General features: G+C 42.6%; 1 protein-coding gene across 1 annotated transcript; it reads right to left on the bottom strand.

The window, feature by feature from the left end:
* Nucleotides 1-8,894: 8,894 nt before the first annotated feature.
* On the bottom strand, nt 8,895-49,075 carry GPR139 (G protein-coupled receptor 139). Its single transcript, XM_002928024.4, has 2 exons — nt 48,672-49,075; nt 8,895-13,148 (listed from the first exon to the last, which is right to left on the bottom strand). The coding sequence occupies exons 1-2, from the start codon at nt 48,793-48,795 to the stop codon at nt 12,214-12,216; spliced, it is 1,059 nt and encodes a 352-aa protein (XP_002928070.1). The 5' UTR covers nt 48,796-49,075; the 3' UTR covers nt 8,895-12,213.
* Nucleotides 49,076-69,520: the final 20,445 nt, after the last annotated feature.

Below are 69,520 nucleotides of genomic sequence, written 5' to 3'. Positions count from 1 at the left end.
GGACTCTGAGAAACAAACTGGCGGCCTCAGAGGGGAGGGGGGTGGGGGATTGGGATAGACTGGTGATGGGTAATTAGGAGGGCACGTATTGCATGGTGCACTGCGTGTTATATGCAACTAATGAAGCATCGAACTTTACATCGGAATCCGGGGATGTACTGTATGGTGACTAACATAATAACAAATCATTAAAAAAAAAAAAAGGGAGAATGAAGGATGAGAGACTATGGACTCTGAGAAAGAAATTGAGGGCTTCAGAAGGGAGGGGGGTGGGTGAATGGGATAGACTGGTGGTGGGTAGTAAGGAGGACACGTATTGCATGGTGCACTGGGTGTTATAAGCAACTAATGAATCATCGAACTTTACACCAGAAACCAGGGATGTAATGTATGGTGACTAACATGATATTAANACATCAGAAACCAGGGATGTAATGTATGGTGACTAACATAATATTTTAAAAAATAAAAAAACCATAATATAATAAAAAAACATTAAAAAAAAGAATACAGAATTTGGAGAAGAGAAGAAGCTAAGGTTTTTATTCTACCCATATTTATTTCCAGGGATAACAAATGGATCCAGAGAATAAGTATCTTAGTCTTAAGTGTGCTATAATATACAAAAATAAAATATATATTTCTTGTGTAAAAAAAAAAAAGACTGATAAGATTGTTTGAATTTTCTACATTCTTATTTATTTCTACTTTTTCCATCTATTACTAAAAAACACTTGATAAAATATAACTCTGTAATTTATTTTTTCATTTCTCCTTTAGATCTGTCAAGTTTTGCGTAAGTTTTTTGGAGTTCATTTAGTGGTTTCACTCTCATCTGGAATTTTTATTGACAGCAAATACCTGGAGGGAAAAAAAAAGAAAAAGAAACCATACAGCTCAATACCGCTTATGACCTTAAGCAGTATATCCTTAGCAAAATTTTAGCAACCTGAATCCAATAACATATAAAAAACCTAATACATCATTACCAGTTTGGATTCATATAAATGATGCAAGGCTAACCTGTAAAAATTAATGTTATCTATATTCTTGGAATAAAGAGAAAAGTATTACCTCAAAAAAAAAAATGATGACCTCATTCTTGGGGAAGACCCTGTCCTTTCTTCTCACGGCCGTGGCCTTTCCCTTGCAGATCTCACAGGGACAGTCATGTCAGAACACATCACCAATCCCCCAGAAATCAGATACACTAAGAGGCAAACACATATAACAACAGGGAGTCATTTCCTTATAGCCTCTTAGAAATCAGATATTTACAAGATTAATTTGCAATAACAAGACCTTGTCTCCAGCTGAGGAATATTTGTGTCCTCTTTCAGAGCACTGGAGACATACTTGACATCTTGGGGACAGGTCACCTCTATCAACCCTCACCCACCAGCAGGACTGTTTCCTTTTTCTCATTACTGGAGCTATGTGCTGGCAACCCTAATGAGTTAGGCAAGTGGCCTTAATGTAGCTGCCATCACATCACTCTGAAGGCTGATGTTTTACTCCAGAGATTAGCGGTGGATGCAAACTGTTTGAGAGAAAGAATTAGGATATAACTGGAGGCCACATTTCATGGTATTGAAATTGACTGTGGAGTGACTGATGGCCTGCCCCTAGTCTTCCAAATCCTTGATGCTCTATCTTTTTCAGGGACTGTCACTGGATGACTGTAATGAATGATACTCTTTCTCCACTTTGGAAAAGAGAGAAAACTGGAACATGACATAGCTAAACCCTTTCTTCCCAGGAGTGGCCTTGTCATCTCAAAGGTGACCCAGTTTCCCAGAAAAGTCCTGGAATATTCAATGTTCCTCTTGTTCCTATCATGGGGAACTAAATAACAATAATACAATTTATTAATAACACAAATATGTTCCAAACACTTAATAAAATATTGTAACTCCCGCCACCCCCTTTTGAAGTCCATACTATCGTTATTCCTACTTTCCATATGATGCAGCAGTACCTCAGACACTGGAAGTAACTTGTCCAGTATCACACAGCTGGCATGTGTGATTGAACCTAGATCTGCATGACCTGCACACCCTTGCACACCAGGAACCTACCTTTGGGAGTTGCAATTCTATGAAGGTGTCTGATATTGGTGCCACTTTCGTTCACTCCTAAAAGTGCTATTTGGCATCCTTGTTTTAATCAAATCAATTGAAATTATTTTTTTATTTCAGAACTTTTAGAGAACTGTGTGCCAGCAGTGAGTGATAGGTAGGCCAGGGATGAGAATCTCTGAACTTGAAGATAGAATTATGCTTTTGGAGGCACCCAGTAACCCTAATTTGATGACATGAGGCTTTGAAGGATGAGAAGGATCTTTTCCTGCCTTTTTTCTAAGTATTTTAACAGTGCAGCACACTTGACTGCCTATCTGCTTGTAGGCTGTGAAATTTCCTGAACCATATTTGTAAAATTCCCTGGGTCATGAGGAGATGAGTATATGGGGAACCCATTTTTTTCTTTCTAATGGTTCTTTTATTAAAATTATTTTATTATTATTATGATATGTTAGTCACCATACAGTACATCATTAGCTTTTGATGTAGTGTTCCATGATTCATTGTTTGCATGTAACACCCAGTACTCCAAGCAATATGTACCCTCCTTAATACCCTTCACCATCTTAACCCATAATTTAGGAAAACTTGATACTGCTCTCAGAAGTATTTGTAGGGTAACTTCTCTCAACCCTTCTTTTTCACTCCACCCCCAATGGAGAGGGAAGGCCTTGACTGATTTCTAGGAGAGGAAGAAGAAACACCATATATATGAGAAAGCCACCTTATCTTTCTACTTCTCAGGCCTCCAGAAAGGAGGAATTGTTTCCATGCTCCCATCTTCCCTATAGGAATCCTAACTGGGTTGTGGTCCAGGTGTGGTTTCCAGAGAAGGGTCTAGAGGTCCATCTCTGATCCAGAATATAAACTGTTTGGGTAGGAAGTCCATTGGCTCTCAGTTCGAGGTTCTCCATTCCACCATTAGAGTAATAGAACTGATACTTGTTTGCCACTAACCTATTCTCAGCAGGTTCCACACTCAGAGTGAAGGAGTAGATGGGTGTGATTTGTCAGCCTCCTTAATCTTCAACAGTGAGAAGTACACACACTGTGAAACCTCAGCCAATTGTGGAAAGCCTGAATTAGGGAAATGGTCACATGACAGATTATTTGGGAAGCTATATTGTAATTTCCCAGTTTTTACAGCCAACCAAATGTTAGAAGCAGGCAAGTGGTTCTCAATCCTGGCTGTGTATCAGAATCATCTGGGAAGGTTTTAGAAAATTCTGATGCCTTGGGCCCATTCCCCTAGGTTATGATTTAATTCATCTGGATGTAGAATCTGGACATAGATTTAAGTTAAGGTTGGGAATTACTAAAATAAGGAAGCTGCTGAAGGCTCTTTATTTAACAGATCAGTGCTTCCTAAAGTATACAGTTTATAACAGAGTGTTTGAGTGCGTTTAACGATGACACAAGGCTTGGCTTCAGTAACATTGAAATGCATTGTGAAAAAAAAATTTTCTTCTCTAATTTGTTGTCAATCCTTCTGATTAGGTTAAGGAGAAAGTCTCAATATGGTGGTAGTAGGTCCTTAATACCTATCTTTTGTCTTTTCAACAAAAGAAGAATAGATGTTAGTTTCAGACTGTTGTATAAAGTAAGAATTATTTGGCCTTTTTTTTTTTAAGATTTTATTCATTTATTTGACAGAGAGACAGCCAGCGAGAGAGGGAACACAGGCAGGGGGAGTGGGAGAGGGAGAAGCAGGGTCCCAGCAGAGCAGGGAGCCCGATGTAGGGCTCAATCCCAGGACTCCAGGATCACACCCGGAGCCGAAGGCAGACGCTTAACGACTGAGCCACCCAGGCGCCCCTATTTGGCCTTTTAAAAATGGTTTCAACCCATTTATGGCAGGTGATACTGGTTTTCCATTTATGATAGAGATCTAAAGTTTGCTTTAAAAAAATCAGTTCTCCATTTTGGCTGTACATTAGAATTATCCAAGGAGCTTTAAGAAGTACTGTTGTCTGGGTTTCATCTTGGGTATTGGGATTTTCAAATAGCTTCCCAAGGGTGTAAAACCACTGTTTTAAAGTACAGCAGTGCAGTGCTTCTCACATTTTAATGTGTGTATGAATCACATGGGATCTTGTTAAAATTCAGATTCTGGTTCAGCACATTGGGGTAGGGCCTGTGATTCCACAGTTCTTACAAACTCCCAGGTGCTGATGTGGTGCTGCCGTTATGTGGACCATAGAAGAGCAAGGCCCCAGTGGAACTTGCTTTGTAAGAAATCCTATCTTAAATAGTTTCATAAACTAAATAATACTATACCAAATCCTTTTTTAATGAGAGGGGGAAATATGTATCTTTATACATAAAATTTTCTTAACTTGGGGCACCTGGGTGGCTCAGTCAGTTAAGCATCCAACTCTTGATTTTGGTTCAGGTCATGATCTCAGGGTTGTGAGATCGAGCCCCTCATCAGGCTCCATGCTGGGCATGAAGCCTGCTTAAGATTCTCTCTCTCCCTCTGCTGCTTCCCCACCGCTTTCCCACTCTAAACAAAAAACAATCCCCCCCTCAAAAAAAACCCACAAATTTGTTTTTTTCTTAACAGATACTGTCTTTCTTGCTCAAATCTGTCTTGTCAGATGATTTCAGCACCTTGGACAGAAGCACAGGCAGTTGCTCTGAAGGACTGAGAGTTAAAATCTGTGTATAAGAGCATTTGTAAAACAACGCCACTGAAAATATTATTGAGGTTTTTTTAAAGTATATACTTCTAAAAGTTTTAAAAAGTATATATATGTTTTTGCCTTACCTGCCATTAGAGTCTGTATTTTTTTATCCCCAATCTTGTGCGACTGTTACTCTGTCAGATTTCATCAGACGCATGGATTGGGTCATGAAATAGCACTATATGCTGTCATGACCTGATGATTTCTGACTCTTCATTACTGGGCTTAGAGGGTGGCTTTAGTCTAAATATCAACTTTGGATGATGAAAAGGCTAATGGGAGCAAGCTGCTAATTCAGAAGAGAGAGTGTGGGATGTGAAGGAAAACACGTCAAGGTGGCCTGAAGAAGTGGCTCTTGGAACCAGACAGGACTAGGCTTAAATACCAACTCACATATTACTCGCTGTGACTTTGAGCAAGCTTAATTCAATGCCCATGAAACTTAGTTTTCTTATCTGAACAATGGAGGTAGCAATACTCCTCTTCAAGAGTTGTTATGATGGTTAAGTGAGGTAAGAAGATCACATTAATTTCTTAAAATTATTCAGTGGCTTTCCACCAGGTTCCTTACCAGGCCCCACAGAACTCTACATGATTCTGCTCTTGCCTGCTCCTCCATGACTTGTGCCATATCACTCTTCCCCTGGATTACTTTGTTTCGGCACTGCTGGTTTTCTCTTTGTACCATGAGTGTTCAAGGTTATTATCATTTCAAGGTCTTTGTACTTTCTGGTTCCTTTACCTGAAATACTCTTTGTATGGCTCTTTCCTTTTAATTTGGGATCCAGTTCTGTTGCCACCTTCTCAAAAAGACCTTCTATGACTCACTTATCTAATGTTCTTTCTGCCTGACCCTCATAACTTACTATGAATTATTTTCTAACACTTACCACTACCTGAAATTATCTTATTTGCTTTCTTGCGTATTGTCTTTCCCACTGGAATGTAAGTACCACAAAGGCAGAAGCCCTATATGTTTTGTTCACTAATGAATCACTATGCCTAGAATAGATCTTGAGACATAGTGTATTTCAACACGTATTAGTCAAATAAATGAATGACCATAGGAGTGCCTGGGACGCACTGGTTGCTAAATGAGTGCCCAGCCTCCTCATTTCTGTCCCACCATATTCATGTTGACATCTGGAGATGTTGAGGATTAATTAAAGAAAATTCTAACTATGATGGTTGGAAAACAAACTTGTGAAGATCTACAATACATGTTTCTGGGAGTGTGCTAGAAAATCATTAGAAGGAGGACCTGCCAACGTCTAGGTCATGTGACCTTGGGCAAGGCAATCTCTTAGGCTTTAATTTCTTTTTCTCCCTTCCCTTCCCTTCCCTTCCCTTCCCTTCCCTTCCCTTCCCTTCCCTTTTCCCTTTTCTTTTTTCATTTACTTTCTTCCCTCTCTTCCTCTCCCTCTATATCTTCCTTTCTTCCCTCCCTCCCCCTCCCCCTTCCTACCGTCTTTCCTTCCTTCCTTCCTTCCTTCCTTCTTTCCTTCATTTGAGTGAAATAACCTGTAAGATCCTCTCCGGCATTCAGTGATAGTAAAATAAGAATTCAAGCTTTGCTGGTTATTTTGCAGTTGCTTTCTGTCACACTTCACCCTTGATCTATTTTTTACTGTTTTGTGCTTTGAGGCCTGGTCACTATGGACTGCATCACCTGCACTCCCTTCCTGGGTGACTTCTGTTTGAGCCCTGCCAGTGGGGGAATCAGTATGATATTAGAAGGAAGGAAAAGAGAGATTGGGGATCCTCCACTTCCTCTCTGGCATCACATCTCTGGCAGTGATGTGTCACCTGCTTGCTGGAAGGCCTCTCCTCCAAAGTTCTGCCCGCAGTGAGCTGCAATACCACTATTTTCTCCTGTTACTCCATCAGGCCTAGAGAGGTAAGGCTTCCTATTATTTCTAGTTCCTAGGTATCTCAATCGCTCTTGTTGGTTCCCTTAATCTTGCTGAGACCATTTTTAAAAATCTCTTGGTTAAAGGCTTTTCATCAAAACCACCTGAGTGAGATTTGCTTCCCTTCAGACTCTGATATACAGTCCATTTGGAAATATACCGAGAGAAGCAGATGCTAAGAACTACATTTGTGGAGTGAATAGACATCACTATGAAGACTTGCCTTTTGGGTTTGATCTGGATCTCTCATTCTTGAGTTTAAGTCTCACGTGCTTTTGTTCCATCTCTAGTAGAGAGAAATACCATGTTATTGCTATTCAATAGGTAACAAAGCTCTGTGGACATAGTGAACTCCTCATATGGAGAGTTGATGAGAAGGAATCTCTTTACTGTGGCCCTGTTTTCCTCCTGTTTAATCAGAAAAGTTTTCTTTTTATGGCATGACAGTGACACGTTCTCCCAATAAACCTGGGAAATTCACAGTATCTATTTATCCCAGTAGACACGAGCCACTTATCCCTCTTGTTGTGTCTGGCAAGTACATGGATTAATTGCACACCCTCCATAGAGGCTGAGCCATCACATTTAGCTGAGTGCACTAATAAAAGGATTATTATTTAACAGTTCAGCCTTCATCAACTCACTTTTATCCTGCCTTCCCAAGTTGGTGAACAAAATTAATGAGGTTGCTGTGGCCATGCCTTACAGCTTCTGCTTGCCACCATCTCAGCAAATTCCTTGCTTTTCTGTACTTCTTTCTCAACTTGTAAGTTACTTTCATTCTCCAAGTTGACGCAAAGATAGATTGTGACAATAGTTTGTGGGTGGCTGTCAGAACTGATGGTGGTTTGTGTGGGAAATGCATAGCTTGTTTAAGAGCTATGGTTAGGATTCTAGAGAGTCAATTTTTAAAAAATTCTGCCTCACAGGGAAAGGTCAAGCCAAGTGTTTTAATTATGATGTTGTTATAATATATCTCATGCTTGGGTGACCTGGGTTTGAAAGGTTGGAAAACTATGCAATATACTCAAGTCTAAAAAGGGCACAAAATAATGTGATCTTTGGGGGGGGATGAGTCAGAGTCTTGCAGAGAAGGCAGTGAGGTAAAGTGGAAAGCATGAAGTGTTTAGTGACTACTCTGAATAAAATCGTTAACCTCTTTTGGCCTAGTATCCTTACTTGTAAAAATGATGTGCAACTGGAGGCTCTTTTTAGCTCTACTATTAATAATCACCCCGTGAGGTATGTACTGGAATTAATCTTAGTCCTATTTTATGGAGAAGAAATTGAGACTCAGAGAGACTGAGAACATTGCCCAAGGCCACACAGCTAGGAAGTGGCATAGCCTGCAAGTTACAGCCTGCCATAACTGACTCCAGACCTTGATTTCCTGACTTTGAGAGCCTCTATTTACCTTGCAGGCAACTGGAAAAAATAAATTTTGTACCATTTACTATCTGAGGACAGTCTTTCAGAGATCTTAAAAGGAACTGTTAAAGGCCACCCATCTAGTAAATGGTGGAGCTGGAACATGACCATTGTCTGACTTCAACATCCAAGCTATTACAAGATATGAAAACAACTTAAGTGTCCGTTAATAGATGAATGGGTAAAGAAGATGTAGTGTTATCCACAATGGAATGCTATTCAGCCATAAAAAAGAATGAAATCTTGCCATTTGCAACAACACAGATGGACCTTGAGGGCTTTACGCTAAGTGAAATAAGTCAGAGAAAAGACACATACTGTATGATCTAATTTATATGTGAAATTTAAAAAACAAAACAAAAAACAAAGCTCTGATACAGGAAACAGATTGGTGGTTGCCAGAGGTGGGGGATGGGGGTGGGAAAAATGGGTGAAGGGGGTCAAAAAATACACACTTTCAGTTAGAAATAAGTCATGAGGAAAAAAAAAGTCCAAGCTCTTAGCCATTATGCTAGATTTCCACTTATGATTATAGCCATCACTGTCTTGAAGACAGGTAGAGGATGAAGTCAGAAGAGAATTCGGATTTACATCCCATAAACTACCTAATTAGGATTATAGGAAGCAGAGTTCAGTTCTTAAATTCTGAAATATATCTGCCTAACGAAGGGACAGGTGGGACTCAGGTCTCATCCTAGCACCAGGACAAAGTATAAGGAAAATGCTCATTTACAAATTTTTAAGAGTTCTGCCATAGCTTGAACATATATGCAAATTCCAAACACCAAGAGTGCACCATGTTAGAGTTTATTATAATACAAACAAGTCCAAACACAATATATTATCTAATTAAGAAAATATGAACATTTACTATTCTTCTATAGTAACATTCTATTCCATTCTTTGAACTGGAATAACCAACATTATAGTCTTTAATTCACTTCAGATAGGCCCCTCATGTTGGACCAGTAGGCACCAACTGTGCAAAATAATCTTCCAATTGCAGAATGTTTGCAAAGTGGAAGTTCATACCTTCTCATAGTCTGTCTTTTATGGTTTGTCTGTCATGCTTCTCATTTATTTCCCTATGAGACAGTTCAGTGCTTGAGCCATCCAGTAAAAAGCGTGTACATGTGTAAGTAGCATCACTGCATGTCCAACCAAGGACACACATCACACAAGACAGATGCTAGTTAACAGTCTTTCACAAAAAACCTGATATAAGGCAATTGCTTAAATGCCATCAACAGCAGTTGTTTACAAGACAGGCTTCAAAATTCAAGGCTCTGTTTCCAAAACTGGCCTGAAAGAAAAGGCTTAAAAGTTGTGTTTTTTTTTTTTTAAACCTTATCATTATTGTCCACAATTAGTACTATAAATAGTAATAAATTAAAAGTCCATAGATTATCTGAAATAAAGTTTAGGACATATGTATCATCCTAACCCAGTGGGCACTCTTATGCATTTTAACCCAAGACAACAACTCATTGGAATGCCTTCAAGAATTGGACCTCTTTTAAATATTACATATCAAAGTATAAAATATAGTCAGAAGGAAAAAAAGATCACAATACTATTTGTTAAAGCCTCTATTGGTAAGAGAAGTAATAAATGAGTGTATGAGGAAAACATTCCAAATGCACACCCAGTTTTTTTACTTTTTAAACATCAACAATTTTTACATACAATAAAAAATGTGGAACAGAGAGCACTGAGATCCACACACATATTTTCCATCTTGCATACATTCTTCAAGGGGACTTGCTTAATCTTTGTAGCTATTGCACTGTGACTCATCCACATATAGCCCAAACTAGGATTTTTTGAGCTATGTGTTTAAAAAATAAATAAATAAATATAAATATATATATATTTATTCAGTGTAGGTAGCCTTTGGTCAATGTTCATTCATAAGGGGGTGTGGTGGAATCGCATCATACACACATTTAATGAACACGACATACTTAGACTACACGTGCTTGGAAAAAAAGAAACAGAAAGAAATGCAATTTAAAGGATGTGGAGGAGTCTGCCCACCATTCCACTGGATGCACATATGCCCTGGGGATAGTGTGACGTGGGACATACTAACCTTGTCCCTCAAACAATTTCCATGAACCTCTTCTAATGGAGCATCTTGCTGTACCAGTGTGATCTTAATGTTCTCATTAAGATACATTAGAGTCATACAGTGTGGTCTCTAAGTGCACACTAACTTTGCCATGTCCTTGATCTAGGAAATCTGTTCTATGGCTGGAGAAAAACTTTGCTGAGTTAGATTTTACAAGGGATAGAATGTGGTCTCCAACATGGCTCCTTCCCGATGACTTTGCAGAGGTAACTTAGGCTCTCCCAGATTTTTTTCTTTTGCAGTGACTTTAGAATCTAATCTTTGGGTAAGATGAGACTCTACTGCAATTGTTTAAAAGGAGCAGGAATTAGGATCATCAGGACTACTGTAACCTAAAATTATATTGAATTAGTATTGAGGGCATTGACTAAAGTTGAGGGCTTGTGTTGCACTGGGGCCTTTTCTACCACACTCATTTATTGCAAATTCCCTTAAAAAGGGTAGACATGCCTTCCAATTTAGGGCTAAAAATGTAGCAAGAATCCAACCTGAGGAACCAAGTGTACAGGAGGACTGTCTGCTTTTTGTTTGGTCACCAAAAATATCATACAATTCCAAAATCATTTTGGGAGATTTCTTCCAAAACAGGGAAAATACTGGGAATCTGGAAGAGAAATTTTTAAAAAGGAACTCCAGCATGTGTTTCCCCTTTAAAATACATCACAGGATACATAGAAACCTACTATAATCAAGCATGTGTCTGCATGTGTGTGCACACACGAGTGGTAAATCCCAGGGAAACTGCTATTAATTACATTGTAGAGCTGTTCTTGCCTTGGACAGGCAAAGGGAGAACAAATAAATAGATTCATATTTTATTATTTTGCAAAGGATCTTGATTAAATAGCTTCACTGAAAACTGGCACCACCCTTTTGAGCCGTATGCAGACAAGCAAACAACATAGACACCTTTCCATGTCAGTCGTATCTGTGTTTGTGGCTGAATGGCAATGCCAGCTGGACTGTGGGGCAGAGCGGAGAATGCCTCGCTACACACCTGGAGAGCTACAGTTTCTGACCCTTGAAAATTAAGTCCAGTTTGGAAGTCACTTCAAATAAAACAATTTGGTGAGGGCTTCAGCAAGCAAGGAGGCAGGGTTGGCAACTCTACACATTAAAGGGCTTCTCTGGGAAGCTTGAGTGGCACCGCAGTAAGAAGCTATTTTGAGTAAAGGGATCATACACAGCTGACACAGGGATGGATCGAAACAATGGCAAGAGTGGGCTTATTTTTTTGTTTTTCTGGGCTCAGGAGATCCTCCTTTCCCCCCACACACCAGGCGGGGTCTTTATTTTGGAGGAGATAGATAAAATCTATACATAATGGCAAATAGAAAGACTGCATTTTAGACCCAGGTCTGAGGGTCATAGTTATGTTGGTTTGGAGCCTTTCCAAAGAAGCTCTGGCCAGAGTTTGGATGGGATTAACGCTCCTTTGTCCCCACAGTGTCATTCTGTAGTTTAGGGTTCCAGGGCCACTTCAAGACCACAGCCTTCTCTAGGACAAAGGGCACCTTGGAAAAATCCCAGATTGGTCAGCATTGTTAGCTGCTGGGGATGGCACAGGGAAGCGATGGTTGACCTCAGCTCTTGGAAGAAGAGTGCGGAATCAGCTACCTGCTACTGTGGCTTGGTGTGTCACATAAATGAGCGGTTCCCAATGACTGTGAATGGTCCCAAGGCAAAGTCATAGACTATTTCTTTACTGTGTGTCCTCACTGGCCACAGGATGATGACACAACCTCCAAAGGTATCTTCAAACTGGTAGGAACTGTTGCTGTCAAGTGACATTGTGAAAATAAATGCATAAATGAAAACAAGATTGATGCTTTTCTTTCTTCTCTTCCATCTTTTCTCATCTACCAGTCTGAGAGTTGCTTAGTCCACGGAGACAGGAAATCAGGTTGGCACTCTTAAGTGAGCTACCCTTCCATCTGGAAATAGATTAGACAGAGGCACTGGGTGCCAAGCCTATAGGGTCATGGGGATACTTTTATAGGTTTTCCATTTTTGTCATACTGGTACACCAACATCTTGATACAGTGTGAGTTGGCCGGTGAGATCCAGGGGCTACTTGTTATGGAAAAGTTATGGTTGGTGTAAAACTGTACAGGTTGCTTCTGGCACTTGAAGAAGGCCTTGAGCGTGGCAGCTGCCATCGTGCGGAACCTCTTGCTGATAAAGCAGTAGAGGAAGAAGTTGATGGCTGTGTTCAGAAGGGCCAGCATGTTGGCAATGTCGGACATGATGTGCACCAGCCAGCGGTTTTGGATGGGTGCCCCATAAAGGTGGTACAGAATCATGACGATGCGGGGGGCCCAGAGTGTGGCAAAGATGGAGGTAATGGTGAACAAGATAGCAGTGGTTTTCCCTGTGGAGTAGCCACGCAGGCGAAAATTGCTTTTCCTTCTGAGCTTGTACACAATGATTGAGTTCAAGATGAAGAAGATAGAGCAGGGCACCAAGTACACAGTGAAACAGTGAATCCAGATAAGGACGTGATGCACGGAGGTGCTGATATAGTCTTCAGTCCAGATGTTGGGCCACCAGTAGTAGGGGATGCTGGTCAGGAAGCAGGTGATGTAAACACTTATAATGACTTTCCTGGTGCGGGCTGGGTAGGAGACTGTGTGGTACTTGAGCGGATGGCAGACGGCGATATACCGGTCAATGGTTAATGGAACAGTAATCCAAATGGAGGTATGGATGGATGAGAATTCTAGCACTTCTATGATCTTATTGGCCACCTGAGGCAACTGCATGTTCAAGATGAAATCTTCCAACAGGAAGTCCACAAACACAATGAAAAAGAGGACCAAGATGTCAGCAGCAGCAAGTGCCAAGAGATAGTTGTAGGAGGACTTCTGCCTTCTAGCTACCAGCTGAGAGAGGATGATCACTGTCAGGATATTTGCTGTGGAGAGAAGAGAACCTGGTTTATCTCTGAAGTGAGATGACTTTGTTGGCTACTGTGGGGCCATAGGCATACTTTTGTGGGCACTCCCATGGAAGCCAAAGGGACTGAACCAATGCTTTTGATGGACAATCTCTGCACTACAAATTATATCTCATACAGACATCTGGATACTATTTTGACAAAATTCTATACTCCTATTGTAGTTTATTTATTCCTCACACAACCATTGGAGGTGGTGCTGCCATTGTCCTTACTTCAGAAATGAAACTGGGGCTCAGAGGGCTTAAGGAGCTCACTTAGAATCATACAGTTAGTAAGTGCTGGTGACAGGAACCAAACCTTGATCCCCTAACCCCAAATCCCATGATTTTTCTTTTGTCCAAGTGCATGCAGGAAAATAGGGGGTGGGACGGCTTTCCCTGCTTCATGTGTTCAGGTGGGAGACTGACCTCTTAACCTTTTTGCAGCCTGGATTTTAGGACCTTTCCTTTTTACATAGATTTAGTATTGAAGGTGCGGAGAAGATCACGAACTTCAGATTAGTTTAAAGATAAATTCTATTTATTTTTAGAGTAGGTGCAGATGGTCCCCAATTTATGATGATTCGACTTATGATGTTCCGACTTTACTATGGTGAAAAAGCTATAGGCATTCAGTAGAAACTGTACTTGGGATTTTGAATTTGGATCTTTTCCCAGGCTGGCGATATGCGTTATGATACTCTCTTGTTATGCTGGGCAACAGCAGCAAGCCAGAGCACCCGGTCAATCATGTGATCACGAGCACTTAAAACTGACACACTTAGAACCATCTGTACCTGTACGACCATTCTGTTTCTCACTTTCAGTACAGGATTCAATAAATTACATGAGATACTCAACACTTTATTATAAAACAGGTTTTATGTTAAATGATTTTTCCTAGCTGTAGGCTAATGTAAGTGTTCTGAACATGTTTCAGGTAGGCTAGGCTAAATTATGATGTTTGGTAGGTTAGGTGTATTAAATGCATTTTCAACTTATGATGGGTTTATCAGGATGTAATCCCATCATAAATTGAGGAAGAGCTGTAGTCCAAATTGGTACATTATTATAAATAATAGAAGTAAATTTCCCTTATTCTCCAACCACCCAAGTACCTCTCTCTCAGGGCCATCATAGTAATAAATAATTTGTCCTTATATCTGTCTATATAATGCATGTATATAGTTTTTGAACAAACAGTAGCAGTTATTATTTTTTTGGTGTCCAATTTGTTTTGGCAATGTATGCATATAATTTCTTTTTTTTTTAAAGCTTTTATTTATTTAAGTCCTCTGTATACCCAGTGTGTGGCTTGAACTCGTGACTCTGAGTTCAAGAGTCACATGCTCTTCAGACTGAGCCAGCCAGGCACCCCTGAAAATACGTGCATATACTTTCTGATCAATTTTAAAAACAAATGTCTCTCTGAATAAGACACATGTGGAAAGTTGTTAGGGACTCATTCCAAAATGAAACTCTGATGGGTAATATCTAGAAGTCATTCTGCACATTTAATCTCATTAATTTTCACAGTCAACACTGTTAATCCTATTTTGCAAAATTCTCAGAGAATTTATGTCCCTTTTCTGAAGTCCAGTGGCAGAGCTGGCATCTGGATCTCCCTTTCTCAATCTCACCTTTTAAAATATACAATAGTTCATTTATAAAATTGTCTTGTAATATACACATCCTGGTACACTCATCACTCAGATTAAACAAAATTTATCATTTTGCCATATTTGCTTCATTTATTTTATTTTTTAATATAATTTAATTTTTTGAGAGAGGGCGCGCATGAGTGGGTGGCGGGGGGGGGTTGAGGGGAGGGTAGAGGGAGGGGGAGACAGAGAATCTTAAGCAGGCTCCAGCACAGAGCCCAATGCAGGGCTTGATCTCATGACCCTGAGATCATGACCTGAGCCAAAATCAAGAGTCAGATGCTTAACCAACCAAGCCATCCAAGTGCCCCGTCTTTTCACTCTCTTAATTGTGTCTTTTGTTGTAAAATTTTAAAAATGTTATGAGGAACATTTAATCTCTTTTTTTTTTTAAGAAAAGAACTGACACACTAGATACAACTGAAGTCCTCTTTGAAATTGCCCAAGGCCCATTCTTTCTCCTCCCTCCTTCTTTCTCTAGAGGCAACCACTGTACTGTAGTCTTCAGGGCCCCATTTGCATCCCCTTTCTTTATAGTGAATTGACCATTCTACATGCTGCCTTTTCCACTCAACATTTTTTTTTTAAGATTTTATTTATTTGAGAGAGAGAGAGAGAGAATGAGAGGAAGAGGGTCGCAGGGAGAAGCAGACTTCCTGCTGAGCAGGGAGTCTGATGCAGGACTCAATCCCAGTACTCCAGGATCATGACCTGAGCTGAAGGCAGTTGCCCAACCAACTGAACCACCCATAATGTTGAGGAACGTTATGTTTTTGAGACCTATTTGGTTGATACAGGTAGCTCTCATTCACTCATTTTAACGACTATATAGCATCCCATTGTATAAACGTACTGTAATTTATTCATATATACACACATAGAGACATATCTGTACATACATACATATCTATATTTCTATAATACATGCTTATATAGACACACGTACACACATATGCATGTCTCTATGTGTGTATACACATATTGGGTAGACATACGTGTGTGTGTGTGTATGTATATATATAAACAATGTACATTTAAATCGGTTCCAAGGTTTTGCTATTAAAAACTGCTGTAGTTAACAACTTGATAGGACTGTCCATGAGAAGTGTTTATATGTGAGAGTTTCTCTTGGGTAGTATGTATGCAGAAGTATATTTATTATGTTATAGAGTATGTGCGTCTTTATCTTTACCAGATTCAGCTGAATTGCTCTGTGAAGTGGTTTTACTAATTTACCCTCCCAACAGCAGAGTATGAGATTTCCTGTTACTCCATATCCTCTCAGTATTTGATACTGTCAGTTTTTTGTTTGTTTTTGTTTTACGTCTGTGTTATTCTTCTCTTGTTGAAGGTACTTTGAAATAACATTTTGAAGTGGTGAAGATTTAAGGTACTGATTATATTAATTAGCCAGGATGCAAACCCAGAACCAACACCCATGCTCTAAACCACTTGCAATATTGATGATTCAAGTAGGGGTGGGGGTACCATGCAGGTATATTACACTATATGCAAAAGAGAAAAATAATGAATAAATTCTACTTTAAGTCACTCTCAAGAAAAGATGTCGCATTAAAGCATAGTTCTTCGTATTTGTAAACCTGAAATTTCAAAAGTTTATTCTATGCATTCAGCAGTGTTTTTGTGCATTGACTATGAGCTATGCCCTGGGAGGGGATGTTGAATAAAATAGACATGGATGGTTTTGCTTCATGGAGCTTAGAACCTTTTAGGCAAGAAAAATGTCAACTGAAGAGCCACAGCAGAAAATGTATAATTGAAAGCTGTAAGTGCTGTTAGTGGTCAATAAAAGCTTTGCTGAGGAAGAGATGTTCAAGGTGAAATTTGGAGAACCAGTAGAAAGTAAATAGGTAAAAAAGGATGGGAATAGAAAGTGTGTTTCATGCAAGGGAAATAGCATATGCAAAGGCCCTGAGGTGAGGAAAGCATGAAGAATTGAGTTTATAGGGAATGCTTATCTTGATTTTCTACTTGCTCTGTCTGTACTTTGCATTTACAGCTCTCTTTTATTAAACAGTCTTGCTATGTTCTGTTGAAAAGTATTCCAAAATATTTTATTCAATTAGAAATCTTTTCAGAAAGTATTTAGCATCTACCTTCTGTGTGCCTGGGCCTATGGTAGAAACAAATTGGTATTACACACATTTAGAATCTCCACTCAAAGTATAGAAAAACACACAAGTAGCTAAGTATTAAAGAGATAAATGAGAACACACATAGTGATGCAAGAGGGGCTGGTGAACAGATATAGAATGAAGGGCAAAGGATTTGGAAGAGGGTGTGGGTCAAAAGTCTGGATACTTTGATCTAATCATATACGGTCAGAGCTTTTTTTTTTTTTTTTTTTAAAGATTTTTTATTTATTTATAAGACAGAGATAGAGACAGCCAGCAAGAGAGGGAACACAAGCAGGGGGAGTGGGAGAGGAAGAAGCAGGCTCATAGCAGAGGAGCCTGACGTGGGGCTCGATCCCATAACGCCGGGATCACGCCCTGAGCCGAAGGCAGACGCTCAACCGCTCTGCCACCCAGGCGCCCCGGGTCAGAGCTTTATAAACACAAGTTGTGAAATCAGGTCTGATGCTTACCCATCAAAGCCAAAAGCATCAGGACTCAGGATTAAGTGTGTGGAGCCTGGGGCTGGGCTGCTGGGATTTCGTCCTGGGTCTGCTACTTCTTGGCTTTTTGGCTTTGGATAGATTTATTTGATCTCTCTGCACTTCAGTTTCCTTCTTTATAAAATGGGTTAGTAAGAATATCTGCCTCAGACGGTTGTTTTGGGAATCAAGTGAGATAATTTTTATAAAGTAGTTAGAACAGTGCCTGGCATGTGATAAGTTCTCAGTGAATGTTAGCTATTGACTGAGAGTCTGCTCATTCAGCAAATGTTAACAGAACACTTGCTGTGTTCCAGGCATTGTATGATGTGTTGGAGATGCAAGGATTAACAAAATGTACAAGTTCCCTTTTATCATGGAGCTTATCGTGTGGTGGGGGAGACAGACAATAAGCAAGTATAAAAATGTACAAGAGGATTTCAGACAGTGATACTATCTAGACTAAAACCCAGGGATGAGACAAATCAATGGGAGATTATTTTTTAGATTGTAAAATGACATTTGAGTTTAATTAAGGATGAGGAGAAGGGAACTGCCACGAAAAGATCTGTGGGAAAAGAATTCTAGGCAGTGGGAATGGCAAGTGCAAGGCCCAGAGGTGGGAATAAGCGTGGTATTAATGGAACAGAAAAAAGGCTTCTTATCAATACTGTTATCATGCCCATTTTATAGATGAAGAAACAGAATTAGATTTTGAGGTAATTTGCCCAAAGCCACATACCGAGTAAGCTGGGGAGCCAGAAGGTGACTCTAGTTCTGTCTGACGTTATGGCATATCAAGTTCTGTGTTGTTTATTTTTGGTCATAGGAAAGGCTTCTCAGCTGGAGGAAATTGATTCCTGTTTCCTGGGTTACCTCTGACTTAGAAAAGTACTGTCATTTCTCTCTCATGTTTCTGCTGCACCTGCCAGCCTATAAGGTGGCAGGACTGGATAAATAGCTGGCTATATTCTGCAGGGAGTGACTCTTTACCACTGTCTCTTACTTCCCAGTTGAATGCTATTTGAAGTGTGGTGCTAAAAATTCTCCACATCCAAACTCTTTAAAAATATTTCAGCTCCATCTGATTAATGCTTTAAGTTGGGCAAGTCATCATCTCTAAACGATATTGCTAGGTATTCATATTTGACATTTTCTTAAGTTTCTAGTAATTTCCTCTGTTGAGAAACTAACCTGCAGACACTAAACTAACCCATTTCTTTTGTACAGCTAGATTTGCTCCCAAGGCAACATCAGGCACACATAGGAGATCCTTGGGATGAGAGAACATGTGTGTGAGCCACACAGACCTAGAGGGGAATGGAACGATGCCTGTGTATTGATTTTCTGAAAAAGAAATGAGAAGGTAGAGTTTTCAACTCTTAAGGTTTGACATTTGCTATAATTACCTACGTCAAAAAATCCCTTCATTTCCACCTGGGCACGTTTTCTCCCAAAGAAAAGGAGTGGTGTTGACAGGGTCTGAGTGTATTTATAATGGGTGAAAAAACAAAGAAACCGAAGTCATCATCACCTGAAATTCTGTATCTCAGCTTTTCTCTCAAACTAACTGGCCCAAGACTCTGTTTTTGTGGAAACTCAAGCAAGCCCCAGTGAACTTCACAATCAAAATGTCAGTGCTTCTAAAAAGCAAATCCTTTCTGTCAATGGTGTCACTGGACAGGTTTAAGCTCCTGGGTAATAGAAAGCCCATGTTCTGTGATTGCAAAGCTTCTTGGTTATATTCTTGGGGGAATTCATTTTCTGTAATTTGCAGTTTACTATGCTCAAACTTGAGAGGATTTGGGGAGGGGCTGAAAGAACAACACAGGTTTGGCTGTCAGACCCCACCACCGAACCATCTACTGGTACAGAGGGAAAGGTTCAAGGTTTTCCAGAGTTATTTTCTATGTCTGTGAGGACTACAAGGTCCCTGCAAGTTCCTTGGAAGAAGTTGCTGGAACAGAGCACTGACTGAGAGTTCTGAGTTTATCTCTCTTAGTTTTGCTTTATTTCCTTTTTTTTTTTTTTTTTGTCTTTGAAAATAGTTTTTTGGGGGTGCTTGGGTGGCTGAGTCGGTTAAGCATCTGCCTTTGGCTCAGGTCATGATCCCGTGGTCCTGGGATCGAGCCTCCTGTTTGGCTCCCTGCTTAGTGGGGAGCCTGCTTCTTCCTCTCCCTTTGTCCTTCCCCTCCCCAGCTCATGCTCTCTCTCTTGCTATGTGTGTCTGTCTCAAATAAATAAAATCTTCAAAAAATTTAGTTTTTTAAATTACAAAAGTAAAGCACTTGTAAAAAAATTAAACATTATATCAGCATGTAATTATATTATTACTAACTCACTTTTATTGAGCATTTACTTCTAAGTATCTTATACACAGTACCTCATTTAATCTTCACAACCACCTATGATGTTGGAACTATGATGTTAAAACAGCAAGGCTCAGAGAGGTTAAGTAACTTGTTTGAGGTCACACAGCGAACAAGTGGTGAGCCAGGACATTAAAGCAGGCTTTTTGCCTCCTTGGCTTATATATTTAACTACTACATTATACATCAGAAAGTAAAAGTGTGCCCAATTCCCATTTTCCAAAGAAATTATGGTACTCAGTCTCATGGATGGCCCTTAATGAACCACACCTCTGAGTATTCATGTGTTTGGGTAGTCATCTCCCCTTGAATTGGAGCTGGTCCTGTGATTTACTTTTGACCGATAGACTATGGCAGGTGACCCTATATGACAGGTCATAAATGGGCCTTCTGAATACATGCTCCTGGGGTGTTCCATCTTGGAACCCAGCTATGAGAAGCCCAAGTCACATGGAAAGGCCATGTGCAGGATCCTGGTTGAAAGCCCTAGGTGATCTCATAGCCTAATCCAACATCATGTGAGTGAGCCATGTTTGATGTCCAGCTCAATGGAACCCCCAAAATGACTGCAGTTATTATAAATTATAAATATAATTAGTATTAACAATTACTGCTACACAGTGAGATCATACAATAAAACTGTTATGCAAGTTGATTTTTTTCACTTAGAAATAAATCATGGATTTTTTTTCTCCTATGTCAATAATATTCATGAAATATTCACCTAGGGATGGACATTATTTATTTTATCTTGTTTTTTAGCCACTACAGAACTTCATTAAGCATATTTTTATATTCCTGTAGAATAAATTCCCAAAGTAGAAATGCTGGTTTAAAGGATAACATATTTTTTCCCCTCTTCTTCCCTCTCTCCCTCTTCCCCTTCTTCTTCCTAAAGGCAGCTAAGAAAATTTGCAAAAAGGAAAAGAACTCAAGTTGAAGTTACAAAAAAATTTAGGTTAGATACCAAGAAGAGCTTTTTGCTTGTAATGGCAGTTATGTGAACAGGAACAGGCCATTGACACCACAGTTGATTGGTTTATGAGGGTCTTCAGAAAAGGATAGAGAATTTCTTACCTGGGCTGATTAAATTCCTGAGGTTCCCTTCTGCAAATCTTCTCTGCATCCTAAACTATGTTCTTGTGAATTTCACCCCTTTCAGCCACCACCCCCAGTAACTTAAATGCATCTCTCCTCCTTACAGTTGCCTGTCTCCTGAGCTAGGAGAGTCAGCCCTCATGTCCTACAGAAGTGCAAGGACCCCCAACATGGTAAACAATTCCAGCGGTGTTATTTTAGCAGTTCTTGGGAGGTACCTCAAGGACAGATTTCTAGAAGCAACGTTTAAGCCTCCCTGGCAAAAAGTCAGCACTGTCCTTGTTTAGATCAGCTGGGCAGTGCGTGGAGACTGTGTTGCATTACTGGCTTTTCCCAGAACCTAACAAAGCAGTGGTTTCCATTGTAGACCAGAACGAGTTGAGGCGTAGTAAGGCTGCCCATTGCAGATGAATAGTCAGCAAGAGCTAAGGTGGTTGCCAGGGCAGTCTGACTCAAGGCAGTGGGGAAAAGTGAGTTAGTATCTGGCTGGTCATCACATTCATCTGGGCCAATCAGTTGGCCTTCTCTTGACTTAAAAATTGCTTTTGCCTTTTTGAACAGGAGCAGTGTCTTTGGGTAACTGTGACAACTGCTAGGTTTCAAGTTGGCCAATAGACTCAAAAGTTTCCAAACCATACTTCTCAGTGCCAAAGTTCATTTTCTTATGATTGCCATGCATTGAGCACCAATGTAAGCCTGGTGGCTCTGTAGAGAGGAGGTGGTTTTTTGTGATTCACTGATAAATAGTTTTACATAAAGTTATGTTTAGTTTAAATGATATTAGAGGAATGTTATATAGGGTAGTGATAAAAACCTTATAAAATAAGTTCAGTTTATTAAAAAATGGGTTGATTTAAAGAAAACTATAGGGGGATAACAGTGTAAGGAGAATATAGGCTGGGGTCTCCATTTTTCAAACGAGGAAACTGATGAAGAGATGGTTAGTCACCTGCTCAAGATGTCACAGCTTTAAGTTGAATAAGTATTTTGAAAGTACTCAGTGGTACTATCCTGGGTCAAGTTCCATACCAAGTGATGGATGCAGCTATGTTTTCTGAGCTCTAGGTCTTTTTTTTTTTTAATTTATTTTTTGGCTTTAAAAAATTAACATATAATGTATTATTTGTTTCAGGGGTAGAGACAGATAGGGGCAGGGCTTAAACTGTCTCTCTAACAAACATAGGGCACAAGAGTTACCAGAAAGGACAGGCACCTTAAAATCATAGGGTGTGTATTTTGGAGTAAAGAGGAGCTGGGTTAGCACCCACACCTGCTCGTTTGTAGCTGGCACTCTTGGGCAAGTAACACCAGGAGCTTCGGCTTCCTCCTCAGTAAAGTAGGGGTAAGAGTAGTGTCTGGTTTGGAGGGTTGTTGGGGATCAGAAGAGGTCACATATATAAAGCTCTTAGCACCGAGCCTGGCACAGGCAGAGCACACAGTTAAGTGGCCGTGGTTAGTAAGTGTGAGTGTGATGACCAGTTCTGCGAAGGTGATGAACTGAACTAGGCAAAGGCCTGATGTGGAGGAAGAAGCACTGGCAAGTCTAGGCTGGGGATTCTCCCAGTGTGTTTCTGGAGGATGGAAGAACTGGCTCTAGAAAAGACCTCTGACTCATTCATACTCCATCAATGAAAGTATCCCCAACACTGCTGTCTGATACACATGTGAAAGTTGTTAATGTAGACTACAGCCTAAAAGTTCTCATCACAAGGAAAAAAAGTCCTCCTCCTCCTCCTCCTCCCTCCTCCCTCCCTCTCCTCTCCCTCCTCCTTCTTCTTTTTGCTTTATCTTCTTATTATATGTGTTTGATGATGGATGCTAAGTAAGCTTATTGTAGCTATGATTTCATAACACATGTAAGCCAAACCATTATGCTCCACACCTTAAACTTACACAGCCATGTAGGTCAATTACTATCTCAATAAGACTGGGGAAAATAGTGAGCTAGGCATCCCAATTTTTTTTTTTTAAGATTTTATTTATTTATTCAACAGAGATAGAGACAGGCAGCGAGAGAGGGAACACAAGCAGGGGGAGTGGGAGAGGAAGAAGCCAGGCTCATAGCGGAGGAGCCTGATGTGGGGCTCGATCCCAGAATGCCGGGATCACGCCCTGAGCTGAAGGCAGACGCCCAACCGCTGTGCCACCCTGGTGCCCCTAGGCATCCCAGTTTTATTAGGAGATGCCTCAGGCTTCAGCTGGGATCTGACATAGACCCCTGTGTGCCCATGGAAAAGCCACTTCCCTTCTCAGGGCCTCAGTTTCCAGATCTGCAAAACGAGCCCATTACCAGTAAAGCAATAACAATAAGGATAGTATCATAGCTCACATCTAGTGAAGATGAGTGGTACTTTAACAAGCACGCAAGACAAGGAAGGGCTCTCCAGGGAGAGGGAACTGCATGTGCAAAGGCAAAGAGGCACAAGAGAGGAAGTCCCACTGTCATTTTCTCAGGGCCCCTGATAGACATGAGTGCCTACTGTGTGTCAGGTCCTGAACCCCTTCTTTCATATCCATGAAGCATATTTCAGATCTATAACATCAAATATCATTTAATATTATAATGTCTAAAATTAAATATATAGGTTATATTAGAGCTGAGTACATTTATTAATAGCAGTTGCCTTCATCAAGCACATTTACCATGTGCGGCTCACTCGTTAGAGGTTTTACTTGCATTAAATTGAATCCTCACACGACATTAGGAGATATGTACTATTAATATCCCCATTATAGGGATGAGAACACCGAGGCTCAATGGGTTAAGAGACTGGCCCAGTCAGACATCAAGTGTGTGCTGGACTCAGGATTCAAAGACGATTTATTAGACTTTAGAGCCCATTTGACACATGTGCTTGTCCAGATGCTTCTGTAATTAGCTCTAGTGAACTGACCATTACGTAGAAATAGGCCAGTTTGTTCTTTCTCCTTCTTTCCTTTTTTTTTTTTTTTAAATAGTGTGTATCAGATGGCACTCTCCATTGCCCCTTCCAATATTGAATGATGTTCCCCACTGGCTAATTCTCCCTCGTATTTGTCCTGGGTGCTCAGTTTCGGCCCACACTGCCCATCCCCTGACTTCCAGCTGGTGACCGCCTTGCACACAGGATTCTTATTTGTTTATACTGTTTTGTGGACCCAGGGTGATGGTCACTGGGTGCCAGGGGACCAACAGGAAGTCAGAGACTTCCGGACTCTTCATCTGGAGTTCACTGGGGTGTCAGAGGCTAATTGTGGCTCTGCTCGGGTTGTCGCTGTTTGATTAAACATCTTGTGCTAAGCACCATCCATCTGCCTCCCAATGGCTGCCAGGGGTAGGTATTTTTAGCTTCAGGCAAATAGCTTATCAATTGTGCATACAAAACACAGTCAACACAAAGCCTTCATTTTCTGTTGCCTGTCTTCTCCCATGCAGGCAAGGACAAAGGAAGAATTAAATGAAGTTGGCGCTCACTTATTCATTCAACAAACACTCACTGAGCCACCCACCATGAACTAGGTACTGTGCCAGACATGGGTGATGCAGCGATGTGGAAACACACAAGTGGATGAAGTCTACACGGTGGTTACAATCTGTGTCGACCAAGTAGAATTCTGTTCTACCTACTGGCTCTGTGGCCTTGGGTAAGTCATGCATTTGTCTGGGCCTTTTGCATTAAAAAAGCATGTGTTGGGCATGTGCTATGTGCCGTTTGCAGGGCTGAGGCTGCTGAGGAGGAGAGGTAGGTTTCTTCTTGCTAGCAAGAGGGTCAGAAAGGCAAAGAGGTTGCATGACCAAGCAGCAAATGTGAACAAGCCTGGCTTGGCATTTTCTCCAGCCCATGGAGCGAGAACAGCAACAGGGCCCACCACTGGGGCCAGGGAAGGCTGCATAGAGGCATGAAGGAGGAGACCAGGAAGATGGGCACTCCAACATCCAGGAATGGCATGAGCTAAGGAGGCAGAACTGTGGGCAGCACACTCAAGAGCTAGGAACATAATAGATATAACAGATAAATTAAACAAATAATTCTTCAGCCAATGATCCATGCTGTCTTTCTAGCCTGAAGGCTTCCCTTCTCAGGGGCCACTTCCTAGGGACAGCTGGTTGCCCTGAAGCTAAGGCTGTGTATAAACGGCAGCAATTAGCTGGCTACTTTGTACCTCCAGCTGCTTTCCAGTATTAGGTCTGCATCAAGGGTCTCCAACTTAAAAAAAAAGAAAGGCAGTAACACGGTATCAGGAAAAACTCAAATATTCGCTAGTATATGGAGCATGTTGCTATGATTAATCTACCTACCCACGGTTCCATTGCTACAAACACCAGTGGAGCTGACCACAACTATAATACCTGCCACTTTGATGATTTGAGGGGCATTTCAGGCGCTCCCAATGTCATTCCAGAAAGGCAAGGGCAAAGAGAACAGATTCCTGAGCCAGACCACTAGGATTCAAACCTGCCTCTGCCATTTTTTAGCTGTGCCATCCTGGGCAGTTTACTTAACCTCTCTGTGCCTCAGTTTACTCATCTATGAAAAGGATGATGATACGACACCTATCACAGGCTTCTGTGAGCATTAAATGAATGAATATAGGGAAAATGCCTGGAATAGTGCCTGGTACCATGCATGTGATATAAATTTTACAATCATTACCATTAGGTTAGAAATCTTGAAGGGCAGGAAGTGTGTCTGGTTTGCTTATTAATACTAATATATTTCTAGCCTCTTACACAGTTTCTGGCATGTAGTAGCTGCTCAATAAATTTCTCTAGAATGAAGACTATAAATACAGACTGACACAATATCATAGACATACAGAAGTGCTGGTTAACAGTTTTGAATAGACTGGAAGATTACTAAGGGTTTACTGCAGAAAATGAGTCTGGTGATGTGATCAAGGGCAACTGGAAATTGATTTAGTGTTCAGTGTGAGAGAGATCTTTTTGAGACTATCATTCTCCCCTGAAGGGGTTTTGTGCCAGAATCTTCCACGTGAATCCAATTCAGTTCAACATAAATTTAGTGATGCCCAACTATGTGCCAAGCCTGGAATAGGCTCTTGGGAATATAAGACCCATTCTTTGGGCTCAGGGTGCTCAGAACTTACTGAATAAATCATTCCAAGGCAGCATGGGGAGTCATTTTAAACTTCCTGCCCTCCCGCCAATGGCTGTGTGCCAGGGTTTGAAAACTCAAATGGCAACAGGGCCAGGCAGGTAATATCAATGTGTGAGGTGGGCATGCAGGGGCCTTTAATGAACCGGACAGTTCTTGCCCCCTTCAAGAGGGCAGCCACTGTTTAGTTCTACCTGGGGGTTTCCCATGAGGGAATGACAGCCTTCTGTGGCCAGGTCTGCAAACAACACACATGCACACACACGCCTGTGGGTAGCTGGCTTGAGACCTTTGGTCTATAGCCAAAATCCAGGGTCTTTGCATGACCAACCAGATACCTCTCATACCATCAGCTCCCTCTGCAACCCGTGCAAATGCACCTTGGTCTTCAGTTTATGAGCTGTTGCCTGAATGCACAGCAGTCTTTCTTTCCTTCATAGTATTGCATGGACTATTTCTTCTGCCTGGAATGCCTTCCCTGCCTACAGCTCTTAGGCTAGTAGACTTTATTTTTACAGCCTTCCCTGATCTCAGTGAGCTGAGTCAAGCACCTCATTGGCTAGAGTATTTAACACATTTTTGTAATGATCTCCTTCAAAATCTTTATCACCTGTTCACTGAGAGCCCTTGGAAGGCAGGGACTTTATCTTTTTTCTCTGATCCTTGAAGATTTGCTGGGCAGTCAAGGAGTATGTACTCCATCAACGTTTTTGGAGTAAGAGTGACGGGTGGATGGATGGATGGATGGGTGGATGGATTCCCCATGGCATTCTCTGTGGAACATTTATCTGCTTGCTGTCATTTCTGTGGTATTCCATTTTACACATAACTTGATCTTATCCCTTCCCTCTGCTTTCTTCTCTCCAAACCCAGTCTCTCTAGGTAGCTTCTTGAGAACTTTTTCCTCTTACCTCCTATGATGGCTGATGGATCTGAGTTCACATTCTCCATTTACTTGCCCGAGTATGATGCTTAACTCAGTTTCCTCATCTGTGTAATGAGGACAAGGACATTTCCCCATAAGCCTTGTTAAGAAGCATTTATAGCATGCCTTGCATGTAATAGATACTGAAAATATTGTTTATCCACTGAGTGTGATAGTCAGTTTCTTCTGTAGAGCACTGCCCCTTTCCCTTGTTGAAAAGTGGAGAGGTTAAGATCACTGATTCTGAAACCAAGCTTTGTGGGCTTGAATCCCAAGTTTGCCGACTTTTTGCTTTGTTATCCTAAGTTTCTTAAATACTCTGTGCCTTAATCTTCCTTATCTGTAAAAAGGGGGTAATAATACCTGTTTCATAGGGCTCTTGTGGGAACTAAAGCAAATGCTTAGAAGAATACCTGGTACATAGTGAGAGCTCAAGAAATGTTATTTTTGTTGCTCACCAGTCCAACCCAAGAGACTCTGGAGTGAGTCTCTCTCTCCTTCTTTTTTTTTTTTTTTTTTTTTTTTTTTTTGCATTATCACAGACTACTCAGGCCATCCTCCCTCCCCTTCCTTCTATCACAGATACTGACTCCCTGCTGTGTTCAGGCACCTTGCCACAGCTGTGGATGTCATAAACCAGAAGAAATGGTTTCTTCCTGCCTGGAGCTTCTGTGAGCTTCTAGCCTGGCAGAAGCCAGACAGAAGCTCCTCAACAGCAGAAGACAGTGTGCAATGGGAGCATTTAAGAAGGGGTAACAATCTAACCTAGAGGATCATGGGAGGCTTCTTGGAGGAAGTGGCATGTGTGCAGTGACATGTAGGAGCAGGAACCAGTCAAGTGATTGGGGAGCAAAGTATGCCAACAAGAGGGAACAGAATGTGCAAAGGCCAAGAGACGAGAGAGAGAGAATGGCTCTTGGAGCAGCTAGAAGTTCAACATGGAATGGAGGTCACAGACTGGAGGCTTATGGGGTAGAGTCTAGGCTGCAGATGTGTCTTTAGGATTTCTGATTCAGTTGTCATATCTACAAATTGGAGTATTTCACATCTAGTTGAAGATTTGAGCTTCTTCTAAAAATCAGAAGGAGAGGCCATGCTGCGTGGCATTTCCAAATGGGGTGTCCTCCAGCTCAACCAGTCCCCACCAGATCTCACTCAGTTATGTCATCTGCCTACCCCTGCCTGAGGAGAGAGCTGGGGTGGGGGGAGGTCTGGCTGGCTAAGAGGTGGAGAAGTAGCAGCATCGGATTTGAATGATTCAAACCGCTTTGCAGCCTGGTTTGAGCTGAATTTGTCCTGAGGAAATGGAGAGTCATCTAAGGGCTTTAAGCATTAGGGATTTTACTAAGTAAGATGTTTGTTATTTCTGTATCAAACCACAGACATCCAGGAGGGCCGGGGAGTGGGAGGCGAGGTACAGGTGAGGAAAAGAACAGAGGGTCTTTTACAAACCTCACTGGAACTTTCAAACATGGGTTTTATTGTAGCTTCCTCATATATAAAATTTGACAGGAGCCATCAGAAATGCTTTAGAGGTAACATCTTCCTGCGTAACGTGTCCCCCTTTCCCCTCTTGGGCTGGCAGAGGAAGGTTCCACAGAATCTGGATATTCAAGATCATTGGAAAATTCCCTGATGCGCACCACCCTGCTCCACACTCTCCAAGGCCACGGTCCTGGTGGATGTTCTTTTCCATCCTGGGACCTGCATTTTCCCAGCGGATGCAGGGTTGAAGTGGCAGCACCTATGTCAGGGATGGGGACGGACAAGGAACAGGCCATGCCCAGAAGACAATGTCTAATTACCTGGGGGCCTCGGGAAGCAATTTTCTCTGGTTGGAGAAATTGGTTTTTGTGCCTCCAACCCATGCACACAGCTGAATGACATGTAGGTCAAGGAGGCATAATTATATGGAAATGGTTTTATGTTTGGGAACTTCGAAAAATCTACCTCTGCACACTGGGAGGTGGCAGAGAGAGTAGCTTTCATTCTCCCCAGGCTGAATTCAGCAGTAAAGGATGGCTTGCTTCATCATGACTTTGGAGGGGGTCTGTGTCTTTTCTGGCATTGGGTCGCACGCTTGAATGTCACAGAGACATTCAGTAGACACCACGGGAATTGTGCCCTCTGCTCCCCTATCCATCCCATTTCACTCACCACTCCTGCCTACCCTATGTCCCATCTGACAGGAACCCCTGTATCTGAAGCTCTCCAAATAAGCCACATTCTCACCAGCCTTTGAGCCTTTACCTATGCAGTTCCCTCTTTCTATAACACTTCCCTCATCCGCTTTGTCTGGATGGCTCTTGTTCTTGACTCTCTGTGAGCCAGCTTGTCCAGTCCCCAGATTGGTGCCCCTTATGCTTTGCTGTACCCCTTGTCTGTAACAACACAAATTGCCTCTCTTTCTCCTCTGAGCAGAAATACCATTTCCATGAGAGAATAAGGAAAGGGTCGGTAGGAAAAGCAAGTGGGTTTTTTTTCACCTTAGAATAAGAGAAAACGTAAATAATAATAACAGTAATAGCAGTAATGATGCTGCTGATGAGAAATGTGTACCTTCTTCTGCCACAAGGGAAGTGGTCTTAATAATGGAAATAATAGCTTCCATTTAGCAATCTCTTATATGCTAGAAACTGTGATAAGTGGTTTGCACTTAGTTACTGCTATTCTCCTCATTTTTAAAGGTGGGTATTATTAGATCCTTTCTATAGAGGAAGGAATTTAGGATTAGTTTAGAGACTTGCCCAAGGTTACATAGCCAAAAAGTCACACAGCCAGGATTTAAACTCAGGTCTGTCCAACTGTGAAGTGTTAACCACTACACTCTTTAAGATGGCAAAAGGCCTTGGGACCATTACTTCTGGTGACTCCTAAGTCAGCTGCAGGACAGAACTTGTGCCTACTGATATGCTAGTCTACCCTGACATGGGCACCATCATTGGGTGCTTCCTACTCCAGGGTGCTTGGCCTTCCTTGGTGTCCTGGGGGAAAAGGCTTTTCCCTGCCCACCCAGGGTTTCCCAGAATGACTAGGACACTCCTTGGTTGAACAAGGAAGGGATGGGCTGCTTTCTGGCAGAGGGAACTGCAAGTGCAAAATCAAGGAAGTGTGAAAGCATGCTTTGTTTGCAGAACCGTAAAATGACAGGCTTAGCTGGTGTGTGGACCAGAGGGAAATGAAGGATGAGAATTCAAGAACCCAGTGTGATAACCTCAGTGAAATTACTCTGCAAACTCCCAAGGTTGTTGTGGGGACCAAAGGAGACCACGCTTGGGAAGCAGCTTCACAAACTGGAAAAGCATTAGACAAATGTTAATTATCACAAATTATTTCACAGGTAGCCTGATTGGTATCAGGAATGAGATAGCAGAAAATTAAAATATCTGGTAATTTCTCTTGAATCCACATTCTCAAAAGCATTCATAAATGAAAAATTCTAATTTCATTGCTCTCATCTCCTTTTTTTCAGATGAATAGATAGTAAAAGATTTCAGAAGCTAATAAAAATTCAGTCAATTTCCTGGTCATTATCAATTATACTGCCAGGTTTTGAGACTTGCAGTAATTTTTTGTTGCCCACCTGTAAAACCACATCAGCTAATTCTTGATCCAAGTAGCTCTTAGAACCACCTTTGTCTTTTCTCTTTCCTTGGTCATCCTGATGCTGGGGGCTTTCGGAAGGCAGGTCTATGTCTGTCTCATTTTCGGCCACATTCTTAGTCTTTAGTACAGTCCCTGATACATGGTAGCTGCTTGACAATTATTTGTTTTGTGCAGCACTGAGCCTGCATGGATGGCATCATATTACACCTTAGTTACTGCAGGAACTTAGCTCTGCTCTGGCCCCTGCCCCTCTGCTCCCTAAGCAGTCTGTCTGCATTTGCTCCAAAACTCAATCCATTTTCTTCATTCTCATAAAATACTATTGGTAAAACTAATTTAGCTGATATTAAATATTAAAGCTGCTAACAAAGAATCCATATCTACAGTTTAGCCAAAACGATAAAGTAGGAAACTAAAGTAAGGGGTGTAACTATTCAAAAAGGCATCATCATCATTATTATTTGCTGATAATATAATAGTATGCTTACAGAACTCAAGAGAATTAGCTGAAATGTTCTTAGATCCAGCAAGAGTCCTCAAGAGGACCAAAGCTCAAACGTAATAGGAATAGTTGACTACAAAATGGAATGGGAAGAAGATTCCATTCATGAGACTCTAAGTGCCAAAACTCTCAGAGGCTATCCTCCCAGCAGAGGTGAAAGGAATGTCCTCCTTTTCCACCTTGGGCTGCGCTTTGTCTCCTGGATCCCCAGCCAGTCCTGCTTCAGTCCAAAGTCTTCCAAAGTCTCTCACAAAACTGTTCTATTGGCTATAGTTCTTACCAGTGTAAAAAATAAGGCTCACACCCAGTCGGCCTGATGGGAGAATTAGATGCCACCCCCATTATCATGCTCATACCCCTCCCAAGGAAGATTTTTCTACCTGATTCCTGATTCCTACCTGATTCTACCTCCAACATGGACAGCCTTTACAATTCTATATCCCAAAGGTAGGTGCCTCAACCCCCATCACCATTTCAGTGGAAGAGATCATGGCTTGCCTTTTTTTTTAGATTGACTTATTTATGAAGGGGGGGATGGGCAGGGGGAGAGAGAGACTCTCAAGTAGACTCCCTGCCCAGCACAGAGCCTGAGGTGTGGGGCTCAATCTCACCACCCTGAGATGACAGCCTGAGCTGAAATCAAGAGTGGGATGCTTAGCCAACTGAACCACTCAGGGACCCCTGAGATCATATGGCTTTAATGAAAGCACCCACCTGAGTGATTCTGGAATCAAAGAACTGTCCTGACCAAAAGCACTATTAGTGCTTCAGCAGAGCAGAAGCCTGGCTTTGCCATAGCACTAACTGCGTGACTGCACTTAATAGCTTACCATGTGCCTCAGTTTCCTCATCTGTAGACTGGGAGTAATAATAGTACGTATTTCGTGGGGTTAGAAGGATGGGAAGGATGGGAAGTGCTTGAAACAGTGCCCAATAGGCAGTAGGCATTCCATTAATGTTAGTTATAATTATGGTAAACAACTGTTAGTTTAGTTTCTAGCATCAAGGCTTGAGCAACTATACTATCCAAGCTTCAGCCATGGATCCTGCTACATGGGGCATGTGGTGGTGGAGGTATGAGTATAGTATTTGACCACTGGTTTGGGGCTTCCACATCATCCTGAGCTTTTTTTCTGAATAGCAAATTATTACACTATAGGGTAGTAGGTTGAACATTTTAAAAGGTAAAAATTGGTCAAATATTGATAATTTCACATAGTACAACCTCATAATTTTCAGTTTACTTGTTTTGCCCACTGGACATTACATGTCTCAAAAGCATGGGCAGAATTCATTTGTCTCTCTTATTCCCAGTCCTTACCAAAGGTTCTCATGTGTATGATGAAGAAACAAGACTTGTGGTTAGAACTCACATTGCATATTGGTTTCCAGATAGGAGGAAAGTGAGTTCCAGACAGTAGGGGCAAAAAGTCTGCCCTGATTAACCCCTATTGCATTCCCAGCACTGGCCCCTCAACCAGGGGTTGATTTCTTCCTCTTTGTCCCCTGGTACATGGACTTCCTTTTGGCTTATCTCTTACTAGTCTTCACGCTAATGTGGGGGTAAGTTACTTCTTCATCTCTCCATTAGATTGTATCCTCCCTGAGGGCAGCAATGCTGATCTATTTGTCTTTGTGCCACCAATAGCTAGCATGTAATTTAAAAATGAATGAATAAATAATGGGAAGTCCTGGCAGGATTCAGAGGGGCGGCTCTGTTTTGGGGATCATTCCTACCTCTGACAGCTTTGCATATGTAGTGGAACGATGAGTCCTGTATTTGAGGTTCAAGGATGTAGCTTTGCTTTTCAGCTTGGCTTACCAGTAGTAACTTGAGAAAGCTATTTAACTCCTCTGAGCTTCAGTTTCATAATGGATGAAAAAGCCCTTTGTAAATTTTAATTCACTTTGCATATTGGCCAGCACTATATTAACATTAATGGCTATTATCGATGACTCTTTTGAGCATGAGGAATAGACCTGGCACATAATAGGTGGTCAATAAACATTCACCACATGAACTGGATTTGGACTTCTGAGCAGTGACTGAAATTAAGCCCACTTAGGGCTGATAACAGAAACCTTGGAAGGATTTGGAAGACCACAGAGTTTTCATGGAAATTGTTTCATCACAATATGCTACTTAAAAAGGCAACTCAATTTCCATTTTGTAGGTTAGGTGTGGGGTGGAGAGGGAATTCACCTGCCTGTCCTTGCTTAAAAATAATTTAAAGTAATTAAACCATCTGCTTGGGGAGAGGACAGTGATGACACTGGAAGAGTCTTTAATCAGGAAGGAAGACATAGGCCCTCAAAATGCCTGCAAAGAGGAGGGTGAACCAAGACAGAGGTCTGTAGACACAGCATTTGTCTTTTCCCATGCCCTGAATACCAATGTCTGCAGCAGGCCCAGTGGCAAGCATGGAGTATAAGCAGTGGTACACAGGCCTGTTCTATCTCAGCTGTGTCACTCAGTAGCTGAATGCCTTGGGCAGGTTATTTTACTTCTCAGAGCCTCAGTTCCCCTACTGCCAAATGGGGATAATAGAAGTACCACCTCACGGGCATTGGTGTGGGGATTAAATGAGGCAGTGTGGAATAATGGGTTTGATTCAGTGCTTGGCTCGGAGTCAGTGCTCAATAAATGGTAGTGGTGGTGGTGGTGATAGCTGTGATCAAGATGTTTCTTCAGTCTCTTCTTGAGTATGGACATTACATTTATGGGATTAAGAAAGCAGTCACCTATTCAGCTGATGCATCCATCCACCCATCCATCTACCCACCCACCTATCCATTCAGTATTTGCAAAGGTCCCCCAGAGAGTCCTGGCATCACAGAGATGACTCAGATCCAATGTGTATTGTCAGGGGCTCAAAAGCTAACTCAGCACTTTTTTTTTTTTTTTTTAAATTTAGAGAGAGAGAAAGAGGGGGAGTGGGCAGGGGCAGAGGGAGAGGCAGAGAGAGAGAATCTCAGGCAGGCTCCATGCCCAGCACGGAGCCTGATGTGGGGCTCGATCTCACAACCATGAGATCATGACCTGAGCTGAAATCGAGTCAGATGCTTAACCGACTGAGCCACCCAGGTGATCCAACTCAGCATTTTTTGATGCCCCCAGGCAAAGATAAGTTTGAAGCCCCACAGGAAGTTAAATGCCTTTCCCTCACCTCACTTTTGTTATAGAACTTGTCACATTGTATTATGATTATTGACTTGCCTTTCTATCCAACTGGAGTGTGAGTTCTTTAAGGGCGTGGCCATGTCATGTTCATGTTTGTCTTTCCTCCATCCTTACGCCCTAGAAACCCTGGCACAAAGTAGGGCTTATGAAATGGAGCCTGATCTTTATTGCAGCTGAAGGAGCCCAGGAGGGAATCTGACAGGAAATCCTTGTCAGTCTTAAGAAAAAAAATCTTCTATTTATTAAGCACCTGTCATGTGCCAGGTACGTTGTCTCATGTATTCTCCTCAACAAGGGGGACACTCAGCCTCATTTTATAGATATGGAAATTGGCATTCAGAGAAGTTAACAGCACACAGCTGGAAAGTCCAGTGGATCTCAAATCCAGGTTTTTACCAATTTCCCTTCTTGCAGGAGAGCATTCAGTGCTCACATTTAGTGTGGTTGGAAAGAGTAGATGAGGCTAAAAGTGTGATAGAAAAAATGGATATGGGATGTGTGTGTGTGTGTGTGTGTGTGTGTGTGATATACATAGTCAAATTTGAGGAAGGCAAATAACACAGTAAATTTAAAATCCTGTAGGAGCATGGCAGGGAAAATAAGTGAGAGAAGCAGGCTAGGTGTATGTATATATGTGTATATGTATATATACACAGAAATCTGTGCTAGGTGTATAATAGGGAAAGGTGGGGACTGTGGTGAGCTGGATGGCCCAAGCACCATCTAAAGGAGGCTATGACTACTTGGTTCTAGGCACTTGATGACAGTCAGGGAGAGCTTAGTTTTTCTAGCCTTTAAAATTTTCCAAGACTCATGAGAAACCTGAATTTTTATGAGATTGCCTCTGAATAGTCAAGGTGCTGCTTTTTAAGAAAACCTTCAATAGACTTCTTTCACATTCTGTGGGGTCTGAGTTTCCAGTTGGTTGTCAGCTGTTGACTGGCTATGACACTAGTCCAGGCCTCTTCAGGAGGTATTATGAGGGTGGTTGAGAAGGATGTTAACCAGCATGTATCTGACTAGCATTTTGAGGAAAGCATTCAGTACTGACAGTGCTTAAGGAAAAAAAAAGTCCTCTTACTTCCCAAAGCCATCCTCTTCTGGGCAGAAGGTCTAACTCTCAGGACATTCAAGAGGCAAACCACCATTTTCTTCCCTCTTCCGTAAGGTCTCTCTGCCCATTTTCACGATGTCCTTGGAGTCTCCACCTTAGTCTTGGGGGCATCACTGCCTTCTTCCTGCTGTACCCTGGGTCATTAGAATTGAATGCAGTCACAGTGACAGTCTCCCTCTACCGTGCTGGCCAGAACTCAATCCTGTTCATTTGTCAAATGGCAGTGCTGAAGGTGACCCTTTTCTTCTTGTCCACACACTTGCTTTCTCTCTGTTCAAGACTCTGGCGACTGACAGCTGGATCATTAGCAGGACTTGCCCACTGCCACAACCAAGATGATAGCTCTCTGTTGTGCTGCAGGCGCTTTGCCACAGTGCCTGGAGAGCCAGGCACAGACGTCCTTGATGTCTGAGGACATTGTTAGTTTGCTCATTTCACCTGTCTGAATCTGTTTTACTTGGAGACCGAGGTGATGATGGATGGAGTAGGAGTAGGACTGGAGAACATGACCCTTGACCCACACTCCTACTGTGTGCCAGGCACTGTGTTGGGCACTCTACAAGTATTGCTGACTCTGTCCTACCAGAGCCCAGAGATCGTTCACACTGCAACAGCTTCCTCTTGCAGCTTCCCTCCTTAACCACCTTCCAACTGTTGCTGTTGTGTTTTTTTTTTTTTTTCCACAGCCGCCAGAAAGACCTTTGAAAAACTCAGATTAGGTCATGTCAGCTGCTTAAAAGGCTCCCATCTTCTTGCAACACTTAAGAGTGAAATCCAGATTCCTCACTGTGGACCAAAAGGCCCCCATAGTCCAGCCCATGTCTACCTCTTCCCCTCATCTCCCGCTACTCTCCCTCTTCCTCATTGTACTCCAGCCACACAAGTCTCCCTTCGCTTCAGCTCATTCTCACCTCTGAGCTTTTATCCTTGTGGGTCCCTCTGCCTGGCATGCCCTTCCCCTGCACTTCCTGTGGCCAACTACTTCCCATCGTTCCAGTCGCAGTACAGACATCAGCTCTTTGGCGAGCCCCTTCCTGACCTTCCTATCTTATGTAGCTTCCTATCACCTTATCCTGCTGTTTTCCTGATAGCATTATCACTGTCTCAAAGAGTGTTGTTTATGCGTCTGTTTAGTTGTTTACCTCTTATCTCCTGGATGGAACGTACACCTGTGCAGGCATTCGTTGTTTTCCCTCCAGTGCCTACATGGATGCCTGGCATATGAAAGGGGTGCCAGATATATGTGCTAAGTGAATAAAGTGGTGTTATCACCACCATTCTCGGATGAGGGAACTGAGGCTCCAAGAAAGGTAAATTACCTGCTCATGAGCTCACAGCTAGCAAAGTTGCAGTGCTGGGACTCAAACTCCCAGGTATGCCTAATTCCTAAGCCAGTATTACTTTCCTGATGCCTTCTGGCCAGGACAGGTGGTATTCTGTGGAGGGCGGACATGATGTGAGACCAGGCTCTGTGAAGGTCAAGAGTGTGGGCCTGTGATTCCTTTAAGGAATGCCCATCCCTACCCTCTTCATGGCATTGGTCCCTCTTGAGTTCTTTCTCCAGTCACTGTTCCATTCTGCCACCTTCCAGGGAAGCCACTGCTTTTCGATCAAGATGCAGATGATGGATCTTGTCAGCAGCTCTGTGGAGCTGAACCATGGTGGTGAGGCCAGGAATGCTAAAAGCATAGGGCTGCAGCCAAAACAGAATCACCAGGCCATTCTATAACTTTGACTATGGGAGGAGTGTGTGTGTGTGTGTGTGTGTGTGTGTGCGCGCACGCGCGTGCACGTGTATGCACATGGATGTCTCTGTGTGTGTCTCCCTGTGGGTGTATGTTTGTGCATGTGCCTGTGTGTGTCTGTGTGTGCACACATCTCTGTGTCTGTGTGTATGCATACATCTTTGTGTGTTTGTGTGTGTGCATGTCACTGTGTGTGGGTCTGTGGAGAGCCCCTCCTGGGAAGTGATGTGGCTGATAGTTTTTGCTGCAGTTAGCTGAAAACGATAAGAAATGTCTTTGGTGGAAAAGCAATTCCCCGGTCTTCAACTGCTAAACATTCTAGCAAACGAGGGGGGAAAGAAAAGAAGTTACTGGTGAATACCAGAAGTCAAAAGGAGTCAACACTGTAAAATGTGTTTTCCCAAATCAGGGTCACTTTGTGTGGTTTCTGCAAAGCTCTGGCTTCCTGTTTCCTCTGCTTGCATCTCATGCCCTGTGCTCTTCCTGTCCTCAGACTCCTTTTTGGCATTCTAGACTCACCCTCTTTCTGTTCCGATATGTGACACCAGTCCCCTCTTGCCTACGAGTCATTGCAAAGCCTGTCCCCCTTGCCTCTTTCTTCCGTTCCTCCCTTCCTCAGCCTTCAGGTTCCAGTTGTTCCTCTTGAGGGAGCTTTCCTTGGCTTCCCCATTGGGCAAGCTCCCCCATGAAAAGCTCTCCTGTCACCATGTGCTTCTCCTTCATGTTCTTTCACACATGACTGTTTACATTTATATAGGTTTGTGATCATGCTGATCTTCCCCTTGTGTATGCATATGAGCACGCAGATAAAGGGCGGGTCTTTTTAGGCTTGCCATGAGCCTAGCACAGTGCCTGGTACTTGGTAGTGCCAGGCACATGGATGGATGGATGGATGGGTGGGTGGGTAGGTAGGTGGGTGGATAAGTGAATCAATAAATGCAAATGCAGTTGTCTAATTGCACTTTCTGGTTTCTTGTCTCATTCTTTATTGCCATGGGGCAAAATGAAAACATTTGGGTTGAAAGTCCCAACTCTCAATGTAGTTTTCAGCTGGTCATAACCTTTACTCAGGAGAAGCCTGAGTCATTCAGCCTCCACGTGATAGAAAAGCAAAGATCTTGGCTTATCCATACAGGGAAGTTCCCTCACTTTGAATCCCACCAGGATCTAAGGTAACCACATCCTCCCCATACCCTGACTTCCCTTCCTTACGTTTCCCTTGGTGGGGTAGAGACAGCAGAATTATCCCTATTGCAATGGTCAATAGGGATATCTAATAGGTCAGAATCTAAAAGATTTGGGGTCAGGGGCGCCTGGATGGCTCAGTTGTTAAGCATCTGCCTTCAGCTCAGGGCGTGATCCCAGCGTTCTGGGATCGAGCCCCACATCAGGCTCCTCCGCTGGGAGCCTGCTTCTTCCTCTCCCACTCCCCCTGCTTGTGTTCCCTCTCTCGCTGCCTGTCTCTCTCTCTCTCTGTCAAATAAATAAAATAAAATCTTAAAAAAAAAAAAAAGACTTGGGGTCAAGGTCACACCTGGTTAGCTATGTAACCTTGGTGGAAATTCCTTGTCCTCTCTAGGGCCTCAGTTTCTGCATTAAGAGCATTGTACTAGATCAGGGCTCCCCACATTGTAGTGATTTGCCCACCAACATTGTGATTTTTGCCATTTTCTTGTGTTCCCTGTACTTTTATTTAACATTTTGTTTTAAAGTGATTTGCCTTTTTTCGCCCCCTGAATTTGTACCTTATATAATACTGCTGTCCAGGGATGCCTGGGTGGCTCAGTTGTTAAGCATCTGCCTCCAGCTTAGGTCATGATCCCAGGGTCCTGGGATCAGATCCCGCATCGGGCTCCCTGCTCAGTAGGGAACCTGCTTCTCCCTCTGCCTGTTGCTCCCCCTGCTTGTGCTTGCTCGCTTGCGCTCTCTCTCATTGACAAATAAATAAATAAAATCTTCAAAAAATTTTTAAAAAATACTGCTGTCCAATATAAATGCAATGTGAGCCACATATGCAATCTCAGTTTTTCTAGCAGCCACATTAAGAAAATAAGAGGTGAAATTAATTTTAACAGTATGTTTTATTTAGCTGTGTTCATCTAAAATGTAATCAATATAAATTATTGAGATATTTAATTTTTTTCATACTAAATGTCCAGAGTCTGGCATGTGTTTTACATTTTGAGCACATTTCTCTATGGATGCTAAATCTTTCAGTGGAAATCTTCGATCTATGTTTAGATGCCATAAAATATACAGTTGAAAAGACTAGATTCACATACCCAAGTTGTTCCAAGTATACAGTTATTTTTCAGTAACTGAATTCAGTGTCAAGGCTTAATTGTAAATTAATTGAAATGAACAGATAAAAAAATCAGTTCCTGGGTTGTGCTAGTCAAATGTCAAGTGCTCTATAGCCACACGAGGCTGGGAGTTACTGTATTGGACAGCAATGGACATATAGCAACCCTGAATCAGAAACCCACCTCCCTGCTCTAAATAGAAGATATTCTTAAAAATAAATACAATAACAATACAAGGCTGACATTAAATTTTAGCTAGATACGGAGCCCTGGGTCTGCTCTGTGTCTGTTAAAAAAGGGAGATTTAGCGCAAATGAAAAGGTGTTAAAGACACTACGACCAAGATGAGACTCTTCCTTTCATAGAATCAGAAGGATTGAGAAAACTGAAAAGGGATTTAATTATGATGCAGCCTTGTGCCACTAAAATAATCCTACATAAAACAATAATAACAACAACAAAACCCCCAAAATTTAGATGATTACTCTGAGCTCTAAAATTCCATAGCCCGTTTCTCCTTTGCTCCTATCACTTTGCTTCCTCAAGAGACCACTAGCAGTGTGATTTTGTAAATAGGGAACTAAATAAGAGTTGGGAAGGTAAGTTCTGATTTAGGCACTGCCACTTCTAGCTCTGCAGCTTTGGCTAAAGTCTGTTTCCGCCTGTTGTAAAATGATGGTGCTTGCACTCATAAAACAGCAGCCATGGAGTGGCAGACACTGGGGGCCCTGCTAGTCGTGCATTGTTTCATTTTGTCCATATCATACACCCTGTGAAAAAGGCACTGTTAAACCCATTCTGCAGAGAGGAACACTGATGCTTAGAGAGGTTCAAGCAACTTGCCAGAGCCCCATCAATAGGAAGTCTTGAGGCTAGAATTTGAATCCAGGTCAGTGGGGACAGTGAGCCCACATCCTAATCCACCATGCTGTCAGATTTTAAGGGGTCTTCCATTTATCAAAAAATGGTGGATTTGTGTTCCAGGACATTGTCAACATGCAATTTGTGTTAGTACTTGGAGCCTTTTCTTCCAGTCATGCCAAGTCCCTGGTTTCCTGAGTTGGCATGCTTTTTTTTTTTTATTTAGCCACATATTTGCGTCTCCATCTTCTTTATTTCTTGCTCCTCCCCCTAGCGTCTTGTTTTCTTCTCCACCCACTGTGACCCCCACCCTTGGCATTTCTTGGTGCTTCTTGAAGCACCCACTCTGGAGTTTGTGAATTGGCAGCCTGGTGGGCTGTATCAAGCCTGCAGATATGTTTGGTTTGGCTCATGCCGTGCTGGCTCACATAGTGTTTTTAAAAATTTCTGAATTAGTTGCCAACATTGAAACATCGGGATATTTCACATAAAAATCTGGATTCCTAGATTTTTGGAAGAATTTGGCAACACTGGATTGGCTGGAGAGCTGAGTGGTGGTGACACTTTCTAACCTCCCCCAGTCCCCACTCCTCCCTCTTATCTGTCACCTCCATCTCTTGTGACCCAGCCCAAGTGTCCGTTGTCAGCTGTCATTGTGTGTGGGCTGCCATTTTCTTAAAATAAAGCTGGACAGCAGTACTGAGTATCACTGTCACTTCGTAGCTGTGTGACTGGGTATCTCAACATTCTCATCTGAAAAATGGGCATGATAACTATACATGCCTCAAAGGGTCATTGGGGGAATTAAATGAGTTAGTGCCTGTAAAATGTTTTGAAGAATCCCTAGCACATAGTAAGTGCAACATACGCACTAGCAGTTGTTAAGAGGAAAGTGCAGTGATTTTGGTACATATGTCTCTATCACTGAGGGAAAATTAGACCAAAAGAGTCACATGCTTTCAGAAAAACAGCAGGGGAGTGTGATTCTTTGGGTAAGTGAAGCATTTCTTAAAGCTGGGCCACTGTGTGTATTTACATTATCTGAATCTTCCTAGCAGGTATTTGCCTTCCCCTGCCCCTAGCATTTCAGGTACTCTCTGCAGGGCTGGCATCCCCTATCAGCATTGCCCACATAGTTCAGATCACGTAGAGGTTCAGTGTTAGGGTCTGTGTTTACCTCCCCACCTCGCTTCTGTTCATGATCCTGGCTGCAGCATGCAGGGCAGTCTTGCTGGGTGCTGAAGAAGGTTTCATGTTCTGGACTGACAGTATTTCTGGAGGTTTCACTGAACCACAGTCAACTCTCTGAGAGGTACAAATTCCTTAGGCTTATGATGGAATTGATTGCTTAATCCATTGGATAATTCCTTCCTAGTTTTCCAGGGCAGAGAGTTTCATTCCTGGTGGGAGTACTTTGAGTGGAATTGTGCAGTTACGGAAAAGACCTATGTATAAAGTAATGTGTGGCTCCAGGGAATTTACAAGGCTTGTTGACATGTTAGACAATGCCACCTATTTACTGAGCTCCCACAATGTTTGAGGGAACATGAGAAGTCTTTGCATATTTTATTTGGGATTACCACCACAACAATGCAAGACACAGAAGATTAATAACATTTACAGAACTCTTACTCTATTTGAGAGCGCACATGTGCCAAGAATAGTGCTATACATTTTTACAATTTCATTTGATCCTCACAACAACCCTATGATCCCATCTCACTGATGAGGCTGAGACACAGAGACGGTGAGAAATTTGCCCAAGGTCACAGACTAGCAGGTAGGGAAGCTAGGAATCAAACCCAGGCAGTTTGACATTAGAGACCCTTTGCTTAACTGCTGAACTTGGCTGACTGCTTTCTTACAAATGAAAACTGAGGCTCAGAGAGGTAGAGTATCATATCTGAGATCACACAGCAAACACAGATAAGATACAGGATCCAAATCCATTGCCATTCAGTTCTAATGCAATGCATTTTATACTCAACCTCAAAAGCAAAAATGACAGCATGGGTTCACTACAGATATCACACAGGGGCAAGGTCAACAAAGCTATTGGTCTGGACTCTAGCCCAAGGTCAGCCCAGCCAGCTTCCAGCATAGCTACTTCATCGGTTGGTGCTTGTGAACAATCTATGGGCCATGTCTCCAACTGGGCTATACAAGCAGAGCCCAGCTCCCCCAGGTCTTTGACAGACTCACACAGTGAATTATTGCCAGAGCCAAGCCTGGAATCCAGGGCCCCTCATGCAGTACTCTTTCTCCCACTGTTATAACCAGGATCCTGAGGCCCAATGTGCATAAAGAGGGGCCATACAGGTTACAGAGGACAGTTAAGTGCAGCATGTAGGGACTTTGACATTAGAGTGCCCCTGTGCTTTTGGAAGGGACAGCCATTAAATAAATTATGGTGCAGATATACAATGGAATACTATGCAGCTTCATAAAAGAATGAAAAAGCTTCAATATACCATTGTGGATGATTAATATATTAAGCGAAAAAGAGCAAGACAGAGGACAGTGTGTACAATGTGCTCTTTTTGAGGACAGTAAAAAAAAAAAAAGGAAGAGTTGAAATCCTCTATTCATACTTGCTTATATATACACTGAAAGACTGAAAAAACAAATAAGAAGGAAAGATACTGATGAACTAGTTACTGTGTGGTGGCGATGATGGGGTGGATTTGGGAATTGGTGAGCAGGCGAAAGGGATGGTAGGGAGATTTTGTAATGTGTGCCTTTTTATATTTTTAGGTTTTTGAATTTTATGAATGTCATTACCTATATAATGTGCGTGCACACATGCACACGCACACACCACATAAAAGCAGCTGTATAGGAAAGCAGTCTATTCCTCAGCTACAGCCAACTTTCTGGGAATATGAGCCTAATGTTAGTTCTTCTGGTTTTTCAAGGGAACTTGGAAATCCAGTATTTAGTTTCAAATTGTTCATTGCTAATATATAGAAATACAGTCGGTTATTGCAAATTAACAATGTGTCCTGCAAACATGCTGAACTCATGATTAGTTCTTAGGGGCGTTTTTAGGGGGGTTTTTTTTTTTTTTTTTTTTGTAGAACCTTTGTGATTTTCTCTGAAGGCAATTATATCATCTGTGAATAGAAAGTTTAATTTCTTCCTTCCAGTATACCTTTTATTTCTTTTTCTTGCCCAGCTAGAACTTCCAGTATGCTGTTGAATCAGAGTACCAAGAGCAGATACCCTTGCCTTGCTCTAGATCTTAGAGGGAAAACATTCCATCTTTCATCATTAAATGTGATGTTAGCTGTAGGTTACTTATTGATGCCCTTTATCAAGTTAAAGAAGTTCTTTCTCTCTCTCTTCCTAGTTTGATAAATTTTTTTTAAAGATTTTATTTATTTATTCGACAGAGAGACAGCCAGCAAGAGAGGGAACACAAGCAGGGGGAGTGGGAGAGGAAGAAGCAGGCTCATTGCAGAGGAGCCTGATGTGGGGCTCGATCCCACAACACCAGGATCACGCCCTGAGCTGAAGGCAGACGCTTAACCGCTGTGCCACCCAGGCGCCCCTAGTTTGATAAATTTTTATCATGAATGGATGTTGACTTTTGTCAAATACTTTTTTGCATTGATTGAGAAGATCATATGGATTTCCTTTTTTAAGGTTTTTTAATATGGTAGATCACACTGATGATTTTCAAATGTTGAACCAGCCTTGCATTCCTGAAGTAAACCCAAGTTTGTCTTGGTTTATTATCACTCTTACATATTCCTGAGTTAGATTTGGTAGTATTTTGTTGAGGACTTTTTTGTGTGTGTGTCTGTGTTCATGGGGAATATTGGTCAGTAGTTTTCTTGTAATGTCTGGTTTTGGTATTAGGGTAAAGCTGGTGTCATAAAACAAGTTGAGAGTTTTTCCTTAATTTTCCTAATTTTTAAATGATGAAAAAATGACTTATAAAGTGCTTACTGTGTGGCAGGCAGTGTGTTAAGTGAATAACCCACTGAAGCCTCATAGCAACTCTGAGATATGTGCCATTATTACCATCATCCCATTTTACAGATGGAGAAAGTGAGGCACAGAGTAGTTAAAATCAGTTGCCTAAGATCACATAGCTTATAAGTAGCAAAGCCAGGACTCAGAACCCAGAGGTCTATCACCAGACCTTATATTCTTAACCTGTTTACCATATTTTTCTCGAAAGATGTTTACAGGTGAGTGAGAACATGTCTGGAGTGCTCGGTCCATCTTACCGGTTACCATTTTCCCACCCCTGCCTAATAACAACCCTAACTACTGTGTGTCATAGCACTGACTATCTGCCAGGTGACAGACTCATCTCCATCTCTCACCCACCCTCACAGACAGGTATTACCTGTGCTTTTTCCTAGTTACTGGCTGCCCTGTTGGGAGTTGCAGAAATGCTCCTATCTGCTGGGTGGTGTGTGGTTTCAGGCTATCATCTTCCTTACCTTGTCTCCTTTAACATCCCTGGTGCCTTTTAGAAGGTAAAATTTAAAAAATATCTTTCAAATCTCAGTTTAATTTTGCGCTGCTCCTTCCTTATCAGCCAGGCTCACCTGTCCTGCCTGCTGCTCTCTTCCCCCAGGCACCAGGCTCATCTCTTCCTCCTCTACTGCCTTCTGCTTTTTACTGTCTTGTCTCAGTTGGCCCCATCAGTGTCCCCAACTCTACCTTGTTAGTTTGGCTGGCTTATTGTATGCATTTTGAAAGGTTAGAAACATCTTGCTTACTTGAGGAGAAAAGAGCCAGTTTTAGGGACAGCTGGGACACCAGTTTTTTCCATTGAGCACACAGCATGAAGGACTGAGGTTAGTTAAAAGAACTTCCTGGCAATAATGAAGGCATTGTGGTGCAATTGAAAGAGCAGGTTGTTTGCATGCTGACTAGACTGTGTGACTATAGACAAGATACTCCACTTCTCTGAATCTCAGTTTGCTCATCTGTAAAATGGGTTCAGAGACATGTACATGTCACAAGGATGTGGTGGGGATTAAGTGCAGTAAAATAAGCATTTAACATAGAAAAAGATTCACTGCGGAGAAGGCACTAATAAGTGCTTTCCTCAATCCAGGCACTGTGCTAAGCCATTTTATATAGACAATCTTATTTAATATACACCATCTGTTTAGGTAGTAGGTACTGCTGTTACCCTTATTTTATAGGTGGGAAAAATTATGGTATAGAAAGTTAGGAGTTCTTAAGTGGCAGATTCTTAAGTTCTTTTTTTTTTTTTTTTTTTAAAGATTTTATTTATTTATTCAACAGAGATAGAGACAGCCAGCGAGAGAGGGAACACAAGCAGGGGGAGTGGGAGAAGAAGAAGCAGGCTCACAGTGGAGGAGCCTGATGTGGGGCTCGAACCCATAACGCTGGGATCACGCCCTGAGCTGAAGGCAGACGCTTAACCGCTGTGCCACCCAGGCGCCCCCAGATTCTTAAGTTCTTAAGAGTTCTTAACTGACCATACTTCACATTAGGACCCCCTGGGACCCACTTCAGACCAGTTAAGTTAGACTGTCTGGGGCCATTCCTAGAGGCAGAGTATTGGACCACATGGCTGTTCCCAAGCTCTTCCTTTCAGTCTAGAGACTGAAGGTGGTAAGAAACATCTGTGCTTTCTCCTAGTTAATGGCTCCCCTATTGCCAAACACTCAGCCACTCCCCATCCACCCCTTGATTCCCACCCATGTTTTCAACCACCCCTGTGAGAATTTGGAAATGGGGTGAGTCCACTGCCAGGAAAAGTGATTCAATTAAAATCTCAGTTTTCAACAATATTACAAAGCCCTGTGGTCTGTTACTTCACACCCAGCATAGCTGTGCATCCCGGTCAGTAGCAGGGTAATGAGAGTTTGCTAATTGCTGGTGGTTGGGGGTGGGGAGGGGAATACTGTAGTGAGCTCAGCAGGAGGAGTAAGGCGCTGAGCTAAGTGCTTTTCTTATGGCTCCCAGCCCCTTCTCTGGCTCACATGCCAAGCAGCCCCCCTCCTTACAACCAGATCAGCTTCGTGATGACCACAACTGCAGCACCACAGCAGCAATCAGTGTGTGATGTGTCAGGCCCTGAGCTAAGTGCTTAACTTGCACCATCATCTCCATCAACATTTTTATTTCTCGACATCATTCCAGGAGTTAGCTGCTGTCCTAATGCCTATTTTACAGATGTGGAAACTGAGGCATGGAGTCACAGAAGGTCCACATGTTAACACCCAGCTCTGCTTCATTCTACAGTCTGCATTCTTAGTTACCAGGACATACTTGCCTGCCCTTATGGATCTAAGAGAATGGCTTAAGGATTTTACCTTTGAACCACTTTGCAAGCCATTAACAAAACCATTATCAGCCCCTGGTCTTCCCGCAAGCCTGGCCTCTCAATCATCCTTTTCCAGAATGCTTGGTCCTTGAACTCAGGGACTGAACCTTAGGGATCCCCGAGTCCCTTAGGCACCTCTTTAGCACTTGGCACACAGTAGGTGGTCACAACTCTTAGTACACATGAACGCCTTCCAAGTTCTCATCCCAATCCCTCCCTCATTCAAGTCTTCAGATCCTGGACTCAGCCTTGACAATCCTGTGTCTAGCACTGCCTGGCACACAATAAGTGCCAATGCTATGGGTCAGAAAGGCCCTAGCTGGCATAGGAGTTATGTTGTGGAGATGTGAGGTACCTTGTCTTCCACCTTGAGGTGTTTGAAGGTCTGAGCTTTCCCCTCTTGTGCTCATCCTCATGTTCCTGCTCTGGATCATTGGAGCCTCCCCTTGTCTTTATGTCTGTCCCTTAAAGTGTTTTCAGGAGAAAAGCCTGAAAGAGTGGCTACTTTAGTCAGCAGAGGAGATGGAGGGGTGAAGGTGGAGGGGTCAGTCTAATTCTGATGTGAGAGCTGGAGGCAAAAGGGGGCCTGTCACTTCTCTGGTTCAAGTGTCACCAATAACCAACCTTCTCAAAAACTCACTCACCTTAAGAGAGCTCTGGGAGAGGCTCAGAAGGGCTGACAGGGGGAAGATGGGGACTGGACTGAAATCAGTTCCTGCTCAAGGTAATTACAGGACACGTGCTGCTGCCCCAGCAGGGCGAATCAGAGGTTGAGCGTCTCTCAGGGCAGCCAGAACGATTAGTTAGTAATAAAAACCTCATCACTCGCTGGGAGAGGGGTTTGATGATTGTAAACTTATGCTTTCTCGTGCCTGCCATAATTTGGGAGGGGGATTTATTTAAACAACCTTATCAGGGTCCCTGACCACCAAGTCGAATGTTTTGAAAGGGAAATCTCAGCAAGCCTCTCAGAAATCCAGCTCCCAAGTTCCCAGGATCCTAGGATGCGGAATGACAGGGTAGATGATGCTGTGATTCTAGGCTGTACACTGGATTTTTTTTTTTCTTTCTTCTTCCTTTTGTTCCTCTCTCAGCTCTCTGCAAGTGATCTTTAGGAATCTTTCTACACACAGACTGTTTCAGGGACTATCTGGAAGAAGGGTTTATCTCAAGCTAAAACCCCAGGAAACCCCTCCCCTTCTCTCACAAACAACAAGCAGCCCCCAGCCCCCAGCAGCTTAGCTCTCTTCAGGAATTCTGCATGAGTCTCAGCCACACTTTGGAGAGGACGTTAAGATGTGGGACCAGTTAGACATCTGCAGCAGTCATCAACTGCCCAGGGTGGGTAGACAGGGAAGCAAAGCCAGGGGGCAAGGCATGTCCTCAAGGAGACTGTGACCCCCTGAATTGGTGGCCTTGGCAGCCCGTGTGTGTCTCTGGATCCTTGCCTTGGCCAAAGCACGGTCCCAGAACCATCCCGAGCCTTCTTAGCCAGCCTGGAGACCTGTTCTTCGCTTAGGAGGTCACAGGGGCTCATCCCTTGCTCCTTCCCAGTGGCCCCAGAGAAAGTGTGCTGGGTGTCAGAGTCTCCTGCTTCACCTCAAATCAGGCAGGGACACGCGATGGGGCAGAGGGGCAGAGGTTTCCTTGGGCTGGGGTGGACGGGGGGGGGCGACAGGAGAAGTGAAGCCCCCACTAAGCCATCTGTCCAGACTTAAGGTCAAGTCTCACACACGGCCCCCCCACTGGGCACCCTCAGGGACGCGGATCCCTTCAGATGCGCATGCAAATACTCTAATCCACGCGCACACTCACACCAACCCATACTCACACCATGCCCATCAGCTGCTATGCACGCTCGTCACACACACACACACACACACACACACACACACACACACACACACACGATGAGAGTCCCCGCCAGGCCACAACTTCCTTTCCCCCAGTCTGGAAATGTCCGCAGTTGCCCTCAAGGCTTAAACTTTTTTCAGAGGGAGCGCCAGGGATCGCACGGCGAGGATATCGACGCCTGGGGGTTCTGGGCAGGGTTGCTCCGCACTTGGGGCTCCTGGCTTCCTCCCTCTCCCGCATGCTCCTCACCTGGTAAACCGAGGCACAGCAAGAGGCTGTAGTAGACCACGGGCACGAAGCCCAAGCCGCAGACTGAGCCGGGGGACCAGGACAGCGAGCTGTTGGCTACGAGGTGGGCGTGCGTGTGCTCCATGAGCTCGCCCCTCGCTCCCCTAGTTTCCGCGCCCGGCCTGCCAGCCCGCTCTGGATGCCGGCTCGGTGGTGGCGGCTGCGGCGGCAGCAGCTGGAGCAGCAGCGCCTCTCTGCCCGCAGGACTTGCTTCTACCCTTGGCCGTGGTCCCCTCTGCTCCCTCCGCACCTGCCTGCCTGGAGTCCTGGCACGGCCCTCGCTTAGGGCACAGGGCACAGGGCGCTGGGCGCAGGGACTCGGGAGGGGCTCCCAGAGCCGGTTAGTGCGCCTCCCACCTCGGACCTGCTCGGCTCCCGCCTCGGAGACGGGAAGCTGGGAAGCTGCTCCCCGCAGCCAATCAGCAACTGCCTGGACGCGGTTGATGGGGCAGGGGGTGGTGGGGGGGTGGATGCATGGGAGGAGGGGGTCCAAGCTGCTTCTCACAGCTCCAGTTTCAGGAGACGAGTGAGACCTGGGAACCCCAGAGGAAGACCCGGGTGGGAACCGGCTACCCCTTCTCCACCCCCTGCAGGAGGGGCGTGGTGTGGGTGGGACCAGCTTCTGCAGCGTCTCCGTACTCCTCCAGCGTGTCCTCTGTTTGCCTTTCTCAACTCTCCTCCTAGCCACTTCTCTTCCCCCTTGCCAGTGCTCCGAGTCCATCTCCATATAGAGGATTCTCCACCTAGGGCATGGGGACAAGAGGAAGCTGTCGGAGCGAGGATGCTCAAGGGTTGTCCGTTCTCCCGGGGCCAGAGGAGCTGCGCTTGAAAGGAAGTGTGCATGCGTCTCAGTGCGTGTGCTGATTCTGGGGAAGGCCAGAGGTAGACGGTGCCTGAGTGGAGTGCCTTTGAAGGGGTTGCAGGCTGGCTAAGGGAAGCTTGCCACACTGAGACCTTCTGTCAGGAATAAGGATGTTGCAACCATTCACACACAATCCCCCACGCTCACACAAAGACACACAATACCCAGTCATGTGAGCGCACTTATGCAGGCATGTGGAGGCCCTCTCATCCCTCACCCAGACACATGAAAACAGGAGCACCTTTATCAACGTGTACAAAGACCACACTCACATGACATCCCAGACAGACAGAAACCCATGTGGGCATCATCTAGGGGTTGTCTAGTGTTTGAAAGTTGTGTGAAGTATAGGAGAGGTCAGCAGGTGGACCTAGGCAGTCTTGGAGAGTTGGGGTGAAGAGGCACCCCCCTTTGTCCTCAATGTAGGAGGGTGGAGAATTCCTAGTGTGGCTCTTCTAGAGGCCACAACAGATTTGGGTAGGGAGAGAAATCTGGGGCTCAAGATGGCATGTGTGAGAATTAGATTTTGTAGAAATACCGAGGAGAGGCAGAGAAGCCTAAGACCCCTCTCTCTTCTGCATTTGCCCCCCTGCCCCCACACCCATTCCTGGGGAGAAGGAACTGGCTGGGCTTTCCCCATCCTCTTTCAGGTCTCCTAAGATGGAGGAGACCCCTGCTTTTCATGCCCAGCAAGGGGCATGTGTCCATTCCCCATCATTGTTAGGGGCTCCCCAAGGTAGGCATTGAAGGTTGGGGTGGTAGCAAACTCCATTGCAGCCAGGGCCAAGCAGTCTGCATAAGAGAGGGATCTGCTGGGTCTGGCTGGGTCTGTGATGAAGAGAGACTCTTGTGCCCCCTGAAAGGGACAGATTATTACAAAGAGTCATGTGGGCCCAATGAGCACAGGTCTGATATCCCAAGCCAAGTTGGATATTGAAATTTTGTTGTGAAGTCTCTCATTTAAATGTGACTACCCCAAACAAAAACAAAACAAAAACTTCACTGTGTTGATAAATAAAGCAGTATCATTGCAGAGGTTCAGTAAATAATGGTTCAAAATCCAATAGATTAGATCTGTATGCAGGCGCCCAAACTGAGATGAGAAGCTGGGGCTAAAAGGGGAGTGTATGTGCTTTGACTAAGCTCACCAATCTATTCAGGGACCTCTCAACATTGTGAATCAAGGATAATGCCTCAGGGCTTTTGCACTGGCTAGTCCCTCTGTCTGGAGTGCTCTTTCTCAGGAAAGCTGTATTAACTTGCCTCTTCACCTTCTTCAGGTCTTTCCCATACAATCCTACTTAAAATTGAAATCTCCACTACTATGCTCCAAAATGCTCCTCTGCTCCTCCCCTGCTTAACTTTTCCCTATAGTGCTCAGCACCATGGTCATACCATATGCAGTCTATTTAATTAGTTTGTTTCTTATCTGATACCCAGATACCCTGTTTCTCCTCTTGGAGAGGCAGGGCCTTTTGTCTGTTTTGTTCACAGTTGCATCCCCAGCTTCTGTACTGTGCCTGCATGTTGCAGACTCTTAGTAAACATTGAAAGAATGGAAGGCCCCAGCACCCAGTGACCTAGGGCATGCAGGGCATGGGGAGATGAGTTTATCTTTGCTTGTCTTTGCGGGCCAGAGTGTCAGAATGTGGGATGCTGTGAGGATTGGGGGGCATAGTCTCAGATTTAGCATGTAATTATCATGTCTGACTAGCCACTCTAAAAATAATTTGGTTTGGATTCTGGGGATCTAGTTAGAAACTCTTTATAAAACTAGAAACTTGGCTGGGCAGAGGAAAAGGGCTGCATGGGGAATCTTGATGGACCTTTTTTTTTGAGCCTCTATTTTCCCATCTGTAAAATGGGGATGAAAGAAACCAGGTATGCCTTGTTTCAGAGATGTTGAACAGGACAAGAGGAAGTAGATGGAAACAGTACAGACTCTGATCTGGAGAATGGGGAAATTGGATGGAGTATTTTGCTGGCTCCATGGAGAACCTTGGCAGCCTGTCAAGGTCAAAGTTTCCTGGGAAGTGGATGGGTTAGATGGGAAGAACTTAAAGGTCCTATGTCAGGCTTTTAGTCCTGGGGAAAGGGACAGGTTAAGTCAACAATAAAGTCAGTTTAATTTTGCTCAAGGCCCGAGCCACTTGACTGGCTCTGTAAGATGAGCATCAACTGTGGTTAGCGAAATTCATTCACTTATTCATTCTTTCAACAGACTTTTAATGTGTGTTGATCAAGACTTGCTCCATCATTTCAGGGCCTAATGCATAAATGAAAAGACAGAGTCCCTTGTTCAAAAATTAAGAATTTTAGGCAGCAACAGCAGAGCATTAAACCAAGCTTGGAGCCCTTTTAAGTATGGGGCCCTGTGTGCCTGCGCAGGTCACATACCCATGGAGCTGGTCCTGCTTAAGATCCAGAGGTGGGAAATAAGAGTTAACATTTACTAGGGGTTTATGATGAGACAGCTGTGTCTTAACTCATTACATCCTCACAGTAACACTAGAGGGAAGTACAATTATTTATTTTTTTAAAAGATTTTTTTATTTGTTTATGCGACAGAGATAGAGACAGCCAGAGAGAGAGGGAACACAAGCAGGGGGTGTGGGAGAGGAAGAAGCAGGCTCATAGCGGAGGAGCCTGATGTGGGGCTCGATCCCATAACGCCGGGATCACGCCCTGAGCCGAAGGCAGACGCCCAACCGCTGTGCCACCCAGGCGCCCCGGGAAGTACAATTATTAGCCCAATTTTATAGGTGAGGAAACCAAGGCACAGCGAAGTTTAGTAAGTTGCTCAAGGTCACCTGGCTGGGATTAGGTCCAAGGTCGTCTGGCTCCAGAGCCTGTGCTGGAACCACTTCCACTTAGTGGAAGGACAGGCATACAACAGGAAACTGTCACACTGTAATGCACACTGTAACACAGGTCCCATGTGACTTAAGGGCAGGGACTTCATCTGTGTTTTCCGCTCTATTCCCCCCATGCCAAGGACATACCTAGTGCGAGGTGGATGAACAGAAATCAATCTTAAATGAATAAATGAATTAATATAATAGAAATATTGGGGGGGAGGCGTTGAAAACTCAAATGCCTATAAGCCTGCATGGGTAATAAACATGAGTGAGACAGATCTATTTATTGTACATTCTTTACTCCCATTAAGAAGTATGCTGTCTCCCATTTTCCTGGAAACACTTGGCCCTCTTGGTGTAGCCCCCATTTCTCTACTGTTTGATGGAGGCAGCGTTCTAAAGGAATAATTCTTTTCTCTAGGAAAAATGGCAGCACAAACATAAATTGTAACTAACACAACTTAGAGTTGGGAATGCAAAAGGTAGTGGTGGGGACTGTAATAAACTGGAAGTGTGTGCTAGCCACTGTACTGAGTTCTGGGTATACAGTTGTAAGAAGTTGACATGGTCTCTGATTTCCTGAATCTTAGGTACAAGACATAGGCATGAATCAGTTCATCTGATACACACACACATGCACACACACACAATTCTAAACTTGGATAAATGCTATCAAGAAAAAGTCAAAGGGGGGTGCCTGAGTGGCTCAGTCAGTTAAGTGTCTGCCTTTGGCTCAGGTCATGATCCTAGGGTCCTGGGATTGAGCCCTGTGTTGGGCTCCCTGTTCAGCAGGGAGCCTGCTTCTCCCTCTCCCTCTGCCTGCCACTCCCCCTGCTTGTGCTTTCTCTCTGTCAAAGAAATAAATAAGATCTTTAAAAAAAAGAAAAGAAAAAGCCAAAGGAATGAGAGAACATGTATCAGTGAGATATGATGTAGTATGGCAATCAGGGAAGGCTTCTTAGGGAAGTGATATTTGAATCTGAGATGAAAAGTGAAGGATGAGTAAGTGTTAATTAGGTAAAGGGATTTGGGGCTGGAGGTGAGGGGAACATCCCAGGTCAGCGGAAAGAGCACGTGCAAAGGCCCTGGGGTGGGATAGAGAAGGACTTTTTGAAGAACTGGAAGATGAGGGAGGCTGGGATGCAGTGAGTGGGGGTGGGGGGTGCGGTGCATGGAGCTGGATGTGGTTGGAGAATGGGAAGGGCCTTGCAGGCTGTGTCAAGGAGTTTGGTCTTATCCCTAGTTTTAAGCAGGGGAGTGTCATGATTAAATTTGCATTTTAAAACATTCGCATTGTCAGGGAGGTGGAGGATTGATGGAAGAACGGAGGTGGGAAGACAAGTTATGAGGCTGTCAGGTTGGACATGTGAGAAATGATGGTGGCTTGGACTAGGGCGGTACTGATGATGGAGTGGACTGCATCCTGGAAGCTAGAAGAGTGAGTGCATGAAGCGAGGGGTGAGAAAGAAGGGGAGGGAGAGAGAGAGACACAGAAAGACAGAGAAAGGCACTTAGACAGGAAAAGAAAAAGACAGAAAAAGAGATGTGGAGAGAGGATGGTTGAATAGATGGATTGATAGGGAGAGACACACACACAGTGATTATGACAGATTGTTCTGGATGGGAAGGTTGGTGAAAGGGGGTTGGACCTCCCTAGGACCACTCTGCTGACCCACTCTGTGCTCCTACCTCCCATAAGAGTGTAACTTGTTCTCTGGTTTCTCCTCACTTTACAAGGCTCCTCTTAAGGGTCACCTCATCCTCCAAGCTTTACCAAGTCCCTTGCATTTCCCTGACACTGACACCTATCTTCTCCCATCACCTACCACATTGTGTCCCCACTCGAGGGTTATTCGTTACCTCTCCTTCTTCTCCTTTCAGATCACCTCATGGGCAGAGTAAGTTTCCCTCCTTTTTGAATCTTCAGTTCAGAACCTAATTGCAGTGTATGTAGTGTACCTGTTAACAGTTGAGGCCTTGAACTCAGACTTGGGTATGAATCCATAGTAGCTATAATCACCAGGTCTTTTTTTTTATTTTTATTGAAATTGTAAGAAAAAAGCTCAAACTATTTAGTTTTTTAAAAAGAATGTGTTAGTCCTTATAACCAAATAATTCAAAAGTTTGCTGGACTTTAGACCTGGCTGGATCCAGGAGCAAAAATTACTTGCCACTTTCTACCTATGGGCTTTGCTTTGCTTTGGATTACCTGCATTCTTAAGCAGCTTCTTACAACATCATAAAAAAGTTGGATGCCAGCATCCCTGGATTTATCTTGTTGAATTAGTAACCTGAATTGAGAGGGAATTTCAGCATGAGTCCTGGGGAGGGCTCTCAATGGACCAACTGGACCCATGTGCCCATCTCAACTAAACTCACCATTGAATTGTTTCCAACCAGAACTGTAGCCAACCAGAACTTCATTCATTGGCCAGGTGGGGCTAATGGGCCTAGTGATGGAGCCAAGAGAAGGGGTCAGTTCTTCCCAAACCACAAGGACTACCATTTATTCAAAGGAAACATGGGATTCTGTAACAAGAGGAATGAGAATAGATGCTGGGCAGGCAAAACCAACACTGAGTTCAGCCTGTGGGATGCCAGTTTGCTAACCCTGTTAGAGATAGGTCATATATTTTATTTCATTTTCAGTTATCTATTTAATTAAAAGACTTTATTTATAAAACAAGAAAAAATAAACTTTAATTTTTAAAGTATTTTTAGGTTTACAGCAAAATTGAGTGAAAGGTACAGAGATTTCCAATATAACCTCTGCCCCCATACATGCATAGACCCTCTTGTTATCAATATCCCCAGGCAGAGTGGTACATTTGTCATATGGATGAACCTACACTGATGCATCATTATCAGCCAGAGTCCCTACTTTACATTAGAGTTCACTCTTGGTATTGTATATTCTGTGGGTGGAGAAATGTGTAAGAACATGTATCCGCCATGACAGCATCACAAAGAGTATTTTCACTGCCCTAAAAATCCTCTGTGCCTCACCCATTTATCCCTCCCTCTCCTTAACCCCTGTGTTTTATTTTTTACATCAAAAATACCCTGTATATGCACCATAAACAAATACTGAGCTCTGGTTAGTGGTGTGCATGCTGAAGCCCTGGGTTGAAGTGTACGACTGTGTGCCACTAACGGTGAAGTGTACCAAAAATCAAATGGATCGATGGGTAGACAGAAGAATGGATAGGTATGTGTTAACCCAAAGAGATGTTAATAGTAGAATCTAGGTCATGGGTAAATGAGTTTTCACTGTAAAATTCTTTCAGTTTTTGTGTATCCTTGAAAATTCTCGTAGTAGAATATCTTCTGTACTATGTCTTGGGCACGTAGGTTATTGCAAGCTATTGTCAAAACCAACACCATCTGGTGGTGTTGCAGTTCTTTACAAATTCAGCCTTGGAAATTGTTGCAGAAGACAATTCCTTCCCTGCTCTTAGGCTGTCAAAATAGTATCTGACGTTTCCCCTGATGCTCCTGGTTCTCCACTGACCTTGGCCAGCTTTGCTAGAGCTTTGACCAGTTTGTCTTTGTCTGCAGGCTGTTGTTTGCTTTCCAATAAGAACTGTAGCATTGCGTTTCACTGCCATGTTTGTTTTACTCCATGTGCATGTTCGTGGTTGAGGATGTCTTGTTGAGCTGCTGAGAATCCATCCATGCCAATGCTCCTTGCAACAACCATTCACTACAGTTCTTTGAGGGGCACGTCAGTTCTCACAGAATTTAGATAAAGCCTTTTGTTGCTTGCCACTGACCTGTCGAGGAGGTCAGGGACTGCCACAGAGCAGGAAGAGGATATTTCCATGCCTTTCTCTCCCCTGCAGCCCAGTGGGGGAAGAAAAGGTCCAAGTTGCACATGGGCAAATTTCATCAAGAGTTGAAGAACAACTGAGGATCAGGTGAAGGAAATAGGGACTTTGCCTGAGAGAAAGAGGGAGGCAAAGGTGAGGGCAGTGTGTGTATGTGTGTCTGTATATATGTCTTGTGTGGGTGCAACTGCGTGACAGCTTGAGGGAGGTGTAATTGACCAGGAGGTTGAAGCATGAGGAAAACAGTCTTTTCTCTCTGGTTCAGAGAGACCCAGGAGACTCATGAGTATCCTTTCAGCCTCACTTTACACCTGTCACCTTACCCAACAGGAGTGAGTTGGGGAAGAGAGAGAAAAGAAGAGTAGAGGGACAGAAAGAGTGGGTGGAGTGGGGGAGGGGAGAAGAGAAAAGAGAGAGGAGATAGAGGAAAGAAATAAAACCACTCTCACCAATCTATTTGTCTCCTATCAGGCAGGGAAACATGCAATGGCAAAAAGTAATTGGTGGGTGACATGTTGTGATAATTTGAGCATTTAAGTAATCTCTGGGTGGTAGTTTTTTCATATTCAGGAGCTGTGCAGAATCTTATTCCCCTTCCCAGCAGGTCTTGATTTCCTTTTGGAGAGTGACCCTCTCTGCCTGGTGGGGTCTCAGAAAGAGCAAATTCAGGTGCCTGCCACTCATTTACAGAAGCTGAAGGGGCCAGATCCTCTGACTCAGGACTGTCAGGAGTGGGAGGGCAGGCATCCTAAACTTGGCCAATAGAGTCTGTTTTCTGGTGCTCAGAATCTTGAATGAGTGAAACAACAGCAGGAGAAGAATTTGGATTGCATTTGTCTCCATGAGGACTGTCTGGCAGGACTCGATTGCCCTGGGGCCATTATTGTGGTTCTTGTTTCCTGCCCATTCTCAAATCTATGGCTCCCTGTTTCCCAGTGAACCCTTGAGTATCTCCTCACTCCCATACCCGTAGCAGCATTATTCGTAATCACCAAGATGTGGCCACAGCCTAAATGTCTATTTATGGGTGAGTGGATAAAGAAAATGTAGTGTATGTAGTATAGCGCACAGTATTATTCAGCCTTAGAAAAAAGGGAATCCTGCCATATGTGAAAACGTGCCTGAACCCTGAGGACATTATACTGATTGAGATAAACCAGTCACAGAAAGATAAATACTACCTGATTCCCCTTCTGAAATAGCCAAACTCATGGAAGCAGAGAGTAGAATGGCGATTGCCAGGGGCTAGCGAAGGGGGATTGGAGAGTTGCTGTTCAAGGGGCATAAGGTTTCAGTTAATGCAAGGTGACTAAGTTCTTGAAATCTTACCTTTAATGTCATGCCTATAGTTAACAGTCTAACACCCTTACATTGTTAAAAAGGGAGATCTCAAGTTAAATGCTGTTACTACAATTTTTACAAATAAAAAAACCCCCATAAAGATAGTCTAGGTAAGGCTATATAGAGAGGTGAGGAGTACTCAAAAAAACAAAACAAAACAAAACAAAACAAAACAAAAAACCCAACTCCCAAAAAACCCAACCTCCCTTATGTTTAAGTTAGAGAGGATTCTGTTGCTAGCAAGGATGTGCATTGCTCAGCCAGTGATCTTTGTTATCTTTACAGTAACACTTAAAAATTGATAGAACTTTACTTTTAACAAATAAAGCCATGTACACCATTTTATTTTAATCCTCAGCATTACCTGTGTGAAGTGGTCAGAGCTTAATTAGCTCATTTTACAAATGGGAAATCCATGGCCTGGAGAGAACAAAGTACCCACACGATTACCTGGTGTTTGAGAATTGTGATACCCACAGAGATGATTCTATCCAATTCCTGCATTTTACGGATGAGAGAATTGAGGTCCAGGGAAGTTAAGTGAGGTGCCCGTGGTCACATACCGTATCACAGCTGGAACACAAAGGCAACCTTGATAACTCTTACTCTCATGCCACTCCCTGCATAATTGACAATTGGCTCCAGAAAAGACATTAAAAGTAACTTTTTGTTGACATCATGTCTATGTGTTGTGTGAGTCAAAAGTTACCAAATATATTTTCCTCTAATTTGTGTCATTTCAGAGGCCAGGAATTCTCATACACTGTATAACACCTAGAACAGATACTCAGGTTGTCAAACTAGAAGATGACAGGTTTGAATATTCTTTCTAGCCAGGTTATCATGAGAACATTCCCCTCATCCTGGAGCCTTTCTTTCTTCTTTTTCTTTTCTTTCTTTTTTTTTTTTTTTTTCCAACCACTGCATTCTAACTGCTGAAAAGTTCAATTTTCTTTAAGAGCCTCAGAAATAGTCCTAAGAGGGAGGCATGGGGTATTAAGAGCAGAGAGAGTGAAGGTACTTACTAGAATCTTCCCCGCAGGGATAAAACATTGAAATGTACAGAAAGCATGACTCATCAATGTACAGATAAGGCCGGTTCTGCCAAGCAGCAAGGAAGACTGAAGCAGAGCAGCTAGAAAGGCCAGCAAGTAGGCATCTAAGTGGCTGGGCCCGGCTAGGTGGGGGCAGAGGAATGAACTGTCCTGCTCAGGAAAGTTTCAGAATGTCCTGAATACCTGAGCACCGAAGAAGGCTGTCTTCCCTGGAACAGCACTGTCATCCCTGGGACTCCTCATTCCTGATCTAAGAGACTAATTTACAATGCAGCATCGAGTTCTAGTACCACTTTGCTTCTCTGTAGCTGATGCTGTGGGAGGAGAAGCTGCAGGAGGCTTGGAGAGAGAATTTAGTGCTTGCCTTAACTTTGCAGGTGAGGGTCAACCATATATGTGGAAGCTAATTTCTAAAGCCACCAGTCACTGGAGCCTTCTTAAGAGATGCTTTCCCAGGCTGAAAATTTCCGATTCTGGAAGCAGACTTCGTGATCAGTCAGCATGGTGAGATTTCAAATTTTGCAGCTAGGTAGAACTGGGTTGAAGAGGCCTGTGTGACTTTGGCTGGGTCACTTTTCCTGTCTGTGTCATAGGTTCCAACATGTAAACTAGAGATAAAAATGGCATCTACCTTATAGGGTTGCTATTAGGATAAAAGAAAGAACTTCATACTTCCTGCAGTTTAGCCATTTGAGTACCATGTGCATGATTTTTGCCGCTTGTACTATTATTAACATGATATTGCCCTTTAGATATTGAAAATTTATTTCAAAATTAATTTTTATCATGTAGAAACAGACTAGTTTTTCTTGTTCTGTAAAAAAAGGAAACCATTTAAAGAATCATGGGGTAAAAAAAATGAATGTCATTAAAATTCTAGCTAGAACTGTAGCCTGCCAAGGCTTTGAGTCTAAGGCTTGTTCATTCTTTGTTGAAAGGAGAGATTAGCAATTGGTAGAGAGGCGTTAAAGACATGCTAGCACCCACTTGAGACTTCCCCTTGATGTAATTAGAAAGATGGGAAAGGGATGAACTGTTCACCATGTGATTCAATGTTATTTAATACTGGATTTAGGAACCCTTAAAATTATATTCTCCATGGTTTCTTGTCTTAGTCTGTTTAGGCTGCTATAGCAGAATACCTCAGAGCTTATAAACCACATAAATTTATTTCTCATAGTTCTGGAGGCTGGAAAGTCCAAGATCAGGAGCCAACAGGTTTGGTATGTGGCTGGTGAGAGGTTACTTCCTGGTTCATGGCCAGAGTCTTCTCACTGAGTCCTCACATGGTAGAAGTGGCTAGGGAGCTGTGTGGGGTCTCTTTCATCAGGGCATTAATCCCATTCATGAGGCTCCACCCTCATGACCTCACCACCTCCCAGAGGTCCCACTTCTTAACACCATCATCTTTGGGGGTTAGGATTTCAGCATATGAATCTGGTGTATGGAGGGGGCACAGCATTCAGACATGGCATCTCTTGTGACTATAGTTGGGGAAACACTGCAGTTATGTATGCCTTACACAGTGCTTGGCCCATAGGATACCTGTAACACATTTACTCTTTCTCCCTCGTCTTTTGTCATTGCTGCTTTTTAAGTGACTGTTGGAAGGTTCAAGCATGGTGGCAACATTTCCAGTGATGAATATACTTTTTTTTTTTTTTTTTAAATCAGTTGTCAGGGCTGGTTTGGTTTTTGGAGGGTGAATGGAAGTTTGTTCTCAGTTTAAAATGCAGGTCAGAACCCACGTGCTGTAGGGTATTTTCTGGTTTAAATGTACCATTAGAGGTCAAAATATGTCAAAATATGTCATAGCAGGGAGGGGAAAGAAATAAAACTTTTTAAAAATAGTTTGCTCTATTCTTTTTTCTTTTTCTTATTTTACTATTTTTAAATATAATTTAATTTAATTTTTTAGATTTTATTTTTTTGAGAGAGAGAGAGAGAGAGAGAGAGATGGGGGGAGGAGCAGAGGAAAAGGGACAAGCAGATTCTGCACTAAGCATGTAGCCTGACTCAGGGCTGGATCCCAGGACCTTGAGATCATGACCTGACCCCAAATCAAGAGTTGGATGCTTAACTGACAGAGTCACCCAGGTGCCCCATATTATTTTTTTAAGTTTTTTTTTTTGAATTCCACTTGGTTAGCATACAGTGTTATATTAGTTTCAAGTGTACAATGTAGTGATCCAACAGTTCCATTCATCACCCTGTGCTTATGACAAGTGCACTCCCTTTTTTTTTTTAAGATTTATTTATTTATTTGAGAGAGGGAGAGAGAGAGGGCACACAGGGGAGGGGCAGAAAGAAAGGGAGAGGGGGAGAATCTCAAGCGGACTCCCCAAAGAACATGGAGCCCCACGTGGGGCTTGATCTCACCACCCCGAGATCATGACCTGAGCCAAAATCGGGAGTCAGATGCTCAACCAGCTGAGCCACCCATGCGCCCAAAAAGTGCACTCCTTAATCCCCATCACCTGTTTCACCTGTCCCCCTCCCACCTCCTTTCTGGTAACCATCAGTTTGTTCTCTGTAATTAAGAGCCTGTTTCTTGATTTGTCTCTCTCTTTGTCTCTCCCTCTTATTTTTTCCCTTGGCTCGTTTTTTTTTTTAAATTTCACATATGAATGAAATCATATCGTATTTGTCTTTCTCTGACTTATTTTGCTTACAATTATACTATAGCTCCATCCACATCATTGAAAATGGCAAGATTTCATTCCTTTTCATGGCTGAATAATATTCCATTGTATATATATATATACCACATCTTCTTTATCCATTCATCAACTGATGGACACCTAGGCTGATTCCATATCTTGGCTATTGTAAATAAAGCTACAATAAACATAGGAGTACATATATCCCTTTTAATTAGTGGGTTTTTTTTTTTTTTTGAATTAGTGTTCTTGTATTGTTTGGGTAAATACCCAGTAGTGCAATTGCTGGATCATAAGCTAGTTATATTTTTAACTTTTGAGGAACCTCCATACTGTTCCCCAGTGGCTGCGCCAGTTTGCATTACCACCAACAATGTGAAAGGGTTCCCCTTTCTCCACACCATACCAACAGCTATTGTTTCTTGTGTTGTTGAGTTTAGCCATTCTGACAGGTGTGAGGTGGTATCTCATGGTGGTTTTGATTTGCATTTCCCTCTGTTGGCCATCTGTATGCTTTCTTTGGAGAAATCTCTGTTCATGTCTTTTGCCCATTTTAAAATTGGATTATTTGTTTTTTGGGTGTTGAGTTTTATAAGTTCTTTATGTATATTAGATACTAGCCCTTTATTGGATATGTCATTTGCACATATCTTCTCCCATTCTGTAGGTTGCCTTTTAATTTTGTTGATTGTTTCCTTTATTGTGCAGAAGCTTTTTATTTTGATATAATCCCAATAGTTTATTTTTGCTTTTGTTTCCCTTGCCTCAGGAGACATATCTAGGAAATGTTGCTACAGCCGATATCAAAGAAGTGACAGCCTGTGTTCTCTTTATGGTTTCAGGTCTCACATGTAGGTCTTTAATCCATTTTGAGTTTATTTTTGTGAATGGTATAAGAAAGTGGTCCAGTTCCATTCTTTTGCACGTTGCTGTCCAGTTTTCCCAACAGCATTTGTTGAAGAGATTGTCTTTTTCCCATTGGATATTCTTTCCTGCTTTGTTGAAGATTAACTGATCATAAAATTATGGGTTTATTTCTGGATTTTCTATTCTGTATGTCTATTTTGTGCCAGTATCATACTGTTTTGATTACTACAGTTTTGTAATATAACTTGAAGTCCGGAATTGTGATGCTTCCAGCCTTGCTTTTCTTTTTCAAGACTGTTTTGACTCTTCAGGGTCTTTTATGATACCATACAAATTTCAGGATTGTTTATTCTAGTTCCATGAAAAATGCTGTTGGTATTTTGATGGGGATTGCATTGTATTTGCTTTGGGTAGTACAGACATTTTAACCATATTTGTTTTTCCAATCCATGAGCATGGAATATCTTTCCATTTCTCTGTGTCATCTTTAATTTCTTTCAAAAGTGTTTTATAGTTTTCAAAATACAGGTCTTTCACCTCTTTGGTTGGTTTATTCTTAGGTATCTTATGGTTTTGGATGCAATTGTAAATGAGACTGATTCCTTAATTTTTCTTTCTGCTGCTCTGTTACTGGTGTATAGAAATGCAACATATTTCTGTATGTTGATTTTGTATCTTGTAACTTTACTGTTTTCATCAGTTCTATCAGTTTTTGGTGGAGTGTTTCATGTTATCTGTTAATAGTATCATGTTACCTGCAAATAGTGAAAGTTTTACTTTTTTCTTACCAATTTGGATTCCTTTTATTTCTTTTTGTTGTCTGATTGCTGTGGCTAGGACTTCCAGTACTATATTGGATAAAAGTGGTCAGCGTGGACATCCTTGTCTTATTCCTGAGCTTTCCCCCCTAAGGTCAGAAACAAGACGAGGATGTCCTTGCTCACCACTTTTATTAGCTTAAAAACTTGTGAAGACTTCCTAAATTTTTAGTTCTTTGCATACATTGTATAATTATTTATCAGAAATTTTCATTGCCCTCATCTTAGTGGTAATGCTGATAACAATTATGGGAAACTTGTTATGTGATAGCATATTGGCTGTATTTTCTTATTTTGTGTATTCTTGATGTTCTGACATTTGGGGCCTCGATTCTGGAATGACTATCCCTCCCAGGGCTAGCTGATTCCTAGAGATGAAAAACAAGTCTCTTCAGGCACACTTTTAATAGACAAACCAACTAATCCAGAGCCCATACCCTCAAACATCTCCTCTATCAGATTCTTCACACGCCAAGCCAGTGTTCTCCCTAAATCACCCCAGGGCCAGGTACTAGACAAATAGGGACTACCCTTATAGCCCAGAGCCTGTTGAAATTATGCAAACTATCCAATCCAAAGTTATTCACTGTACCCACCGTGCCTCACCCATTCCTTCCTGTGAGAATTCCCATACAGGCTCTGGGCCATGCTGTGCCCTCTCCCACCTTTGCCTCCTGACTTTTTCTGTGGCCCTGCCTGACATACCTTCTGCTTCTAGGGATCTGCGAGTATAAACTTCTTACTTTATGATAGTCATTTCCATGTCTGTGTGTCTTACCATACCTGATTAAAACAAATTCTGGGTATGAATTTTAGAATAGATGGCACTCTGGTAAGAACTGTTGTGTTTAAAAATCTCCACCAATGTCTTTTCTTCTCAAGTGGAGTAAAATCCAAAATACCAAGAAGAGTAAAGAGGCATCCCAGGATCCAGCCCTTGACTACCTCATGCAGTTTGCTTAGTATGTCCTGACACACTGGACTTTTATTTTCTTTTACAATCACGCCAAACTCTGTTTTGCCTTGGGGCTTTTACCCTTGCTATTCCTCCTGCTCAACTGTTACTGAGCTTTCTGCTCAAAACTCCCCTTTTGTGTCCAGAGCAGCTGTAGTTTGATAACTGCTTCATGTTATTTTGCTATTTTAATTATCTGGTATCATCTCTTCCCTCCCACTTCAATGCAAGTTCATGAGAACAGGGATCTTGTTTGTCTTGTCACCACCAGAACTGATCGGCATATGGAAAGTTCTCAATGACTATTCACTGACTATATGACCTATATGATTTAATCTCCACTATTTTAACAGGTGAGTAAAACTATTTTTCTCATTCTACAGATGAGGAAACAGCCTCAAAGAGCTTATAAAAAATTTATCTGCTGCAACGCAGCCAGTAGGTGACAGACCCAAGATTTGAATCCTGGTAGTCTGACTCTAGAACCATTATGCGGAGGTCCCAAGAGTTAGGGATTGTGCCTAAGATCACCTAGGTACTAAGGATTCCAGGCCAGCTCTGACCCCAAATTTCCTACTGCAGCTACTAGATCATGTTGTTTTTTGGAATAAGGGAGTTTGGGACTTCAGAGCCTTGATTGCCCAAATGTTTGAGGTCAGTTTATGCCCATATCATGTGATGGAGAAATGACTAAACTGTAACCATCAGCAACATAGATTTTTGGTGACAAGAGTGCATAATATTCAGATATGAATTTCAATGTGTGGATTTTTTTTTCCTACACCAAGCAAGTGGCCAATACCAGCTGGGTGTCCTATAATTCAACTTACTTCTGATGCCATGTACCTGGAGATAGCATCAGATTCCCAGATTAAGGGCTCAGTCTTACAGGACTGCCCCCCCAATCACTTCAGATGCCAGGCACAAGCCCATATTGTTGTGTGTGCTTCTTACTGACTGGCTATAAATCAGAGGTTCCCAAAAACCTTTCCTCAGGTTCAATTAATTTGCTAGAGCGGCTCACAGAACTCAGAGAAACATTTCACTTACTAGATTACTGGTTTATTATAAAAGGATATGACTCAGGAACAGCCAGATGGAAGGGATACATAGGGCGCAGTATGGGGAAAGGGCATGGAGCTTCCCTGTCCTCTCTGAGCTCAGCACTTCACATGCTCGCTAACCCAGAAGTTCTCTGAATCCCCCGATCAAATGAGTTTTTATGAAGGCTTTATTACATAGGTGTGATTGATTAAATCATTGGCCATTGTTGATTGAACTCAAATTTCCCACCCCTCTCTCTTTCCCAAAGGTGGTGGTAGGGGGAATGAATGTTCCAACCGACGAATCACATGGTTGGTTTTCCCTGGCAAACCAGTCCCCATCATTAGGCTTGATCCAAAAGCCACCTCATTAACATAAAAAGATACCTCTATCACTCTCAGTACTTACAAATTTCAAGGTTTTTAGGAGCTCCGTGCTAGGAATGGGGCAAAGACCAAACATATATTTCTTATTGTAAATCACAATATCATAGTTCACAAAGCAAATCTAATAAATAACAAGGCCACCCGTGTTGGTGATCCCGTAGCCATCCTTGGAGAGTGTGTGCCTAGAGACTGGCTGCACTTTTGTAGACTGAGGGTCACCCATCTGATAGTGTCCACTTTTCCTGCCCCCCACTGCCTCTCTCCTCACATAGGTCGCCCAGCATGTTCCTTGACAAAACACAAAGGGGCTCTTCATAACCTGTGTGTAATCCATCCTTCCACCTCTCTGTTCCAGCCCCTGCCCCAAACAGCCTTTGTCATGTAACTACACCCAATTCTTTGTGACTAAAAAAAACCCTACTTAGCTTATTAGCACTGTGGCACCTGACAACTAATTTAACCTCTTTAAACTTCAGTTTCTTAATTTATATAAATGGGAGTAGTATTTCCCAACCTTGCAAAATTATGAAGAACATTAAATCATGCACACAATATTTGTTGATTGAATGAACCTCATTTCATCCTAATGCCGCTTTGAGATAGATGCAGTTATCTTGTCCATTTTAAAGGTGAAGAAACAAGCTCAAAGAGAATACTTGGTAAATGATTGCCCAAGATCATATGGCCAGTAAGTGATAAAATTGGATTTCAACAAAGACGGTCTGACTCAAGAGTCTGCACTCTGAGCCCTCTCCCCAGTGTCCCACGAGGTTATGTATTGTCAACCTACAAATGTCAGTTTTCTTTACTCTTATTACATATCTATAAAATAGAATTAATAATAGTATCTACTTTATGGTTTGTTGTATGAAATTTCAAACAAAATTTCAATCTAAGAAGCTTAGTACAGTATTTGCAATGTTGTAAATATATAATGAATCCTATTAGTAGTAGTAAAGGAATTCTGGTTGATTGTATCAGGATGCATTTGGCTGCAAGTGACAGAAAACCTGATTCAAATGGATGAAACAAAAAAGAAATTTATTTTCTCATATGAAAACAAGTCCTGAGAGAGGTGCTCAGAGCTGTGAAATCAGTGATTGGTTGAGTAATATGATAAAGGGCTCAGATTTTTTTGGTCTTCTTATGGTCTGTTATCTTTGATGTTTCCGTTTTCCTCTCCAGTTTGCTTTTTTCATACTCACAAGATGGTGGCAGCTATTCTGTGCATACCACATGAAAGAAGGGCCATTTCTCCCCTTGTGAATCTTTATTTTTCTTCAGGAAGGAAAAGCTTTCTTAAAAGTTCTTCTACTCCCTGAGACTTCTCAGGTCTTCATGGACAGTTGGGTTGCCATCCCATACTCCAGCCAGTCCCTAGAATTGCAAAGTAATGAGTGGGAGGGCTTCATAATACAAAATCGATAATCCACCCCCACCCTCAACCTTAGTGACAGTGGGCAAGTTACCTCATCTGTGAAATTTGACCATTGACTGATTCTCAATATTTCAGGGATATTCAGTAAGGTTATGTAGAGTACCAGACACCTTAGTGGATACTCAGTCTTCATTCCCTTACTCAGTCTCACAGAACGGTAAAATGATATTGAATATTCAAAAGTTGAATTTAAGGATCTGAACCATCATTCATGGGTGGTGAGACTCTGGTTAAATTGCTTATTTTTAATTTTTATTAGAATTTCACTGATGATAGTGATAACTATGATAATAGTACTTTCTACCCTTTGTTTTATGCTTGCTAAGTGCTAGGTACCATAGTAGATTCTTGAACTACATTAGCCAATTTAATTTTCATGAAAACCTGTATTACCTAGGCATTGATTCCATTTTACAGATGAGTGGTTAAGTAACTTGACAAGATTAAATAACTAGTAAGTGATGTAGCTAAGAATTGAAGCCTGCTTTGTCTGTATTAAAAGCCCCATACTTTTAATGCCCACATGGTAGTGCCTTGATTTCTTATATTATGGATATCAGTTTCCTCACCTGTAAATGCACATAACAAGATCTTTCCTAGCCCACTTCACAAGGTTCGTGGGGGAGAATCAAATAAGATTGGGTCTGAGAAAACCAAATGAAAACTCTAAATTACAAGAGATCATTCTTGTAGTGTGGATAATAATTGGTAGTAGACACAAGAAACATGATCCAGCAACCCCAGGTTAGAGGCACTGATGCTGAATTACCACCATCTACTTCCTCCTTTAAGGAGTCTGAATCCTTAGTCCCTCTTCCCCTCCTCTCACTCGCAGGCTGAAGTATTTGTATGCCTCATTCTCTTTCATATGCCCTGGGACCCTAGCTCTACTTCCAAGGTGACAACCAGATAATATGATAAATTAATTGGTGCCAAGGGGCTAATGGGAAAATGATATAGGAGGTGCTGGAAGCACTACAGTGTCAGTTCTTCCCTCCTTCCTTCCCTCCCTCATTCCATGTCTTTCTTCTTATCCTCTCCTATATCCCCTAAGATGTCTACGTTGATAATAACTTTTGGGAGCATGCCCTTTGTTTCCCCATCTCACCTTCCTCTATTTCAGTGGCTTTCAATTGGGAGCAATTTTGCTTCCCAGGGTACACTTGGCAATATCTGGAGATATTTTTGATTGTTACAGCTGGGAGATGGAACACTACTACTGGCATGTAGTGGGTAGAGAGAACTGGGATCACTGCTCAACATCCTACAATGCATAGGACAGCCCCTACAACAAAGAATGATCTGGCCTGTGATGCCAGTAGAGCTGAGGTTGAGAAACCCTGCTCTGCTATCATCAGATTACTTAAGGATTCTTAATTAAGGAAGATGAAGTCAGTGGGAAGAGAATAGTCAAGCCTTGTTTTGGTTTCAGGTCACAGGCTTTGTTTGCTCAGCATCCAAGACTTTCTTTTGCTAATGGATCCCACCCCCTAGACATATGTTTAGGAGATTGGTCAAAGAGGAAGAAAAGACCCCTGAGTGACCAATCAGAGTCCTTCCCTGGGAGTTCTTTTTTCACATGGGAAGTAGAGGAGAAAATTCTTCTGTTCTGGTCCAGGCCTGTTAGAATATAAACTCAGAGAAAGCACAGATAAATGATCATGAAACTTATGTGCAGAAAGAGGCAGCCAACATGAAACAGAGATGGAGGGAAAACTTGATGGCATTGGAGACCCTGATACCAGTTATTTCTTAGGAGCAGGTTCAAATTGAGCATCTGTCACTTACAATCAAAGAATTCTGATTTAGCCATTTTTTAAAATAAGATAAAAATATTTTATTTCACATGCATATGCCAACTGAATAAGATATAATTTAGCCATGTTTAAGGGAAGTTCTTAGACAAAGTAGAATTTTCTGGGTGCTCTGTGCATTGTGCCTTACCTGAGTGGGATTTGACAAAGGGGAAGTGATGTATGTCAGGTAGATCTTGAGATCTGGACCTTTTTAGAGAGAAAATGAATAATGAAGTAATAAAGTTTCTGGAGAGCCTGAATAATGTACGTATCAAGGAAAGTAGATTTTTTTAATACAGGATCATAAAAAATTAAGTTCCAAATATTTTTCTTTTCTTTTTTTTTTCTTTTTAAAGATTTTATTTATTTGAGAGATAGAGACAGCCAGTGAGAGAGGGAACACAAGCAGGGGGAGTGGGAGAGGAAGAAGCAGGCTCCCAGGGGAGGGGCCTGATGTGGGGCTCGATCCTAGAACGCAGGGATCATGCCCTGAGCCAAAGGCAGACGCTTGACGACTGAGCCACCCAGGCGCCCCCAAATATTTTTCTTTTCTTGCAGTGATGATTTATCCATTCTGCACCAATTATCAAACATAATTTGGAAAACTCAAGAGGAAAAGGAAAGCTTATTGTATTTACACATATTTTTGTTTACTGTGTTCTCTCTTCCTTCTTAATGTGATGAGGTTCCTTTTAAAAAATTATTTCCTATCTGTTTAGAGAGTTTTCTTTAGCCATTCTTTAGGCTGCTGGTGAGAAATTCTCTTAGTTTTCCTTAACCTGAGAATATGTTGATTTCTTCTTTATTCCTGAAGGATGTTTTCACTGTGTATAGGATCCTGGATTGACAGTTCTTTTCTTTCAGTACCTGAAAATATGTCCCATTTTCTTCTAGCCTCCATGG

The sequence above is a fragment of the Ailuropoda melanoleuca genome, chromosome 10 (assembly GCF_002007445.2).
Source record: "Ailuropoda melanoleuca isolate Jingjing chromosome 10, ASM200744v2, whole genome shotgun sequence".
Taxonomy (NCBI): Eukaryota; Metazoa; Chordata; class Mammalia; order Carnivora; family Ursidae; genus Ailuropoda; species Ailuropoda melanoleuca.
The sequence above is the reverse complement of the archived record's forward strand: the minus strand, read 5'-3'. Positions and strand labels throughout refer to the sequence as shown.

Coding starts and splice junctions, on each gene's coding strand:
- GPR139 (XM_002928024.4), bottom strand. CDS start 48,795: ATGGAGCACACGCACGCCCACCTCGTAGCCAACAGCTCGCTGTCCTGG. Junction 13,149..48,671: donor GCTGTGCCTCGGTTTACCAG/GTGAGGAGCATG, acceptor TTCTCTCCACAG/CAAATATCCTGACAGTGATC.